At 38.4% G+C, this 72089-nt stretch overlaps 1 long non-coding RNA gene across 1 annotated transcript; it reads left to right on the top strand.

The window, feature by feature from the left end:
* The first annotated feature begins 29084 nt into the window (after positions 1 to 29084).
* Positions 29085 to 47936, top strand: LOC140695891 (uncharacterized). Its single transcript, XR_012071729.1, has 3 exons — positions 29085 to 29261; positions 45541 to 45699; positions 47866 to 47936. It is a non-coding gene; the product is annotated as an uncharacterized lncRNA (long non-coding RNA).
* Positions 47937 to 72089: the final 24153 nt, after the last annotated feature.

Raw genomic sequence — 72089 nt, forward strand, 5'->3', positions numbered from 1 at the left:
AAGTCTAATAGGAGCCCTGGAGGGTCTCGAGGCTTGAACATGTGTTTAGCTACAAATAGCATAAAGTTGGGAAGGAGACTGGGCTCTGACACTGGTCCTCTCTTTCATTAGAGTGTGACGTTGGCAAGCCGAGTAAACACTAGGAACCTAGGTTTCTTTGTGAAATGTGGAGAGAGGTTTAGGTCAGCTCTGAGCCCCCTCCTCATTCTGAGATGATTCTGAAATCTCAAAGCTGAGGCTGATGAACCAGGATGGGTGGAAACTGGGGCTGAGTTTGTGAATGGCATGATAAGCTGAGCTGTGACAAAAGCCATGATGCAGAGAAAGCTCTCATAATAAAGGACTTCAACTACAAAGTGACACTGAGGTCATGAAAAGAATGCTGGACTCTGTTTTGGTCTTTGCCAGAAACTTGCTGTGTGACCTCAGGCAGTCCCTTGACTTGTGTTGGCCTCTGTTTTCTAACACATGCAATGTGCACCGTGTTCGTATGGGGAAGACGGGGTGGGGGGTGGGTAGTAGCTGGATTAAATCAAATTCTAAGTAGTCAACTCAAATGCCTTCAGTGGGGACTGTGGAGAACCAGGAATGTTGCATGTTGCCTGCAGGGGGATAGTTGGTACTTGACTTTCCTGAATTGTATGCGTGGGTATGAAAATCAAGTGTTAACTAGACCATCTAAGAGAAGTTCGAATTCCTGATTTGTATACAAAATGCAAGGCACAAAACTGGAGTGAGGACCTCAGCCTAACAAAATATGGATGGAGCCATGAGGTTGCAGCACGAAAAAGTCTGTGACAAATGTTCTTTTAAAAGGGTCATTCCATGCTCTCCAATTCTAGGATTCTGTAACATAAAGGAAAGGAGAGTTCTTAGATATGAAAATGAAAATCAAGGGTAAGTGATAAGAGGGAGTAGATGAAGAGAAACGTTTAATACCACTTTCTTTTCTGTTCTTTGCTTTTGTTTAATCTTTGTTTTGGTTTAATCTTCCCAATTTTCAAAGCCAGCAGAAGTAGTGCCTCTTCAATTCTACTCCCATATTCCTTCTTATTTTCTCTTATATTGTTGTCTCCGTCTTTTTCCTCTTACAGCCTCTACCTGGCCCATTTAAAACTCCATTCCCCTTTCTCAGTCCTGGTCTTCATCTTTTTGTTGCCTATCCCTCTGCCTTCTATCCTTGTGCTCCATGACTCAGAGCTCTGGGGTAACACCAGTCCTGGTATCTGAAGGTGAGTGAAATTTTACTATATGGGAAGTTAAAAGTATTTCTGTAGTGGGATAGTTAATCATTTGAATCCTTGATAGGAATAGTTCTTTTTATGTCTTCCAGCAATAAATCCAGGCTGTATCTAATCTCTGATCTCAGAGAGAAGAGAATTAACCAGCTGAGAGTGTGACTAGAAATGAAACCCACAGAGAAAGGAGTGAAAAAGAGACCACTTTATCTATATGTGCACACAGCATAGTAACATGGAATTGGTGAGCAAGGGAGAAAAGAGCTATTCTTGGGCTCTCTGTCCTCATCGATCTATAATATTTCTTAAAATGCTTGAATTTTCCCTTCTAAAATAATCTTATTTTTGCCCCTCTGTTATCCTTACTCTACCTCCAAGATACCCCTTGATTATTACCCTCTACCTCCTTAGATAGAGCCCCTTAATCATTTCTTTTCCTGTTTTCTCCCCTTCTAGTTTCTGCTTCTCTCTCAAAAGGTATTTTTGTTGTTCTTTGTTTTCCCACTAGATCATAAACAGTATCTGTCTCACTCACCACTGCATCTACCCTGTCCGTCGCATGTCTGGCATGAAGTAGGCATTTATTAGTCTGCCCTGTCTCCCCATCTCACACACCACAAACACACACACCCACACACACACACCCACACAAACAATGAACATACACACAGAGTAGGTACACTGATGTTCTTACCTCAGTCTCTCTGAATCAAGTAAGACTTCCACTGAAAATGGCATGTATAGGGCACTTGGCTCCCCTTTGCTATGCTTTGAGGGTAGAAGCCAAGATCTGTATTTCCTCTATTGGACCAGAATAGTCCTTAACTCTTAGCAGAGGCTGAATTTTAAACCAAATTTTTTAGGGAGAAAACGATTTGAATTCTAGACTAGGCTGTGTCTCTCTCATCATCTATGTGAACTTGGCCAACATATCTAACTCTCTGAGACTCCGTTACTCTAGCTCTAATATGAAGGCTACATGCTTTCTCAAGTCTATTTGCATCTTTTTATGAATATAATTCTACTTTTATTTTATAATTCTATTTGAATATTTTTCTTGTCTAAATTTCAGATAATTCCTCCCAATAAATAAAAGCAACAAAAACATGTGGCTCTGCTCCACTCCTCAAGAATACTCCCACTTAGGACCAGGAGGAAAAGAGAAAACAAGGATAAATACAACACAATGGAAAATTGATAAGCATCAGCCATTCTTTATGTATACATCCTACTGGGAAGAAATATTGCCCCGAATAGCAGTGCACTTGAAACTACGGATGAATGTGGGGGTGGAGAGGAGATCAGAGACCATGTCCGTGATCTCTCTTGGCAAGTCATGTTCCCTTTTTGGGACTCAGTCTTTCTTATATGTAAAGTGAAGTCTTAGAGTAAATAATCTTCACAATTTTCTCTGGGCTCTGACATTCCAGGATTGGACAAAAAGCATCTTGAGATGAGATAGTAAGAGTACAAATTGGAGAATTAAAAGTAAATTATTTTGGTATATGCATCACAAAGTAAGTCACATTGTGAAGGAGGCTGTAAGCTGGTGTTTCAGCCTCCACCATCCAACACAGGAATACACACCCTGGCTCCATCCTGATCTGTAACTCTGTAAAACTCTTTATATATATATATTTATTTCTCTCTTTTTTTTTTCCTCCTCTCCTCCTGTCTTGCAGAGAGTCTGACATCTTGTTTACTTCTAATACTTGAAATAAAGAATTATTTCAAATGCATATTTTTTTACTGTCAACACACTTTTAGAAGAACATGTTCAATACATCAAAGGCACCAACTAATTTAAGAAAAAAATACACACACAAAGTAGACAGAAGTACCTTTCCAGAAATATGTTTTTCTGCTTTGATTTGAAAAAAAAAAAAGCCCACACCTAAGTATGCACTGATGTATTCCAAAACTCCCATCTCTCTACTTATTCTTTCTCCAATTAATATAATCTCTTGTCTTCATCCATATTTCTTTCCTCCTTTCCTTTCTTCCTCCCTCCCTTTCTCGCTCCCTCCCTCCCTTTCTTCGTACTTCTCTGTTCTCTGGCTTCTATCTTCTTTTTTCTCTTCTACATCCTTTTCTCCACATGAACTCACCCTCTCTTTTTGTCTCTTCATAGATACATAAAGAGTAAGATAAATGAGTACAGATATAGATACATGGTAATGAGGTCAATTTTATAGTTGTAACTTGGCTATGCCTCAATGAGACATAATAATCTACAGCAAAGTTAAAACAATTAAAAATTGGTTCTTTCTGTTATTTGGTGGAATCCCTATGACCCAGGAATTCCTCACCTGGGAACATGCCCAACGTGAATGTGCCCACCAAAAGACATGCAATTGAAAGTGCACAGCGACACTATTGTTATGACCAAAAATTAGAACCTATCCAGATGCTCCTAGGAAGTAAGGTGAAAAGTAAATTGTTGATCGTTACACAATGGATTATAATGTAGCAAACAGGGTGAACCATAAACTGTAAACAACAACATACCCTACTTTGATTCAAGCACTGCAACACTGTGTGGGATTTCACTCTGGTTTTCCAGCACACAGGATCTGCTGAGTGCTGCCTGTCCTGTCCCTACCCCACCCCACCTCCCAGAACTGTCCGGGATCCTGTGTTGAAAAGCAACCTAGTGTTTGGGGCACTTCCAGATTCTAATCCCTCATGCTAGCCCACATGGCTGCCAAAAGTTCCACTATTTTTCCTTTCCCTCACAAAATCTCTCTGCCTACTGAAAGCCCTATCTCCTGTGCTTAGAGTCAAGAATCGCACCCCCACCCTACCCTCAGGAAGATAACAGTGATCCTGCTGACCTAGGAAAGACTCTTTGCTCTCTGGAATTTATTTCTTTTATGATCTTTACCTTCCATAGATTTCTGATCACTTTTTAAAAATATGTTACTTTTGTAGTTTGTGTTTTTTTTTCCTCCTAGTAGTTCTAACAGAAGCAGTAGTTTGCTGCTACTTTTTGCTTCCAACCAGAAGTACCAGTCTTTACAGGTTTGAGTTTCAGTTCTTCCACTGACTCAATCTATAAATTAAGGCAAAATCTGTGACTCAGTTCCTCATCTTGAAAACTGAGAAATAATAAGGCCTCCTCTATAGGGCTAGTAGAAAGATTCAGTGTGATAATCTGTGCAATATTCTCTAAATGATGCCAGGCATATGATAAGATTTTTTTTTAATGGCACTTATAGACTTAGGCAGATTGTAGATACTAAAAATTATAGAATTTGGGGTGGGGGGCTGCTTTTAAAGCAAGAGTACAAAATTACAAACACAAAATAAAGAATTAAAAATACTATTTAGTTAGAAAAAATGAGAACTCACAATGAACTCAAATTTTTAAGAAAGTCTCCAAATCTAGGAAACAATGTTATTGAAAAATAATAATTAGCTTTCTGATACGATTCTATAATAATTTTTTTCCTTAGATATTTTTCTTCTGGCTTCATTTGATCATATCTATGACAATGCTTTTGTAATATTCTCTAAAGAGAAAATAAAAGGTAATTTGATCTTTTCTCTAATAATGTTGCTTAAAATTTGTTTTCCATGAAAGATAATTTAGAGAGGTTTATTTGATCTTCACTAATTATTCTAACGTGTAAGTTTTCAAGATTGTGGTCAAATTCAAGAACATCTTTAGAGAGTTTGTTTCATTTATGAGCTGCAAAATTTTAAAGTATCTTAGATTTTCTTGCAAGCTTTTTGAGCTGACAGCATTAGGAATATTTCTGAAAGCCGTTCCTACACTGGAATGATTATAAATATATATACACAAAAATGACTCTGAATCATGTAAATATATTTCACTTAAACCCAAACTCTGTATCAGGGTCTCAACTTACCATTATCCAGACTCCAAAAATGTTTACAGCTAGACAGTCACCAACCAACATGAGAGAAAACATTACACAATGGAATTCATAGTAGAAAGAGCTGTCTTGATCAATTATAGTTAACACATTTTACTGTTAATATATGACCATGTGAAAAAATCCCAAGACCTTAGACGGACCTGTGCAAGGGAGCAGTACTGAAGCTTAAGCTTCATTAGCTTCTGGATAAACCCACCTAGGTGAGCAGCTGTTACTCAGGACCATTCCTTCCTTGAGCAAAGCAAGCAGATCTTCTCCTGCCTGCTTCTCCCTGCATCCTCAGGCCCAGCCCAGCTGTTAGTACTGCTGCAGCATTTTCCAAAATGTGTTTCCTGAAACTTAAGTCTCAAGACCTGTGTTCTCCAATGTGGTAGCCACTAGACACATGTGGCTATTGGAATTTAAACAGGAAATGAATTAATTTGAATACAATTTAAACTCAGTGTCTCAGTCACATTGAAAAGGGCTCAACTGCCCATGTGGCTAGTGGTCACTGCACATATTAGAGCAGATATAGACACGCCTATGATGACACAGAGAATTCTGTAGACACTGCCACTCCAGAGACATCCAGCAGATATGAATTTCAATGCCAAATAGTTTTGGAAGATGTTGCATAAAACATATTCCTTTGATATGGGTAATATTAAAGCATGAAAAATCCTGCCCGGTAAAACCACTCCCAATGCAGTTTTTCCCAAAGCCTCTGGATGATGGAATCCCTCCACATCCCCTTTGTTTTGGGGGTTTTATTTGTTTGTTTGCATCTTAGTCATATTGCCTAGCTTCTTGTCCCACAACTCCTATCAAAAAAAATAATTAAAAACCACCACAAAGATAATTTATGAAATCATACTTGATACTAAACTCTTTGCATTCGTTCTATCACATGGTCCTCATAATAATTTTATGCAGATGAGTTAATAATTTTATTTCACACATGAGAAAGGTGATTTCTGACATTAAGAAAATTACTTAAGATCACTCAACAAATAAATGATAAAACTGGAACCTGCCCTCCTGGGTCCTCGACCACCCCCTTATTCTGTCTCCCTTTGTGTTTGACTAAGTTTCAGAACTGATAGGGTGGGGGGCATACAGTGAATCTAGTGGGTGAGTGTGGCTGCCTCACAGAGCCTCAGAACAGGTCCTGAAGGTCTTGTTTTCGGTAGTGGTGGTAGGGTAAACAGGAAGAAAAGAGGTTGTTTTGGAATAGATTTAATAACACTAGCACCTTTTTAGTTTTCTGTAATGTTTTATCAAATACGGTTTCTCCAAGATGTTTTAGCATTGGAGCCTTAATGCCAACTCTCTCATGTGGGGATTACCGCTTTCTTCCTTTTTCTGCTAGGAAAGGAGGCTCAGGGGTCTAGAATTACTTGCTCAAGAACAAACTTTTTGCAGAGAACTGAAACTAAAATCTATTAAGTGGTTTTTAAATTTGTTGGGTTTTTTTTTTTTTTTGGTTAGATTTGGAACATTTTGTTCAAATAAAATCTTATGTGGGCACATAAGAGGATGGGGGAGCTGCTCTAATCAGCTCAGTCTTCCCCTACCTCTTGATCCAGGTTGCCTCGGAACCCTGCAAGGCCTCAATGACCCACTAGGATTTTATGGAGTAGAATTTGGAAACAATTATAATAGATTGTGTAGCCTCTCTGCTACGTATTATAAGAAGTGTCCCTGAACAGGTTGAAACATCTGAAGGAGAAACCTAGGAATAGCAATTCAATTAAGTGCTCTACAAAGAAATTTTTCTTGATGATCTCTGAAAACCTGGAAGCATTCTTGTCAAACTAGTAATTGTTTGGTTACCCACTCAGAGACAGGGTATGGGTTGGAACAAAGCATTGGATTTACCCATGGGATCATAAAGGTCATGACAATGATCTCTATGTCTTGATGCCTAGTTATCAGAAATTGTAAGAACACCTAGGCCCAAAGGAGACTTATAAAAGATATATGGTTGGATGGCAATCTTTCTCGGGTTTAGATCACATAGCAAATAATGAAATTAAAAGGATGCAGGATAAAAGCTTGAAGAACAAATGTATGTTTCACGTCTAAGAGATTCTACCTAATGGAATTTGTGCAACTTACTCAGCCTTTCTGATATTAAACAATCTCTCTTTCTCCACACACAGAGACACACACACTCTTGTCCTCAGACTTGAGAGTAAAAGAAGATGGCATGCATTATAAACTGTATAAAAAACGTGATGTACCTTTGCTATCTGTCTTCCCCTTCCTCTCTTCTTTTTATCTCTTTTGTGCTAGAACTCAAGTCAACACTGTCAGGAAAGTGGATTGCCTACAGGCAAAAAGCCCTGGTTACATGGGGCTTTAGCATGACCTGTATTTGACACAATTTGCCTTGGGCAGTAAGTTTGGGGATGACCAATGCAGTATGTCTCTGAAAGCCCATAAGGAGATGTTTTTAAAAGACAGAGATTGCTCCCCCTGTATCACCAACATACACCTGAGCAGTTTCTCTATTTGCAAGGTTATCCAGGGAAACACGAAACTGCCAAAAAGAATGTGGTACTGACAGATTGAGAGAGAGGTGTTGTGTGTGTGTGAGTCATGTGAGCATGTGTGTGCATGTGCTTGGACAAGAGGGGGCATTGCAATTCCTTTGTTCTAAAGGGCAGTTCTCCTTAGAAATGGCCAATCAGTCACTGTCACTGTGCAAGGAGGAGGTGGGGGAGGTGGTAGTGGGGTGGGGACATGCCAAGTTTCCCCAGAATACTCATTGCACAGGACGATCCCCACAGCTGTTGCACACCCAATGTAAATACAGACAGCCCCATTCATCACAGAACTCCTTTCTGCAGCACACGTCCAAAGTACAGCAATGATTTAGTGCCTGCAGCTGGAACTGCACTACGTTTCTCCAAAACAGTGGCATTTAAAAATGAGGAGATGGAAACGGAGAGGAGGCAGGGGTTACAGGGAGGGAAGAACTAATTTCAGGTTTCTGAGGGTAACAAGAATGAGCTACTCCAGTAGACCACTGCCTTGCTTTAACTTCAGTTTTCGCCTAAAACTTGTTGGTTTTGGTGTACCTCAAGCTAAAACTCTTGAACTAGTGTTACATCTGCTCAACTGCTTGCCTCTGGCCCTGACCACATGTGCACTGTGGAATTCAGGGCTTGTTCTTTAGGAAGTATTGATCCAGATCTCTTGGAAACTTGTGTAGACAAGGTACAAACCCAGCAGGACAAGAAACCAAATAGACTGATTTTTTTAAGTAGATATATGTATTTATCATTCATTCATTCAACAAATAGCTTGTTGCATCTAGTACATGCCAGGTTCTCTAAAGAGTAGTTCAGTATAAACAAACAAACAAACAAACATAGAACCTGATCCCGAGGCATTTACACTTTAGTATGGGCAGCAGATACTCAAATGAAAGTATGAATTTTTTGATATCTGGCATAAAATAGATACTAGGTGAATACTGAAAGCCAGACTAGAGAATTCTATCATGCTTTGTGGGGGGGAATTATTTTTCTTTGCAGATGGGATCACTCTTTCTAGAAGAGTTCTCTGAGTGAAGGTGGAACAAAGTATATTTCAGATTTCCCAGGGTAAAATGTGTCAATACAGTGAAGGAAGGATAAGAGATTTTGAAAGCTTTTTAAACAGGTTGTAACATGATCACGGTTGTTTGTTAGAAAGTAACTGGAGCGCAGGTGTGAAGGTTGTTTGTTAGAAAGTAACTGGAGCGCAGGTGTGAAGAATGGATTTGGGGGAGGGAAGAGATAGACACACATTTGCAGCTGATGTGGACAGACTGGACAACAGATGATAAGAGCCTGTATGGGAGGTGGGACTGCTGGAAATGAGGAGGTAAGGCATTCTAGCAGAGTGTCAAAGGGAGAATTTTCAGGATGAGTGATCATTTGAATGTGAAAGCTACTTCTCTGAGCTCCAAATCCACCTTTTATTCCCATTTTCTGATGCTGGAACTGGACTTGTGAATTACACATTTTCTTTTTTTTTTTTTTTTTTTCCTAGTACCCAGCTTCCTGGATATTCTGTGACTAAGGATTAGGGTAAGGCAGCAGGCAAGTAGAAGGGATTTGCTCCTTATTTTGCTTCCTGTCCTTACCAGCAACAACCCAGAAATGACACTTCATCTGGCAGCACAACTGGTTCCAAACCCCAGCTTCTTTTAGCACTCACACTGTACCTTCTTGGAGGTAGCAGTCAGAGCTCGCCAATTCCCTGCTTTCTCAGTTGGAGTCCCAGCTCTGTGGAGCATCTTCTAACTGAGGGTTTAGATTATAATCATCACAACCTCTTCTCTTTGTTCTGCTAATTTTAGGGATAATAGCTGATTTCTACCCCTTAATTCTGTCTTCTCTATCTCTCTCTCTCTCAAATCACCAACACTTGTATAATCAATTCCTTACATTAAATTTCTCTTAAAAATACCTGGTGTGTATCATATATGTTTTCCTGCCTAAAAGTTCACCAATGTAGGAGTCATTGATAATTACAAGGAGTCTGGTTCAGGGGTTTTATGAAGTGTGAAGACTTTTACAAAGATGGCCCAGGAGAGCAGTTTTTTCAAGGCAAAGCAATGAATTTGATTTGAGCATAGCCCTTATGATGTGCAAGTAGAAATATGTGTCTGAAACGGAAGAAAGCTATTAGAGATGAAGAGGGTGGTATAGAAGTGATAAATATATAAACAAACTAACAAACAAAAAACAATAACCAAAACTTTAGAATAAAGGAGGATATTCTGAAGACACATTTTATTTTGACTGTTATCACAGAAATGTGAGATAAATATTGAAACTGCTTCAATTAATGTAGTGTGTTGATTTCTTCCACCTGTGATTTAGACAGGTGCAGCAATATTACAACATGGAAATGTGAAATTTGCCCTTGTATATTAGAGGGCATGTCTTGAAGGCTTCTAACTTTACATAAAGTTAATTAAGCCCTCATATAATTGATCCTTTACTCATGTTATTTAGTTCTACCTGCATCCTAGTGAGGAGGGTTTGTGGGTGTCACTTTTCCATTTTATACTCAAAAAAAAAAAAAAAAACCTCAAGTATCCTATCAAATACAACAGCTAGAATTCCAAATCAGATCACCTCTATTTGAATCCAAATAATATATGTGTTCCTGATACAGCAAAGGAATCAGTATTCCCGACTGAATTCACTGGATTAAAAAAAGACTTGGGATAACATATGTAACTATGTAAGATGAGGATAGAGCATGAGGGGACTTAAAATCTAATCCGGAGGTATTGGATTTACAAAGCCCTATTGACTACATATCAGCAGCAGCATTCTGGAAAGATTAATCCAGCCATGAGGATTTGATTGTGTGAAGAAGTGAGAGATTCAGAATCCTTGTACATAATGACAGATACTTGGGAAACTGTTGTGGTAACCTCAGCATTTGATAAGAGAGTTCTCTCAATTAGGATTATAAGAACAGAAATTGAAATCAAGAATCAGATGTGTATGTAATTCCAAAAACAAAAACAAACAAAAAAACAAGAAGTGTTGGGATGGGTAGGTGAATAATGCAGGCAGCATTTAAAGTAGAGACACAGGTCAAACATCACTTTTTAAGGTTTTAATGCTGGCTTATCAGGGAGATAAAAAATAAAAACTGCCTTTAACTAAGCCTCAGCTGGTTTGTTGAGAAGCTGGTTTGTCAGAGAGGAACACTGAGCTCAGGTTTGCAGGCATTAACTTTGAGTTGATAAGCTGATCATGAGGAATCACAGTGACAAAGTTCAATCAGTAATTGGAGATGCATGAATCTATTTGTTTTTCAGGACAGAAAAAAAAATTGCTTTGTTCCAAACCTTTGGTGGAGATGCATTGTCCAGGATGTGTGCAATTTCCTTAGTCTTCCCTATTTAGGATTAAGACTAAGAGAGGGAGGTAGGGGGATAGAGTGAGGGAGGGAGAGAGAGAGAGCTCACTTTCAGAACCTTAAAAAAAAGTTGTTTTAAAGCTTTCACTTTTACCAGTAAATAAATGCTACTAGAGAATCCAGTGTGCATGACACCAAAGCAGAGCTGTTCTGATTGAAGTGGGAGGTGAGGCTCCTTGAAGCCCTTTCTGTGCACCATTCTGTCTACAATCTCTGTACACATTCTCTCTACACCGGCTATTGCAAAGTGCCTTTTGAGATCCTAGAGCTCCCCAGAACAGTTTGAAAACCAGTGAGCAAGTAGTCAAAGTCCAGGGAAATGAAGTCACTTCCAGCTGTCTGAGTGAATCTGTCATATCTGAGTCATCTGCAGGGAGATTCAACATTTTCTGATTCCAGTGCCATCACTTTCTATCATCCAAGATCAAACATGCATATCCTGAGTTCTGAAAAGCTGTTAAGCTGCTGGTGTGTGCAACAGAAAGAGCAGGGCACCCTTCAACTCACGGAAAACAGTTCTGACCACTTAAAGCCGATTTTGTCCCAAGCACCATCTCCTCTTTATCAGGATTTCCATCAATATCATGAGTTGCTTAAAACACTTAGGATAACTTAAGCCTCACTGGTAAGGATTGCTTCTCTGGGAAGAATTTTGACTGCATTAAATAAACTAATGAGGGTGATCTGGAAATACTAGGTGACTGTCAGACAGGTATTTACACATGTGGCAGTGGAGCTGTAGCAGCAGTGTGGGATGAAGGAAAGCACACTGAACTAGAAGCTGCAGGATCTGGACTCAGTCCTGGCTCTGATGTTACCATATCAAAAATTCATAAATAATTAGCTCTCATGTTGTATATGAAGACTTGCACCTATGGAGGTGAACATTAAGATAAAGGATGACCCAACACATTTTGTTACCCAAAAAGTTTTGCACTGATGTCAAGCCTTGTATCTTCTTTTTTTTTTTTTACATTTTTTATTGATTCATAATTATTTTACAGTGTTGTGTCAAATTCCAGTGTTCAGCACAATTTTTCAGTCATTCATGGACATATACACACTCATTGTCACATTTTTTTCTCTGTGATTTATCATAACATTTTGTGTATATTTCCCTGTGCTATACAGTGTAATCTTGTTTATCTATTCTACAATTTTGAAATCCCAGTCTATCCCTTCCCACCCTCTACCCCCCCCGTAACCACAAGTCTGTATTCTCTGTCCATGAGTCTATTTTTGTCCTGTATTTATGCTTTGTTTTTGTTTGTTTGTTTGTTTTTGTTTTTTAGATTCCACATATGAGCGATCTCATATGGTATTTTTCTTTTTTTTATACAAGTAATTTGAGACAAAAGTCTGGAATTGGACCTGGTAGCAAACTAAAAGTGCGTGTGATATCATCTCTTCATCTGAAATGCCCAGATAGGAATGGTCCAAGAAAGGGACCAGCAAGGCAGGTTGTGATTTAGTAAAAGAGTTATAACTAACTCAGTTCTTGTTTGACTTTCTGCTCTGATGCTTGAACCCTGAATACAAAGCCAGTGTTTGTGTCAGTGCTTTTGAGTTGATTCATTTAACTTATGCTGTGAACACTCACTCTGCACATTTCTGAGATCTGTGTTATGAGGAAAAAACACAATTATATATGATCCTTGTGATTAAGGTCTCAGAAGCCAACATGGGCTTACTTTAAAAAGTAGGTATTTTGAAAGAATATCAGGTATCTCCTTAAATCCAGAACTGAGTAACCAAGACTCTGGACAAGTGGGGGACAGGGAAGTTCAGAGGACCTAGGGAAAAGGAATCCAATTTTCTCTTTGATACTATCATCAATATGGCTCATCTGTTTCTCCTTTTGAGATTACAATTTTCCAGAAGAGAGAATCTGACAGTTCCAATTGAGCCAGATTTATTGGGATAAAATTGCTATGGCTAGAGGTGTGCAGACAGATATTACAGATGAGGCAGTTGGGTCTTACAACTAGGAGTTCCCAGAGATTAAAGAATCATTATGAGCCAGGTAGCCCCTCTAAAATAGGATCCAGTTCAATAAAACACAGCATTGGCCTTTAATGCGTTTACTGCCTAATAGGGATGACAAGCATGTAAAAGGAACTGTAACAAAAAGCCAGGAATTAATATGACGCAGTAGAAGTATAAACAAGGACTGTATCAAACCAAAGAGGGGAGAAAACTTTTTTGGAAAGGGAATTGGGATTTTTCATCTACTATTGTTCTCTCACATTTTCCTAGGAATTTGAACACCTACAATTTAAGTAAAAGATGTTTTCCACTGTTCTTCAACTTTCCTTTAAAAGAGAACATGGAAAATTATTCTACATAAATAACATTTGAGAATGTTGGCATAATGAAACAATCCCAATTTGCAAAAGCCACATTTACAAAATTATTTTGGATAGAAAACTCCTTATCTCTCCCTCTAGAGCAATGCAAAAGAAAAATAAAGACAAAAGCTGGGCCATAAGTAAGACTATAAAGGAGTAGGAAGAACTTATTCTATTTAGCAGAAAAAGGGTTTGTAGCACAAGTGCACCAGCTGGTAGAATCATAGCAGTCTAGAAGCACACAATGAAAATCACCCTTGGTGAACTGAGAGGAACTGTAAGTAGTTGGTATTGGAGATGTGACCTTAGACTCAGGATTAAAATAAGGTCAATGGTTTAAGAATAAGAGACACTGCTCATGTGATCAGAGAGCTAACATTTTGAAATAATGGGTACATACATGGAGTTCTCAGTCTGGACATAAAACATGCCCTTCCATTCTGATACAGAAATTGGAAGTTCTGCAGGAATGAGGATTATTATAATATTTTACTCAGCAGCACACTTCCATTTCCTCCCATCTCTAATCCAACTACGCTTTGTGAAGAATCTGCCTCCTTTCTCAAAGCCTCCCATTGGGTTCTCAATGTATATGAAATACAGCCCAAATTCTTTAGACAACTAAATATACAAATGGGACCTAAATAAACTTAAAAGCTTTTGCACAGTGACTGAAACTATAAACAAAACAAAAAGACAACCTATAGAATGGGAGAAAATATTTGTAAATGATGTGACTGACAAGGACTTAATTTCTAGAGTATATAAACAGCTCATACAACTTAACAGCAAAAAAACAAACAACCCACTCCAAAAATGGGCAGGAGACCTAAACAAGCATTTCTCCAGTGAAGACATACAAATGGCCAACAGGCACATGAAAAAATACTCAGTATCAATAATTATCAGAGAAATGCAAATCAAAACTACAATGAGGTACTACTTCACAACAGGGTGGTTGTTATTAAAAAGTCCACAAACAACAAATGTTGGAGAGGGTGTGGAGAAGAGGGAATCCTCCTACACCGTTAGTGAAAATAAAATTTGGTGCAGCCATTATGGAAAACAGTAAGAAGATTCCTTAAAAAACTAAAAATAGAGTTACCATATGATCTAGTAATCCTACTCCTGGACGTATATCCAGAAGAAGCTCTAATTCATAAAGGTACATGGACCCCAATATTCACAGCAGTACTATATACAATAGCCAAGACATGGAAGCAACCTAGATGCCCATTGACAGATGACTGGATAAAGAAATTGTGGTATATTTACACAATGGAGTAGTACTCAACAATAAAAAATAACAAAATAATGCCATTTGCAGCAACATGGATGGACGTGGAGATCGTCATTCTAAGTGAAGTAAGCCAGAAAGAGAAAGAAAAATACCACATGATACCACTTAAATGTGGAATAAAAAAATAAAATAAAAATAAGATACAAATTAACTTATTTACAAACAGAAACAGACTCAGACATAGAAAACAAACATGCTTACTGGTGGGGAGGAGGAAGAGATAAATTTGGAGTTTGAGATTTGCAGATACTAACTACTCTACATAAAACAGATAAATAATTCCTACTGTATAACACAGGGAACTATATTCAATATCTTATAGTAACCTATAATGAAAAGGAATATATACATGTACATGTATGACTGAAACATTAGGCTATGCACCAGAAATTGACACAATGTAAACTGACTATACTTCAATAACAAATAAATAAATAAATAATAGAAGTTCAATAACAGGGTTCTTAAATATCTTTCTGGTCCTTCTCACTGTACTGCTCCATGAATGCTAAATTCCTGCCACATTTTACATTTTCACTCACTTTGCTTTTGCTCATGGTAATTTTATGATTTTTGAAAACACCTTTTTATCATGTTTTAGAATGGATATTGTGATTTATAAGAAAAATGTATTTGGTCTTTGTCCCCATTTTTGTCACAGAGCTCCTAAAACCCTTGGAATTTCCTAAGTGATGAGAGCAATAAAGGTGTCTTTTGTTTTGTTAATGAGGTGACATTTGGAAAGACCCTAAGGACAGGGGTGGGGAGGTGGAGGTGGGCTGGTTGCAGGGGAACCCAACCTTGTAGTGAGAGGGTTGGAACTTTCAGTACCAAGTCCCTGGCCTCCAGGACGGGCAGAGGCTAGAGGCTGAATCAATTACCAATGGCCAACGTGAACGAAAATACTGCAAACCACATTAGTAAACAAAGAATGCTGAAGCCATCAAGTCACCAGTGGCTGCCGCCACCCTCCAGTGAAGACAAGCCTGCAGCCCAGCTTCTGCAGCCACTCACAGTGGTGCACTCTGAGGGGATTCAGAATAACAAAGGACAGGATACCAGCCCTAGATAGGTAGGTGCTTGTCAAAGGAGTGAATTCATTTAGCCCAAATGTTTGCTTCCTCCCATACATAGAAAAGCACTAAATTCTTTAACTTGAGATGTCTGGTTTTATTTAGTTAACAAGTAATCTTTTAATGTTCCAACTACCTGGTCTTTGTTGTAAAACTCCTATACATCCTAGCTTCTCACCTACCTCTTCGGAGCAGTCCCTCAGAGCGATCTGAGAAGCTGTCATCCTGGCTCCTGTCCTCTTGCCAAACAAAACAAAACTTTTAGGCTGTGCATTTATTTCAGTTGACACCAATGATTTCATCAATCATGCCTATGTAATGAAGCTTCCGTAAAACCTCAAAAGGACAGAGTTTAGAGAGCTTCCAGACTGGTGAACACATTAAGACTGGGGAGACTAATGTGCTGCAAGAGGGTATGGAATCTCTGTGTCCCTTCTCCATACCTCGCCCTGTGAATCTGTCTGTCTGTCTGTTTCTGAGTTATATCCTTTTACAATAAACCAGTGATCCAGTAAGTAAAATGTTTCTCTCAGTTCTCTAAGCCTCTCCAGAAAATTATTCAAATCAAGGAGGGGTTGTGAGAACCTCTCTAGTTTAAAGCTAGTCAGTCAAAGAAGTGCTGTAACAACCTGGGTTTGTGATTGGCATCTGAAGTCCTAGGAAGAGGTTCTTAGAACCTCCAACCTGTTAGCAGATCCCTAAATTAGAAGGCCCACCAAAGTGTGAATTCTTCCCACCGGCTGCGAACGATTTCACAACAGTGGCAGAAGGACAAAGTGAAAAAAAAACTGCTTTTATTTCTCAAAAGAGGAAAAGGAAGGAAAGTTCTCAGGCAGGGAGACGGAAAGAAGAATGCTGGAGCAGGGAAAGGAAGAACTTCAGTGGGCAGCTGGAGACATCAGCCAAGATGGTTGGTCGAGACAGCTCTGGGCTGAGTCAGGCCATGTGGACTTTTACGAGAGGCTTCTGCCATCATGTCCTTGTTCTTGGTGTCACGGAGCCAATCAGTCCTTATATGGGCCTTTCAGTCCTTGTATGGACTTTTCCGGTTGTTGTCAGGGCAATAGTCACTGTCATGTGCTGGGGGTGTGTCATTTAGCATGTTAATACATTACAATGAGCATAAAATGAGGCTCAAGATGACGCAGGAAAACAGATGTGGGGCATGAGAAGGGCTATTTCCCAGGCTTCGGTTGAGCCCCTGGGACATGCTCCCCCAAGCGTGGGTCCTTTGCTTCACGCAGGAAAATTCAAGAGCAAGCCACAGTTGAGTAAAGGTAGATTTATTCAGAGAGATACATGGAAAGGCAAGAGAAAGGCCACGAGGTGTGGCGGTTGGGTGCTCAGATTAAAAGTAGGTACACACTCCATAGACAGAGTGCAGGCCATCTCTGAAAAAGGAGAGAGAGAGGCAGCCTTGAGGCGTTGTGTTGCTAGTTTTTATGGGCTTGGTGGCTTCATATGCTAATAAGTGGAAGGACCAGTCTAAGTAGCCTGGGGAAAGGGCTGGGATTCCCAGGAAGTTGGCCATTTCCTACTCTTTGACCTTTTGTGGCCAGCCTTGGGACTGCCATGGTGCCTGTGTGTGTGTTATCTACCATGTTAATATATTACAATGAGCGCATAATGAAGCTCAAGATCTACCAGAAGTTAAATCTCTCATCATCTTGAGCCTCAAGGCCTACAGAGGGTTGAATCTTTCACCATTTTGATGTTAACTGCTGTAGCATTCCTTGAATGGCTGTGCCCTGCCCTCTTCCATACTGTCTCAAAGGGCCACTGGAAGTCAAATTCAACACCATCTTGCTCTGTTGTTTCTAACCAGTTCTTGTTTCTTCTCTGCAGCTGCCTCCTGAGACTTTGATAAGAGTAATTGGTTTCTGTTCAAGGGAAGGGCAGGGGTTTGATCCTGGGGGCAACAGTGTTGTTAAAAACAGGAAAAAAGCTTTTTTTAATCAGAATGCCTGCAATCTGGGTACACCCAGCATCCCTCCAAAAAATCATCTCCAAAGATTCTGCTCAGCCATGAAAATTTCAAAGGGAAGTGGAGGAGTAATCTCAGTTAACTGTTGAGACAGGAGGTCAGAGTCACTGCCATCCCGCAAAGCCTGCAGGCTTGTCCTAATCAATTGCTTGAGCCTATTCTTCTGTGACTTAGGGAGGCCTGGGAGACCTCAGCTTTTCTATAAATCAGGGGCAAGGGTTGGAGGGTTCTCACAGGGTCCTGCTTGGTATAAACCTATAGCCACTTGGTCAGTCAGAAATATAGGTAATAACCTGGGCTTCAGATTAGCATCTGAAGTGGTGGTGGTGGTAGGGAGCAGTCTTGGAGGACTGTGCCCTCAGTCTTGGAATCTGACATAATCTCTGGGTGTGTACTGTCAGAACTGAGTTGAATTATAGGGCTCCCAGTTTGTGTCTGGAGAATTACTTGGTGCTGTGTGGAGATAACCCCCACTGTCCCATGTTGGAATTGGACTCAGAAGCATAAGAAGGACTTAGCTAGAATGCTTTCTCTATGAAAATATTTATTTGACTCATAGCAATTTATGTATGCCCATTTGCTTTCTTTATTTTTGTCTTTTCTATATGTAATTTATTTATTTCTAGACCTCTGATAAACTTTTAAGCTCCCTGAGTAGGGACTGGGGACTATACTGGAAAGAGAAAATCAGGTTTAGACTTACATCAGAGATTTCATATTCCCTGGCCATGTGACCTTGGAAATGTCACTTGATTTCTCAAAGCTTATTTCTGTTCCCTTTGTAAAATGAGCTAATGATATTAGATTCTCAGAGTTGTATGTAAAGTTCATATATGATTATATATAATTTTAAATTTTGTATGTAAGTTGAACTATTAAATTATTTTTACATTCTTATTTCTATCATAATTGGGTCTCTTTTGGTTGAAGGACAGAGGAAAGACACCAACCAGCTTAAGGAAAGCCAATGTCTTTTAGAATCAAAGAGGGTTTTAAGGAACTGTTGCAAGGGGAAGGGTGCAGATGAGCCTCAGATACAATGGGGAGCAGGGATGCCAGTTCCACCAGAACTTTGATTGGCCTGACTTGCATCAAGGGCTCACTATCAACTACCAATAACCTTAGGCCAGTGGAGGAGAAACCTAGCTGAACATATTATCCTCTTCTTTTGTCCTATGAAATGGGGGTACTATCCAGCAGGAGGGGGGGTTCTTAGCAAATAATATCATAGATGTCCATCATTATATCCACAGACTCATACTGTCAAATGTGGAAACCCAATAAATACTATAAGTATGGCAAAGCAGGCAAGATATTTTTGTTTGGTTGGTTTTGGTTTCTGGTTTTTTTTTAGAAAGGAAATCACCATTAAAAAAATAGAACTCCTCTGGACTTTTTATAACCTTGAAGACAATTACAGTGAAGGTGTTTAGATTTATCAAAGAAAGCTCTCCCTTAAATGTTGGTCAAAGGATACAAAGTTTTCCTTATGCCAGATGAGTAAGTTCTAGAGATTTAATACACAATAATGTGACTATGGTTAACAACTGTAAGAGAAGAAAGGCTTTCCTTCTTCTGAGTTCTTTGGGTGGGCTAATAATTACATTGACATAAGACAGATTCACGGGGGAAAAAACAGAAAGTTTCACAACAGGTGTACATCAAGAGACCCAGGAAAACTGACTAACTCTCCAAAGTAGAAGAATCCCTCACCTTAAATTCCATCTTCAGCCAAAGACAAAAGATGTTGGGGTTGGGGAATCTGTTACGGGAAGTTATCAGGAAAAGCACAGCAAGAAAGGGTAAGGTTGTTATGCAGATTGAAGTCCCTGTCTTCTACTCTAATAAGACTTTCTAGAGATGGAGTCATCTTTCTCTTCCTGATACAGAGAGGGAGACACCTTTACAAATAGAGATTTCTGTTATAAATGTAAATGTCTTCAAAAGGGTAGCTTCTACTTAGTTTTCAGACCTCCCATGTCTGCTGTTTCTTAAAAATAACCAGCTTAAAATAATCTTTATGTCAAAGAGACATATTTTGGGATTACAAAGTCTGCTCCCCTGCATAATACTGCAGTGTATACTTGAAATTTGCTAAAAGGGTAAATCTTAAGTGTTGACTCCATTGAAGAAAAAAGTATGTGAGGTGATGAATATATTAATTAGCTTAATTACGGTGATTATTTTATAATGTATCCATGTGTCAAACCATCATGCCACATACCTTAAATATACACAATTTTTAATTGTGAATTATACCTTGATAAATTTGGGGGAAAAGAGTTCATTTAAGTGCTGAATTGCCTTCAGAAGTCCTTTGTCTACACCATGTCTCTGCATGAGCCACTCCCCAGAGTGCCTAGGTCACCCAACGTCACCAGCCAGACTGGCCTACAAATAGACTGAATTTGATGCAACTCCTGCTCTAATATGTAATCGATCCTATTTTGGTAAAATTGCCTAGATTGTTCTCTTATCCATATTTACAATTTCTATAGTTTCCAGCAATTACTTCTTTCTTAATTGTACAATGAAAAGTTATGACAGGGTGACTAAATCACTGTGGTGTAATAAATAAATACAAATTTGGGTTCCAATTCTAGCTTTTGACATTGATCAGTTGTGTGGCTTTAAGGCTAGTTTTTTTTTTTTTTTAAATCTCCAAAATTCTGGGTCTAATTGATAAAATGATTCTGGATATTCTATAGGGACTTTCTGCTCTGGCATTCAAGGATTCTATGGCCTCTTGGTGTCCTCTTTGGTTTCTAGATTTTATAGTCTTACAGGAAGATGTTATACATATACTCAATTCAAACACCTATTGAGCATCTTTTATATGCCAAAAACTCTGAAGCTGTAGAAATACCAAAAGAGAAGATTTGATTCCAAACAGGCTCTCCATTTTTCTTCCCTTTCTCTACATAACAGCTGGCTGACCTCAGGGGCTTGAGAAAAACACCTGGATTATAAGGTTAAAAAAAAAAAGTCCCTGCCTTCATTAAACACAATCCCTAGGTGTGAGCCCCCTGGAGTTAAATAAGTGCTCTATTTCTTTCCATCTGTATTTTCTCCATCTGTTCTAATTACATCCCCTTCTTGGGAATAAGATAACTACTACTGTCTGTTGCAGTGTAAGGGTGAGAAAGGTTAATTAACACTGAAGACAGATCCCAACTGCCCTACATCACACCCCGTCCATATGTATTAGACTGTGAGTGGGTGCCTTCCTTTCTGTGACCCAGTGCTACTCATAACTTCTCTGCCTGCTCCTCTCAGCTTCTTGCATGGCTCCCCTCTTTCCTCAGTTACCTCCAGAGCATTGCATCCAAAGGCATTCATCCATGCTAATGTGGCAAAACACCTTAAGCACAGGGGGATATGTCATGTCAGAGTAGAAAGGGCCATGAAGAACTGCCTTCTGCACTCTCAGATTGTACCAACATTAAAGTCTGCAGCCTGAGTGAGTTAAGGTCATTTACCCACACAATGGCTTGGAGAGACAGGCAAAGCTATAATTGCTTTGCCGACTGAGGGCAAGAGACTCAGGGAGCTAGAGTAAGTTACCCCTAGGCACACAGTTGAGAAGTGCCAGGTTCAAATCCAAGTTTAGTGCATTTTCTACCACATGCTAGTTTCTGTTTGCTTCAAATTCCCCTTTGTTTCATGCCTGCAGTGTCCATTCCTTTTGCCTTCTCCCATGGCTTCTATTTCCCCACTAACTTTATTAAATGCCCTGTGTTCAGGTCTCATAAGCCTTTGTTTTTTCCTTTTGTCACACGTTTAAACTTTTTATTGTTAAAATTTGTTTAATGTTAAAAATACCTAAACTATAAATACTGTGAAAGCCAGGACTTTACTGTGGTTCACTACTGAAATCAAAATACCTAGCAGGTGCATAATTAATAATTATTCACTGAATGACTTCAGTAAAGGCAAACCGTTGTCTGTTTTTATTGATATGAAATCATATTTACTGAGTTCATACTGTGCATTGTAAGTTAAAGTGAGAATTATAAAAGAAGACATTGCTAAAGGATTTTAAAGCAATTTTAGAAGATACAAAATCTAACATTCAATTATAATTTATTTATCAAATGTATGTTAATTACCTACTCTGTTCTAGGGTATATATTTGTGGCTTAACCTGAAATAATAAACAAGCCCATGTTTTTAATCCACAAATTTGTAGAAACAGACAACTAAGCAGAATATTATACTATCAATGAATAAATGCTAAAAATTAGGTGTAAATGGGTCCATGCAAGGGGAAAGAATAGGTACCTAATCCATTGTTTCAAAGTCAGAGAAGGCATCCTGGAAAAAGCCACATATAAGAACATCTAGAAGTCACAGGCAAAGAAAGTTAAAGGTACAAACCATTTTAAGAAGGAACAACATGTATGCAGAAATAAAAGAAATACTATAAACCATTTAGTATGGCTAGAAGGTAGGGTTTGAAGTGAGAAATCCTGAGAGATGAAATTAGTTAGGCAAGCAGTGATCACTCAAGAGTTTCTTCTCACTATGTTGTCTAGAACAAGCAGCATCAGCATCACCTGGGAGCTTGACAAGTGCAGCATGTAAGGCACATACTTTAAGGAGGTGTTCACTCTAAGGCTCATGCAAAATGTGGGCTTGATACTAGCACAACTTTGACAGTAAGTGCCTCCTTAAATTGTCCACCTGGGGCATGTTGTTCAACTCACCCCGGTCCTGGATTTGGATCCTAGACACGTTGAATCAGAAACTACAGTTTAACAAGATGCCCAGGTGATGTGTACACATTAAATTTGGGAAGGACTGCTCTAATGGATCTGTAAACCATGCTTGAGTTTGGAGAGTATCTTGGAAATAACAGTTGTTATTTATAGGCATTAGGCAGGAGTAAGCATCTACCTCCCTCCCTCCCTTCTTTCCTTCTTTCCTTTATTATTTCATGTATTTTTTCATTTACTTTTTCGTCGAGCTATTCTCCTGAAGGCTCCTTTATTTATAAAGCTCTCTCTAGCAGTGTGAAGAATATGTCAGGACCTAGAGAAGCCTGTAGTTAGGAGGCTAATTTAAGCCAGTTAGAATCTTATTTAAAGATTATTTGAGATTCTTTTAAGATTCTATTGTGATTGTTTAAGTATTCCACTAGTGATCCAGGACAGAAGAGGTAGTCAAATTTGAGGGGGTACTTGACCAGATCTAGTGGATGGTTAGAAGTAACGGTTACAAAGGATGAGAAGAAATCAAGTACACATGGTTCATGGCTGCAATAACCAGGTGGTTGGAAGTACTGTTCATCAAGATAAAAAAAAAGAAGAAGAAACATACATATGGAGAGAAAATAATGCGCAAATACTTGGAGATAGAGATGTTAAATTTGATAAATTTTAAATTATACAACATGATATATGGATGTCCCAATCATGAAGAGAGATGTGAGGTACAGGGATGGATTTCAGAACTATCATCTCCAAAAATGATCATTAAGGCTGTCGAAAGAAATAGGAGTTTTTAGAGAGTGTATAAAACAGGAAAAGATGAGTTAAAAAGTAAAAATTGTGGGATACCAGCATTTAAGTAATATCTGAATAGTTATTTTCATTCTTACAAATTATTTTCAAATCCAATATATCATTTGAACTTCACAAATTTGGGGGAGTAGGCAGAGCAAAATTATTATCCTTATTTTGCAGATAAAGAAACCGGGGCTTGTAACTTTTAAGTTGTTTTGGCTAGTAAATCATCTAGCTGAATACACACCTCCTAGCAGCTCCAATTGTATTGTAAGGCATGCAATCAAGAGAGAAACTGAGCAGAATGCACTGTAAATTTAACAGGAATAGAGAGAAATGATGTAGACCACAGTGGTTAAGAAAGGCTTCACGGAAGAAGTTGCTATTATTTCACCAACTGCTATGGGTCTTGTGGGAGATTAGCTTTTGAATAGATAAATTAGTATTTCTGCTAAGTGTTTGAGAGTCCTGAATAATTTGGTAAAAGAATAATAAGGGCTCCTTTGTCTATTCTAGTGTTATTGAAGATTTTACAATGACCTGGGCGAGATATTAAGAACTGGTTGCTTTTAAATCTTGAATGACAAAATCTTGACAGAAACACCCCTTAATCATCCTATCACTTCAGGCTGGACTAATTATGATGGTACAAATGTGTACTTTGAGGCAGAACAGCAGCTAATAATTCTACCTACATTAGGCAGTTATTGGGACAGGAGAAAGATGCAATAACTGATTTATAATGTGAGCCATGATTAAAAGGAAACTTTTGACTATATTAATCTTACCTACAGTTCTTAGCCTTGGGTGATAGAGAATCAACTATGACAACATTCTGAGTTCCTCTAAACAGTTTTCATGTTAGTCACAGAGAATCTACAGCCACATCCTCATCTCTTCCAAGTGACCTAAGGTTCTGAGAAGTCTAATAGTTACTATGAACAATTATATGGTTTGTTACATTTTTAAAGTACTCTAAGATATAATGTTTAATTAGATAATCACTAAAGTCTTCTAAGGAGAGCAAGATGGAAATTTTTATTTCCATTTTTTATTTAAAAAGATGAGAGAAAATAAAGTTTATGGAGGATTAGCCTCACTTGGGTTAAAACAGAATTTAATAGCAATAGTTTTAATATAAATAATTTATTAAAAGCATAAGACATGCCAGGAATTGAGCCAAGTACTTTACAGTCATTATTTCACTTAATCCTCACAATGAGCTACGTATTATTATCCTCATTTTACAGATAATGAACCTAAACCTTGAAAAAGTCAAGAAAGTTGTACAAAATTACACAAAGGATATGTCATGGAACTGGGGGATGAAGCTAGTTCTAACTGACCATTACACTTTCCCTTTATAAGCATCCAGTAATCTTTTGTTAAATATCCATTACGGCAAGGGTATGCTTGGAGTCACTGAAAATCTATAAATTATTATTTAAAAAAAAAGAATATTAGAATACCTAAAGTTAAACAATCAAAATTAACATATTCTTTACATATTATACTAATATAGACTTGGTTCTTCTTTCTAAGAACTTATAGTTCAGTGGAGGTCTATACAGAGAGAATTCCAAAACAATGAGATAAGTACTGTAACAGAGACAGGGATGAAGGGGAAACTGAGACTCAGAGACCACATCACAGAAAAGGGGGTGATTAAGCTGGGCCCTGTGAAGGTAAACAGAAATTTCTCTGTCCACGGAGTGAAGGGCTGATTCTCGGCCAAGGGGTCAGCACATTCAAAATGTATGTAGTTATAAAACAGCAGTTTAGAGAAAAAGAAAAAGTTTCAGATAGTTGCACCTTGGTTGTAAGAGTGAAATGATGGGAGATGAGGTCAATGGAACCAGATGATCACATTTGCTTTAGTCACAGGAAGCATTAGAGCTATTAAACTGGTAGGTGAACATGGAAGTCTATTTACTAGAGCACAGGAGACTTACCAGGGGCCTTTTGCGGACTGAACGCTTTCATTTCCCCCAAATGCCTATGTTGAAATGCTACTCTTCAGTGTGATGATATAAGGAAGTGGACCCTTTGGGAGGTAATTAGGATTAAACAGGGTCATGAGGGTAGAACTCTCTTGAAAGGCATTAGTGCCCTTATACGAGTCATGAAGATCTTGCTTTCTCTCTCTGTTCTCCACCATGTGAGGAATCGTGAGAAGTTGGCAGTCTGTGACCATGTAGAGGGTCCTCACCGGAACCCTGCCATGCTGGCACCCTGATCTTGGACATCCAACCTTCAGAACTGTAAGAAATACATTTCTGTTGTTCATAAGCCACTCAATCTATGGTTCTCTGTAATAGTAGTCCAAACTGATAGGATAGGACCTGAGAGAAAAGACAGAGACTGCTCTGCTGTGAAGCAGTTCAGGAGTTAGACAAGGAGGGCCTGACTTAAGTAAGGCAGCCAACTGGGCACAGACTTGAGATCAAGTGTTTGGAGAATGAACAGACTTGATACCAAATGACTGGCCTTCTCACAAGGGCCAGTAAACCCAACTCCTCTACTATGTTTCCAAACCTATTTTATTTTTCTTAATATTTTCCTGAATAGTGAAGACTTCCTTGAAAGATCTCTCAACTGGACTCCACTCATTCTGCTCAAGTCTTGTAGACTCCTCTGTCAAAGCGCTCACTGTGGGTCCATTAATTTCAAAGTTACTTGTGTCCCCATCTTATCATGACTGGTCTATAAATGTATAGAGAGCAGGAGTAGCAAGTAGCCCTGAGCGTATTAGAAAACTTTTTGTTGTATATATGTATTAATTATTTTAAAATGAAATGAAAAGAACTATTCACTTCTGAAAGATTAGCAAAAGGAAACATATAATAAAAATAAAAATTTATGTTTTAAAATAAACTATATTTTTTAAAGAAAAAAAAATTGAACCAAATCACAAGATAGAAAAATGTTAAAACTGAAAAATCCAGGTAGACTGTTCTAGGAAACTTAATTTGTGGCTAGATACATCCATTCCCATTAACAATTCATAACTCCAATCACAATACTCAACATTGAGTATTAAAATTCACTTCTAGACTCTGTTAATTCTACCATTATACCCAATGTAACGTTCACAATGTTTGAAATCTCATCAATAGTTATCTAATTAGTGAATAAATAAATAAGCCATTAATTATTTTGTCTCATTATGTATTATGCATTTTGACTCCAAGATCTCCTATGTCCTCTATGCAAGTCACGTACGTATCTTCACATTACCTGCCTAGCAACTTCAGCTCTTTAGTGTACATTCAGAACACACAAAGAAACTCAGAGAGAGCTTTATCCAGTTCAAATGGACATTAAAACATATATTTTGACTTCTTCCTTAGCCATACTGTAAATCCTGAAAATACAGTTTCCAAAATTGGTGTTCCCACCTCAACAGGCTCATTGGAGGAGAAAATCAGGCCACGTAGGGTGACAGGTTCTACTACAAAGTTTGACGGTGTCTCATGACCTTTTACCATTTTTTTTTTTTACCAAAATACATATACTGTGCTTAGAATGTGCAGTGAAGTTCAATGGCTGTTGATTAGAAAAGCTATGGAAAAAGCTCCCTGCTGTTCAATTCTTGCTCACAGGAAAACTCTGTAGACTGTCACAGCATTGTAACATGAAAACAGTAGACTGTCACAGCATTGTGGTGCTCTCAAGTGAGTTAACACATGCATTGGCACTTAGGAAAATGGGAAAGGTACTTCAAGAGAGGAGGCTTCACTAACAGCCCCAATACAGGTAAAATGTCTTTTGATCTTCCTCATCCACTTAACCATGTCAGTCACAAACTTCAGGGCAAATTCCATCACCTAAATACATGATAAATTACATGATAGGGTCCCAACTGTTGCCACCCTTTCTCAGAGTGTCACTTTTCCTTGTCAAAATGGAATCCTAATTTATTTCCTACCTTTAAAGTGTCTCCCTACCCCTACTACCCATGATCTGACAATTCTAAGGTTTTATTTTGTTCTTTTGTTGGGAGCTTATTCCTCTGTTTCTTCATTTTGTTTGATCCTGTAAATGAAAAATATTGCCTGCTATATCCATAAACAAAGGAAGCTGCAAACATCAGCCATCAGCCACTACAACCATACTCGACGGTGAACATGAGCGAACTCAAGATGGAGACAAACAGGCAGCCCAGCCTCCGCAGCTACCTGCAACGGTGCCCCCCTGGGATGTGAAGTACAGGATACCGGCCCTAGACAGTTAAGGCGCATATCAAAGGAAGGATTTCAATGGGCTCAGACTTTTGCACCTTCCCATATATAGAAAAACACTAAATTCCTTAGCTTGAGAAATCTGGTTTTCTTTAATTAACAATAATCTTTCGATGTTCTGACTACCTGGTCTTTGTTGCAAAAACTCCTATATACCCTAGCTCCTCCCCTGCCTCTTCAGAGCAGTCCCTCAGAGCTATCTGAGAGGAAGCATCCCAGGCTGAGTCCTCAGAAATGTCCTCAGAATAAAACTAACTCTCAACTTTAAGGTTGTGCTTTTTTTTTTTTTCCCCTTCAGGCGACAACTCTGTCTTGGTGTCTATGCATTCGATAAAATAACCACCTCTCCCAGTCTTAAGAGTGGCCTCGTGTAGGAGAGGAACCTCAACATTCAACTCTGCCCTAGCTGTTGATTGTCTCAAACCTTTGTGATTGTCCAAGCAGCCTTATTTTATTTTATTTTTAATTTTATTTACTTGCTGGGTTGTTTTTTTTAATGGTGGTACTGGGGATTGAACCTAGGACCCCACGCATACTAAGCACACACTCTACCACTAAGCCATATACTCCCATTCTAGCCTCATTTTGTTTTCAGTGGCTCCCAGTAGTCAGTAGTCAAGGGTATGCCAAGACCTCCGTGACCTAAAGGGGAGGACTCCAGTCAGCACCTCAATTCAGGCTGATTGGAAGCCAGACCCTCAGGCAGCACCTCTTAAAGGATGCAAATCTATAGGGTCCCAAAGGACCACAAGCTGAAGCCCAGAGGGCGTCCAGGTCCAGGTGATCTAGGGTTGTCCCCTGGGCAGTAGCCGTAAAAATCAAGCTGCGAACCAGCGTATAAGGCCCTGTCTAGGAGGTACCAGCAAGCTGGAGGGACGCAGAAGGAGGGTGCGGCATTACACGGGCTTACCTTCCGTGGCCTCCAGACGCGTGGCCAAACCTGAGGCCCATCCCTCAGGCTGACGCTCCAGGACAACTGGGGGTGTGACTCCGTCCGTTGTCCATGCAGTGCCCCTGGGGGTGGCAACCTGCCGGGAACTATCTCTGACTGTCACAGTCCTTGGAACTCAGGCCCCTGGGACCAGAGCCAGGGGAGGAGGTCAAGGGGTGTCCCCACGGGCGGCAGCCGCAGAGACCGCAGCTCCACAGGTGTGCAGAAGCTCCCCTCCGGGCGATTCTGACGCTCTGGAGATGGCGCCCACCCTCCAAGGTCTCCAGACAGGGTGACACTCGGCCCTGAGGTGTTTGTGGCATGAGAAGCCTGCCCCTCAGGCTGCAGCTATGATGACAGACTAACACAGCATTTTCACAGAAAGACTGAGCACCTGGGTTAGTGGTCCTCCTGCTGTGCCCTGGCGGTGGCAGCCGGCTCAGAACTGTTTCTTCATCGGTTATAGTCCTGCGGGACCCAGGAGCCGAAGCTCCACGGCCACCAGCGCCCGGACTTGTGGAGGCGTCTCCAGACCGCAGCTGCGCACAAGCCCCACCCCGTGACATCCGGGGCCCGCGAGGGAGCGCGGCTGAGGGAGCACCCGTGTCCAATGCTAAGATGGCGTCTGGTGACAGGAGCCTGGCCAGGGCGCGAAGATGGCCCCTGCCAGTGGTCAACCCACAGAGCACCTCAGCAGGCCTCCAAATGGTGTCAGTTCAGACACCTGGCCTTCAGTCCACGCTCCAAGACAAAAAAAAAAAAAAAAAAACGAGCCCCGCCCTGGAGTCCCTCTGTCAGCCGCTTCGCGCTGGACCCTGAGGCCGGTGAGTCCAAGCGCGCGAGTCCTTTTAAGACCCATTTCACCGACCGCTTGGCCGCTTTGAGGAAGCGGGCCCTTTTGGTTTTCCAAGCTAGACAAAACGGGGCCTTGTCTCTCAGGAGCAGGTCTTAAAAGTTGAGGTGCCCAGCGTGGGCTTCGAAACCTCCTCAGGGGAGAAGCTCCGACTTTCCTGTTCCTTCAGGGCAGCGGGATGCTCGCGGCCGGAGGGGGAGGGGAGGTTCATGGCCTTAAAGTGACTGAGCGAGGGCAACCTCTGCCATGTGCTGCTTCTCTGGTTTGTCCGACGTGCAGGAGTCGCTCAGACAGTTTTAAGGTTTTTTGTGTGGAGGAAGTTGTCCCATAGGTACATTCAGTATGTTCGTGGGAGGAGGTGCGTTCAGGAGCCTCCTACGACGACGCCACCTTGACCGGGGACCTGACAATTCTTTCTACCGTCACCCCACAACCTTCTGAGTGACGTTTCTAGTATTTGCAATCAATCAAGCCGTGCACCTGCTCAATCAATATTTGATAATGGCTCCCCTAAACGGTGGCATAAAATCGTGGGTATTTTGTTAGGCAGACAAGTATCTCAGCAGTGCCTCTTTATTCCAAACTGCTTTAAAAAAAAAAAAAAGATTTTTTAACAGACCTTGCCATTGCAAGCCATATTTCCCCTGCCTGGAATGGCCTTCCCTCTGTTTGTTTACACTCATAAATCCTACTCATCCTTCAAGTCTCGGCTCAGAGATTGCCTCTTTTGTAATGTCTTTCCTTATCACCTTATGCATCGAGAGACGTGCTCTCTGCTTTTATTAACCATCTATGGTTCGGCGATTAACATCTCTGTATCTCCACTAAATGTTATGCCAATGTACTTGAGTGGAGGAGACTCTTATCTTTTCAACTCTGTATCCTCTGTGCTCCTATACAAGTGTGAGTCCAGAATAGAAACTGTAACTATTCGCTGAATGATTTCTTTCACATCATTAGGTTAAGTGTGTCTTAACTTGCAGATATGGTCCTAGTAAGATACTCCCCTGCCAATCGTCTCCATCTCTAATGTGACAACCCCTGAGCATCTATTATCCTATAGCTCCTGGGTGGCTCCCATGTTTCAGCTTATACAAAGTCAACCTTCATAGATGGCACCCCTGCTCTGGTGTGATCACCAAGAAGCCATCAAGAGGAATTAGTCAGCTTAGGTGGATAATTGATGGGTGTCAAGTGTCCCTATGTAGAAGAGACTTTTGCTTCTAGACTGATTGCCTGAGGGCTCAAGAGACTCCTAGAAGACAGCTGGGAGGCCCTCTTCTTATTTCTTCGGGTTATCTGCATTTTCATCCAAAATTAAGGCACCAAGGACAGCTTTCAGTGAAATGATGTCCTCAGGCTAGTGCATTTAATGAGAAATCTTCTTTTCAAGGATCCTCTGCTGATACCTTGTGCTAAGCATGCCTGGCCTTGAAGTGATGGGATTGCTGTGTACCTACTTAAATTAAAAAAAAAAAAAAAAAAAAAAAAAAAACCTTTCGATACTAGGACTTATTAGTTTTAGAGGTTTTTGACAACTTGATTTGCTCCCTCTTAATTAGTTAATGGTTGTTCAGGCTGTGACAGCCTCCAGCAAGGCTTATAGCTTATAGTCAAAGCTTATAGCCTTGAAATATAGGCTCTAAGCTCAGAGTAGTTAGAAAAAGCATAAATAGGGAAGTGATATGTGTTATCCATAATGAAGGTATCTTCCTTCCTCCCTCTATTATACAAAGAACTGTAGAAGGTTTTTTTTTCTACAGACTGAAAAACTGACATTCTAAAAATAAAAGAATTAGAAATGTTTTTACCAAGATTCATGAGAGATGTGTATTGCAGAGTTAAGATGACAACCCTGGTTTCAGGCCCCTAGTCCAAAGTTCATTTCATGCAACACTGTACCGCCTCTTGCAGAATTCATCTGTTAATAGTTAAACAGGATAAAAAGCTCAACAGGATGATGGGGTGGTGGTGGCAGGTGGCTGAAGGACCACCTGAATTTGTGGATTAGTATTGCTTAATACAGCTACACACCCACTTACCCCATCCCAGCCCAGATCAGCATTTTCCTTCTGTGCAGACTTCATAGCCAAAGAATCAATATATCATTAGCCTGCAGGATGTTGTTTTCTAGTTTTCAGGCAAGCCCCGGGAGCATTATTTGAATCATAATGACAGGGGTTGGGCTGTAATAAAAGTCCTGAATTATGCCACATTAAGAATCTTCCCCCCCATGAAGCTGGTAAACTGCTCAAATATTCCCTTGCGTGGCTTCAGAGACAGCCATGAAATATTTAACATGGATTTTGGCTAATGTGCCTCACTTATCCCCAAGATATTCTCATAAAGGAGGGAGCTGGTATTACTACCTTTTAAGAGGTGAGGAAAGAGAGCCTTAAAGAGATTAACTGGACAAGACTTGCATCTTAGAGTAGCCAAATCAATCCCTTAGATCCTTTTACTACAGTAGCCACTCCCTGCTTCCTTTGGGTTGGAGAACAGGCAGGATTTTGAAAATTCTCCTCACGGACTGTCTCCAGCTGCTCTATCCCCAGCCAGACAGCTCATGACCACTGGCTGGCGTTAAACTTCATCATTCTCTCCCCTCCACTACTTTTCCTGAGTCTGCCCCTTCCCAAGACTCCGAAGTCCCCTCTCACCAGCAGCCCCCCTCACCCTGTCCTTACCTCCCTCCCCTGAATGACTCATTTTGTTTACTGAGCAGAGAAGCTAATAGAAGGCAGCAGAATTTAAGCTTCCCTGGGACTTGCTTTACGCACTGACAAAATCATTCTTTTCTCTCTCTGTTAAATATTCATGGTTCTCAGATTTTTAGATACAAAGGTACATTTTGTTTTAAAATGTGCTGATCCAAGACATACTGGTTTGCATTGATTTCCTCCTCTTTGCATTTCTATTGCATTGGAAATAAAGAAGTCCTCATTCACTTCTGAAATACGGACTTGAATTTATCTATGGTTTTCTTTTTAATTTGGTTGCTATTTGGTGAAAGGGTTGATGTTGGTAGACATTTTATGTGTTTCTGTGTTTTTCTCTTTTGACATCGTGCGTGTGCACACACACGCACACACATGCACACAGACAAGCAGAATAAAGAAAAATCACATCATCTTTCCCAGGCATCACAGCCTAATGTTAATATTATTTGAAAGGGATTTTAACAAAGGTTGATCTATTACAGATTTCAAATATTTACAATTTGGAATGGAAATAAAATAGATATAAGTTTACAGAGATGAAGAAGAGGCTCACCCAGAACAGTTCAGAGACTCGTAGAAAATGAAATGGGAGCAGAAGTGCCTTCATTTTTAAAAGGGAAGGACTGAGAGAAATGACACAGCATGGGAATTCTGGAGGGAGAATAATGGAGGTGGGTGGGAAGAGGGATAAAACCTTGATTAATTCAGGCCACTGTACAGAGTCTTACAGTGTATAATGCAAGTGAACAAAGTTACAAGGCTTTCAGGTTTTGGAAGTTACATGGGGATTTTTCTTCTTTGCCCTTGCTTGTCTCACTCATTGCTGCACGAAATTAAAAGAGGAACCAACCTGTTGATAAGAAAAAGCTGAGTTTTTTCTTACTGTGGTAAAGGAACATATTATTTTGGCAGACTCTTACTGAGGTCTTGGAGTGTGGAGAATAAAGTTAGAATTTTTATGAGGCTTTGGAGGGTTTTGGAGTCTTTTTTTTTTTTTAATCGAAGTACAGTTGATTTACAATGTTGTGTTAGTTTCAGGAGTACAGCAAAGTGATTCAGTTATACATATACACATATATTTTTTCAGATTCTTTTCCATTATAAGTTATTACAAGATACTGAGTTTAGTTCCCTGTGCTATACAGTAGGTCCTTGTTGTTTATCTAATTTATATATAGTAGTGTGTTTCTGCTAATCCCAAACACCTAATTTATCCCTACCCCCTTTCCATTTTGGCAACCATACTTTGTATTCTATGTCTGTGAGTCTATTTCTGGTTTGTAAATAAGTTCATTTGTAAGTTTTTTGAGGTTTGGGAATCTTTTAATAAAGAAGTTTGACAAGGACCGGGTTAATATTTTGATATAATTGTTTAGGATCGGTGGACACTTTCGTTGGAAGAGTCGTGGGGACTCAATTTTTATTTAATACTGTGGAAGAGTTTGAGAGTTGATGTTTATTTAAATAATTTCTTGGTAATGAACCTGGAATAAACAATAAAATTGTTTGTGATTTCTATCTTCCTGGGCAATGGTTTCTTGGCATAGTAAAGTCATGTTGATGAAGAAAATGGATTTGTAATGAATGTTGATATAAATGTATAGATGTAGATATAGTAAGCTGTGTGGGTGTAGATGATTTGAGATCTTAATTGCAAACTCTTGTAATTTGGAAACACCTAAAAGTTTATCTAGCCTGGTCTCACCATGACTCCTAAATTCCCTTAGGACATGCCAGCGAAGTGTTCATTCAGCCTCTCAGAGATTGACAACAGTGCAAAGTTCTGGAGAGTCTGGCAGCAAGCACTGGTAGATATTTACTCTACGCTCCCAAATCAGTGCACTTGAGGAATTCTCTGGATCTCTACTTCTCTTTCCTTATTTTAGTTTACTAAAGACTGGTTTCATTGTCCTTTACTCTCTTTGCTCTAAGAGTATTTGCCTACTCAGAGCACCTGCATCTTCATCACACAACTTCCTCAGACTCTCCCTGGGTCCTCTCTGCTCTACCTCATGGACTCTGAACACTTCTACCTTAGCTTCCTCACTGGTATCAATGTCGTTCTTCAGGTGTTTGCTGGTTCAAATTTCTTAGAGTGGAAATCTAATTTGTTTAGCTTATGTTTTATAGCAGACCATTTCATAGGACCCTGACCAAACTGTGTATTAGCTGTTTTGTGGGACAAATACCCAACTCTGATCAATTAAATGTAACCCTGGCGAGGTGGAGTTCTGCAATGAGAGAACAGTATGTTATGTCCTTGAAAGGACTATCTGAGACTTATTGTTGTAAGGAATGCTGTGACTGGGAAAATTTTATAATTTTTTTCAGAAGAGAATTATGAAGATGTCAATATCATAGAAACATGACTAAGAGGAAATATTATGCCATTCTTCGTAGCATTTATGAAAATCAATTATGATTGTGGGTTTTTTCTTCCTAATTTTTATCTGTATCCCTCCATTGAAATTAAGTGCCACTATGGCAGGGACCTTGTTTTACCAGTTATTCCTAGTCTACTGATACCTATTTGATAGAACAAAGTAGGATCAAAGGAAGAAAATTGAGGAAAAAATGATAAATTAATACAAGGTCAGTAGAACTTTATTATTCACATAAGATTACTAGAAATACACTGTTACCAAAGATATAAAGTAGGATATATATATATACAGACCTTTCTACACTGGCAACTTTTCTTGTTAAGAGTTCAGAATGGAATTCTTTCCAAAATTGTCTGCACTGTTGTAGGAACATGAATCATAAATATAAAATTTACTGATGAAGAAAATAAATAATGGAAAAATGCCCTCCCTACTTTTCTGTCCCAGGAGGACGTTATCTACAGATTTTGTTTTGTTTTTTGTCTTTTTTTTTGTCTTTTTTTTTTTTTTTTGGTTAGAGGTGAAAGTTACCTACAAATATCTCGAAAAAAAAAGTAGAACCAAACCTACTAATAAGGTTGTCTAGATTTTGGAAAATAGTTGTGGTTTCTAATCATGGCTCTGCCACTTACTCTCTGTGCAAATGGCTTAATCACGCTGAGCCTCAGCTTTTTCATCTGTAAGATGCGCACCCTGTCCACATTACTAGGAGAGGTAAATGACATAAGGCAATGTCTGATACATGGCAGCAAATAATAGTTCTGTCTAGCCTAACTTGCATCTGCTCATCCACCACTCAACAAAGCCAGTCCACTGACACTCAGTTGTGGTGAAGGATAGTAAAGCATTTATTACCTGTGCTGAGCAAGGAAAATGGTCAGCTTATGCTCAGAAGACCTGAACTCTTCAGTAGCTTTCAGGGAAGGGTTTCAAAAAGCAACGTTTGGAGTGAGGATTGCAGATCATGGACTTCCTTCTGAGTAGTTGGTAGTAAGGTAATAGGGTGATGTTTTGGGAATCTTAATCATCAACCTTCTAGTTCTAACCAGTCTGGGGTTTAAGTGCTTGTGGTCATCATGTAATCACCATCCCCTACCTGGGTGGAGGTTTTAGTTTCTGCAGAACAACTCAAAGATATGCATCAAATTGTTATGTATATTCCTTGGGGGAGGAACTAGGACTCTATTTTATTGATAAACTACTGTTTAAGCTATCAGTAGTTTTTTTGCTTAACTGTTTTACCTTTTTGTCTACATTCCTTTATTTTCCTAATTAGTAACTACTTGGGTCTGCTCTTTGGAATTTAGGGGAAGGCCTAGGATACTAATGCTGTTTTGTATAAACAAGAAATGTGAGACATGGAGGACCTTTTGTACCTGGGAGAACTCCACAGGGTTCTGCTTGGTTTCAATAGCTATAATTTTATTGTGTATTCTGTGTTACTTAATCTTTGCCTCATTAGTCATCCTGCTCACCAGGGGCATTGAAAATATTGCCTCTATTTTTGTGTGGTGAAAAAAATGGAAGGTCAGAGAGTTCAAGCAACTTGCTTGAATGATACATCTTGGAAAAGACAAGTGCAGTATTATGATTTATAGGAGATATGTATTTGGCCATTCAGATGACCAAAATATATCTCTCATATATATTTGGTCTTCTTCCATGGTTCCAGGCTCCCAGCTCCCAAAACCCTTGGAATTTTCCTGAACAATGGAAGCATTTTTGTTATAATATCTAGTCTCTTATCTTCAGTTCCTAAAGTTGCTTCAAAGCCATAAAGGTGAAATGGGTGTCTTGTTGTTTATAATAAGCCCTTTTTCCACCACAACCTACTTTATGTTAAAGGGGTGACTTTTGGAAAGCATCTTAGGATGGGAGCTGGTTGCCAGAGGAACCAACCTGGACTAGAACAGTGAAACTTTCAGTCCCATCCCCTGATTTCTGAGTAGGGGGGCTGAAGTTTGAATCAATCAGCAGTGGTCAGTGATTCTATCAATCATGTCTATGGAATGGAAACCTTCATAATATCTAAAAGGGGGGTGTGGTTAGGATAACTTGTGGATTGACGAGCAAGGACTCTGCCTGGTGCCACGGGGCTGGGCCCCAAACTCTACAAGGACGGAAACTTCTTTGTTCAAGACCTTGCCCTATATATTTCTTCTTCTGGCTGTTGACTCATATCCTTTATTATTCTCTATAATAAACCATTAATCTAGTAAGAATCTGGTTTCCTGAGTTCTTTGAGCTGCTCTAGCTAATTAATCAAACCCAAGGAAGGAGTCATAGCAAACTGATTTATAGCCAGTCTGTCGGAAGCACAGACTTGGAATTAACAACTGAATTGGAGGGTCCTCTTGTGGGACTGAGCCCTTAACCTGTGAAATTAGATGCCACCTCCAAGTAGATAGTATCAGAATTGAGTTGAATTATAGGACACTCAGTTGGTGTCCTAGAATTGCTTGGCAGTGTGGGGAATCCCCACCCACATTGGAAATTGGGTGCAGAACTCTCAATGAAAAAGGGATTTGAATCCAGTTTTTGTTAGGGGTATGGGAAGGAATAAGAAAGTGGAGGAGAGGGGAGGGTATAAAATTCAGTGACTGTACAAGTTTCAATAAATAAGAATTATCCTTGCAACAAACACAGACATTCATTCCATTCTATAAACATCTCTGAATCTGCATTTTCACAGAATGTGTGTGTGATTCTGACAGGTAACATTTATTCAGGACTTACTCTACCAAGCATTGTTCTGAATGGTTAAGTGCTTTGCTCAAGGCTTCACAGCTCATAGGTGGCCAAGGCAGGGTCCAGTTTCAGTAGCCAGATTCTTCACCGCTTTCTACATTCTAGTGGCTTCTCTGAGTCAGATAACTGTACATGACATTTTGAGAAACATGTAGATAAATAAATACAGAACAGAGAGGTTCAGACTGGCTGCTTTAGTGAGGTGTGGTGCCTGGCCAAGTTACCAGGCAGAATATGTCTAAAATTAACATGAAAGGTGACCATGATCAATAAAACCAGAAGCACAAACCAATACCTGGCACAGCATGCTCAATAAAAAATTGTAGAATAAATACATATTTATGAGGGCAAGAGCAAGTTTTCAGTCTTAGAGAAGAAGGACAAAGCGTTCGTTTAACCATGGAATTTTTGAAACCCAGAATTAGAATAAACTTTAAAAGTCATCAAGACCAAGCCCTCTCTCCCCTCCATCGATGATCCAACCATCTCACAATGTTTCAGGCCTGTGATCAGTCCGTTAAAGAAAAAAGCAGCCTCTGGCTTGTAGAGAGGCAGTTAGAGAAAAGACCAGAAATCTGACCCAGGGAGAATTAAGAGAGCTTTAAATGCCAGAGTCAAATAGACTCCTGATTGTAGCCAGGTATTTGACGGACAAGAGGGAGAGAGAAATACTGTAGTAATGATGGCTGCAATCACTGAAGTGATTCTCCTACAGCAAAGAGATGTGGGGCCAAGGTGAGCCTATTGATTTCTCTCATGGTTCGTTTTTATTGCTCATCTTTTCCTTTAGCTTGTGCAGCCAGGGTCTGAGGGGCTGCAGCTCCTCTTGGGCCTGCCAATCTGACTGCTGTGGTTAACCATGAAATATGAAGGTCCATGATCCCTTTTGCTGGACAAGTCCCAGTTAATAATGCAGTAGAGATGCTGAGAGTTGGGGTAGGTAAGTGGAAGAGAGAAAAGCAAAATAAGAGAATCCACGACCATGTTCTTCACAGAGAGAAGAAAAACAAATAGAGAAAAAGGATCACTCCTAAAAATTCAGTCCAACCAACACTTCAAGAGCCCCAGAGCCACTTGGGCAAGTGAATAAACTTTTCTAGGCTTCTGAGATCATGATGGTCTGAGCTCAGGGATTGCTGGTGAGATTGCTAATCTTCACAGTCTACTAGATGCTTACTGGGTAGAAAGAACAATCTTAAACTATAGTTATTGAATCACAGAATTCAAGTGATAGATCTGCTAGGCAAACTGCAGTCACCTCACTTCCAACCCAGAACTTCTTTTACTTAAAATGTTACATTAAGTTACTGATTTAAGATCAGTCCAATGTATGAAATAGCCATAATGTCCTAAGAGCTTGGTTTATTCCTGGTTTAAAATAAATAGAGAAATGGCCATCATAATTTATAATGGAAATATTGGGGTAGTTGAGAGGCATTTAATGCACCTTATTAAAAATGAGTGAATCAAAACTGATACTTTTTCAAACGTTATGTATTCAGCTGTTGAACAAATTAGTGAACATTTACTACATGGGAGAAGCAATGTGCAGGATGCCAGATGCTCAGGATTCAGTGATAACCGGGTTGGGTTATTCCCTGCCATTAATTAGCATTCTGTTTAGGGAGGGAGGGCAAGAGAAGAGTAGGCAGAAAGTGGCCAAATCAGGGGATAAGTGTCACAAAAAAGCAAGGATGGTGAATTATGGGGCCGCAGAAAAGAGTAGCTCCGTCAAATGCAGAGAGAATTAAAGCTTCCTAGAGGCAGTGTCTTCTAGCTACAGGCCTAAAGTATGAGCACGAGTTAGCCTAACAAACATGGTGTGGAAAAGCATTCCAGGCAAAGGGAACAGTATGTCCAGAGTCTATACATTTAAGAAAGGAAAGCAAATTCATCCCGGCTGTACTCATATGGGACTGCTGTGGACTGAATGTTTCCATCCTGCTAAAATCCATATGTTGAAGCCCTAACCCTGCTATGTGACAGCATTTGGAGGTGGGCCCTTTGGGAGGTAATTACATTTACATGAGGTCCTGAGAGTGAAGATTTCATGATGGGATTAGAGGCCTTAGAAGGAGTTGAAGAGACCAGAGCTGGCTTGCTCTCTGCCATAAGCTTTGAGGGTTCACGAAGAAGGTAGCTGCCTCCAAGCCAGGAAGAGGGCTCTCCCCAGAACTTGGCCGTGCTGGCACACTAATCTTGGACTCCCAGACTCCAGAATGGTGAACAATTAATGTTTGTTGTTTAAGCCACCCAGTCTGTGATCTTGGTTACAGTAGCCTAAGCTGACAGGGACAATGAGACAGGTACCATGAGAAAAATGTAGGGGAGAGACTGGAGTAGTGACCACAGACAAACCATGAAATTTTCTTGTCAGTCCTGTTGGTGCAAAAGTGGAGGACCTTTGCAGGCTATTAGAGCTCACTGTCAAATGCCCCCTGCTGCAGAGGCTTTGCCCTTGCTGTAACGATGGCTCTGCCTGGGGCCTGGGACTGGTCTCATTCTCCAAATCCCCATTCCACTGAGATTCTGTCTTGATCTGAGCAAGGCCAGTCCTGCACCCCTGTTTTGCTTACAGCCTCTAGACCTTGATCCTTAGTGTTTAAGTCCCAGCCAAGAAAAACTTACAAGCATCTGTAATCTCTCAAACTACGGTTCTACCTTTCTCTTTCTGGACCTCAGAGAACTGAAGTCCTATTCCTGAACTTGGGGTCCTACTGGAGTTTTTCACCTCTGTCTCATCATTGGCTCAGAGGGATCTCCATTTATCACCAATTCACCTCCTGACACTGCATTCTGCCTGCCCACTAACACCTGCTGTGCAGCCCAGGTGTTAAACCTGTCCACGTCTATGCTTCACTCCATATCTCCATCTACCCCTTGCCTGCTTTTACCTCCAGCACTTGCTGCTGAATTCAACTCCATAGGCCTTCTGAATGTCATTTCTAGGCTCTCTTTACTGCCTCTAATCTGGCCTGACCATGGCCAAATAGATCTCTATAACCTTTATGAAGAACCACAAGGATAGCTAACATACTGCCTGAAACAGTAGTGGTCAAACACCCAACAGGTGAGAAAGAACAGTAAATTAGAGAGTAGATTTATAATTCATAATGTTTGCAAATTAAGAAGGAATGAGTTTTGGTCTGGTCTAGCAGAAAGGTAAAGTTGGATTGATTCTTTCAGTTTTTCAATCAGCAAAACTATAGAACATAACTGCTTTATGCCAGAAACTGTTTTAGGCTCTGAGATTTTGGTTGCAAACAAGATAAAAGTACACAGAGATTCTAGTCTAGAGGAGAAGGACAATCTATGATTTAAATTGTGATGAAGGGTCGACTAAGAGTGTTTTAGTGCGGTAGGAGGCATTCTCATGCTTGTCTACAGAAGCTGATTCTCTAGAGGAAATCGTTTGGACATGGTCCACACATGATTGTGAGGTTTTGGGGAATCCCAACACCATGTGTTTTCTAAGATCCTATTCAGCTCTGAAAATCTCTGTTGTGTTGGGTTCTTTTTGCCAGGAAGCCTAAGGCAGAAAATAGAAGGTAGAGAGAAAATATCCCCAGAAGAGTTGTTCAGGTTGTTTGCTTAGAAATATGATGCCACAGGTAGAACCAAAACCAAGAGCAAGAGAGAGGGAAATGGATGCAGCAGGAGTGTTTCTGCTTTATCTGATGCTATGCTTAGTGACATCTCATCCCTCATGGAGACTGTTTTCTGAACATTTTCTGCCCATACATATGGAGTAGAGATATTATTCAGTGATTGTCAGCAGTGAGAAATGCATGGAGAGATAAAGCAAGGAGTTTGTTTCTTGGTGATAGTGTATGAGGATCTACTTCTTTTATCAGAGAATCTAGACTCCAAAGAATGGGCCCCATAAAGCCTATCCATCATCTACGCAGGCAGCATAACAAGGCCCACTGCCCCGTGAGCCAGCTACCTGGGCTTCCTCTCCTGTGGATGAGTGCACCGTCCTTCCTTTCCTCCCAGGCCCCAAGTACGTCAGTCTGAAGAGAGAGGAGGGGAGGCCTCAGAGCTGTCTTGTGCTAAACTGAAAGGATCAGCTTTCTCTTTGAGAACATTGGCTGAATGTGTATCAGGCTAGTCTGTCCCTCCATGGTGCTCTTTTAGATCCACTCCTTTCCTTCTCAGCTGAATCTAAGACAAGTATGTCACACATTTACAAAAATAAAAAGTTATCTCCAGGTAACAAGATAGCTGGTAATTTTTACTTTTTTTGTTTATCAGTATGTTCTAAATGATATATATTCAGCAAGTAGTTCTTTAAAAAAATACAATTTTCTAAAATTGGTACCAGTGTGGGAGTATAGATTAGTGTAACCCACTTGCAGGGCAATTTTAAGACATTCTTAGCTACTGAAGTGTAGGTACTTTTTTATTATTGCAGTTCTCTTTCAAGAATATATTCTAAAGAGTAATTCTCAGGAGTGAGCAAAGATATGTTTAGAAGAATATCTGTGTTAGTATTTACAAAGCAAAACTGGAAATAGCCTAAATGCCTATCAATAGCAAATTCAATAAATAAATGATGTCACTTTCATATGGTCAAATACTCCATAACTACTAAAAGAAAATGGTAGCCCTATCTATGCTGAAATGGAGAGATTACCAAGTTATTTTATTAAAGGAAAAAGCACAGTGCAGAAAGGAACTTCTGGGATTCTGTTTTCTTATATTTCTGTTCTGGGTCCAGCTGGTTACATCTAAGTATTCAGCTTATAAAAAAAAATCAGAGTTGTAAATTTAAAATATATGCATTTTTACAAGGAACTATATTGAATATCTTGTAATAACCTATAATGGAAAAGAATCTGCAAAAGAACATATATATAAAACTATATCACTTTGCTGTGTACCTGAAACTAGCATAACATTGTTAATCAACTACAATAAAAAAATTTAAAAACATACATTTTTTCTGTACACACATTATACTTCAAGAAAATGTTAATGTCTAGAATATCAAATGTTACGCCACTTGTGATTTCAAACAGTAAATACTTATATTAAATACTTTGATATTTATATAAAGTCTAGGATACACACACAGTAAACAATGATGATCTCAGGAATGGAAAAAGGAAGTTAGGACATGTAGACTTTTACTTTTGGTTTTATATCTTTTCTACTTTGATTTATATTAAGATTAAAAAAAGTAGTTAAAATTATTTAAAATACTGGTACACATTCCTGGAGAAAGTAAAATTTATCATTGTCTTCAGCATTCGAAGTCAACTATGAAGCCCTATGGTGATTTTCCCCTGCCAGGTCTATGCTCTCCACTTCTAGAATTCATCATGATGTAGCTTCAATGACCTGTTCTCTTTCTTGGCCTGCCAGACTCTCTCTACATCTTTCAAGGCCTCCATTCCAAATCTAAGTGGGTGAGCATCTGTTAAACAGCTGCTACTTCCAAATTGAGGAAGGGCCACATTGCAAGCAAGAGGCCAGGGCAAGAATCATTCTGAGTGGAAAATGGCTTGGCAGGGTCCAGTGCTCTGGGACCCATCTGAGAGGAAAAATCATTAATGTTAATCAAACTCAGCTTAGGGTGGAGGAGTCGAAGCTATGGTTTCTGGAGAAAATGGCCTGAGCTAAGGGCTGGTTTTATTTGACAGAGACAGTGAGGAATCACTTGGCTGTGCTAAATGGAGACACGATTATCCATAATTGATACATGATTTTCAGCTGCTTTCTTTGTTCTGCTACAGAGGATCTATTAAGAAGCAGAGAGGAAGTGGGGTCGCGGAGCCTCACAATGCCAAAGGCTGTGCCACATGTGGGGTTGGGATTCCCATTCTGGGTTGAGGAATTACAGGGTTGCATACACAGAACTGTTTATTGTTAGCTTTCTTAGGTATCCCTAAAATCACGTCAACTAAATACCAAAGATTGCATTCACTTTCGCCTAGTGGTTTAGGGCAAAGGATTTGGAATCAGGCTGACCCAAGCATAAATCCTAATTTTAACACTAAGTGGCTTTGTGATCTTAAGTGAGTATCTAAACGTCAGTGTCTTCATCAATAAAAGGGGAATAATATTTATCTTATGAAATTGTTTTCAGGGGTTATTAACATTGGTAAGAGATTTATAGAGTGCTTATCATGTGCCATAGTACCTAAGAGGAAGATAACAATTGCAATAATTTTGTATGAGAGAAAATGGAAAATACAAGGATATGGCTAGAACGGAGAAGAAATGGAATTCAAACACAAGTCTGTCTGATGCAGAACCCAGCATATCTGGAGCCCTACTCCGTGCTAGGACCCTGTAGTTCAGTCCTATCAAAATGACAGCGTGCTGCTGAGATCTCTTGAAAATAAATGTACTTAATGCACCCTTCCCTCATTCTATAAAAATTATGAAGTTAATTCCCCTTTATAACATTCACTCAGGATCTCCAATGGCTCAAAACATTAATAAAATTCTCAAGGATCAGAAACTTTAAGATTGGTCCACAGCTCACTCTCACATTATTAGTGTCACCCTGCTGACTCTGTGATCCACTGGCTGGACTAGACCAGTGCTACCTGAAGGTTCCTCTGCAGGAGGGGAGCATCAGTACCACCTGGGAGCTTTTAGAAATGCAAATGATGGCCCTACCTCAGGCCTACTGAATTAGAATTAATCTGAAGGTTGGGCATTAGGAACGTGTTTTAACAAGCTCTCCAGGTGTTTCTTACGCATGCTAAAATTTCAGGCGCACTGGCCTCGACTGAGGGCAAATCCTTAGCTATGAAAAGGGAAGGAAGGGAGGCGAAGTCTGCATCCACACTACTGGAATAGAGTCTTCTTTCTAAAAGACCTGGTTCCTTTCTCCAGATAATCTCAGCCTTAAATTATTTCTCTTCCGTATGCTGTTTGGGGAGTGGAGGGAGGATGTGTGTAGTTAACTGTTTCTGAAAATCTTGAGGGGTTTTTCAAACACCAGTGGACTTCAGATAACCTGGAAAAGATTTTCTCTTCTATTTCCTTTTGTTTTAAAACTTTCTAGAGGTGTTCTGTCAAGACAAATATGTGCTCTGGACCAGGAGCCAGGAATCTGAGTTCTACTTATTTTCCTTTATTTCCTTTCTCTATCTCCTTATCATCTCAGACAATTCCCTCCCCTCTTTTCACCTTCTCTCTCTTAATTCCCTCTAAGTACCTGATCTGGTTGGAGAATTCGTTGTGAATAAAGTAGAACATGCCTGTACCCTCAGGGAGAATACAGGTTCCTGAGGAGATAATGAGAAATGGGCAAATGCAATATAATGTGATTGTCAGAATTATCAAGGAAAGTCTTCCCGGAAGAAGGGTTGTCTAGGATGAGATTTTGCTAGGCATGAATTTTGGAGAGTGGTGAGGACTGGAGGGAGCATGGCCAAAAAAACTTAAGTGAGTAGTTTGTGGGACCCAGGTCAAAGTTCACAATAACTTGCACGTGGGAGGTAAGAAGTAAATGGATGCATGCACTAGTAGCATGGGTAAGCATTATGAGCAATATGCGTGGGCGGGCATAATAAAAAAAAAGGACAAGTGCGTATGCCTGAGTGCACACGCCACCCGCTTGTACTGCAATAAACTGCTGTTTTGCTCCATGTCGGCTCCTCGCACCTTTTTGCAGTTGGGCAGCTCACCTCCTCTAATCCCTCTCCAGCCTCCTGTGGCTGACAAAGGGTAAATATGCAAAATTTTAAGAGAGCCTTTTGGCTTGAGCAGAGAAGACGGAAGGGGTGGCTTGATAATAGGGCCTGAGAAAGCACTAGCAACTGGAAGAGGAGGGCCTTAAGCAATAGAGAAAGCAGTCAGTCTCGCAGAGGTAGACACGACTTGAGAAGATGGATGAAGAATTCTACTCCTTACTCTCCTTCCCTGCATCTCAATCTAGGACTTAGCAGGGAAACTCAGTAACAAAGTTTCTAATCTATAGCATTTCTCATTAATGGAAAAAATGTACCTGTAAGAAATTCAATAAATTTGAAACTCAGATTTCATATAGCACCACTTCATGGATTGTCCTTTCCCAAGCGTGGGGGTTCATAGAGCAGTACCGCTTAGTGGTTGCAGATATGAACTTTGGAATTAGCCAGACAGAGAGAGATACATAGCATCAAAGGCCCTTGCTGTCCCTTATTGCCTTTGTGTCCTTGTGCAAGGTTATTAAAGTTCTCAGACTTGGACTTTACGTTTCCTTTTTTGTATATGCAAATAGTAGAACCTACCTCCAACAATGTTGCAAAGATGAGACAATCTTGGTGCAGGGTCAGGGAACAAAGTAAGCCCTCAAGTGTTCTAATTAAAACACAACTTGTCCTTTTATTCATTTGATCAGAAAGCATTTTCTCCCTAACTATAAAAAAGTAAGAGGATCCCTTCTCTTTTGTTCCAGGGAATTTGGGTAGGAAAATCATGATAAACTGTGATAAGTGGTGGGAGACAAGGTTTTCTAGGAAGTTTGGAGATGAGAACTACTGGCTGGAGGAATGGATTTACAACACAGGCAACATACAAGTTGACTCTTGAAGGAGTTGCTAAAGAGGGAAAGGAAGTAAGTATAGTATGTATTTTGATAATAACTACAATTTATTGAGTGCTTACCAAGTTCTGGGCCCTGTTACAGACATAATTCTTGTATTGACTTATTGACTCCTCACAAAACCCTTAGGAAGTGGTTGCCATCGTTGTCCCCATTTTATGGAGCAAGAGACAGCAGCATAGACAGATCAAGTAACTTGCCCAAACTATTATTATAACTATTAAGCCATAAAGCCAAGCTTTGATTCTAAGTAGCCAGCTACAGAGACTCTTACTCATTGGACTCATATTTAGGTTCTAGTTAGTTAATTATACCCTCCATTTTACTCTAGATTAATTTTAAAATGTAAATAGATGGGCTTGGCTAGGGGATAAGGCATTTGAAGGGGATTACTTGGAGAAATTACCACAGAGAAGGGGATTAAAGTCTCTTTTGGGGTGCACAGGTGAGGAGCAGAGATTTCCGAGAAATAACATTTAGAAATAATAATTCCATGTGGTAGAAATAAACCCTCTGTTGCCCTTATTTTATTACCTCACATTTTTATGAGCCAAAATATATTCCGCTCACACAAACCACTTCAACATCTTTTGTTTTTAATCTTTCCGACATAGAAGAACAAATTTTAACAATGAGATTCTGTTTCTGTTCTGTACATGTGGAATAATTAAATTTGCATCCCACTTCAGCGTTGGATCTGCTATTTGATGGGAAATGTATCAATTGGACACATGCCCTATGATTTCTAGTCTGCAAAGAAGGCATTTGGAGGAGGGGGAAGGAAAGGCAACATCTTTCTCCCAAGCAATAATCACAGCAAAATCTTCACTTAGTGACAGCTTGTTCTAGGCTGGATTAATTCCCATTTGAGAGGGGCCAAAGGGGCAGGAAATTGAAGGGAAGAGGTTGGAGAAAAGCAGTGCATAATTATGGAAAGTCCCAGAGGACTCTGAAAAGAAAAGTTTGCAAGACAGCTCATCTGGCAGATAAAAAGGACCTTGGTCTAGAAGCCTTGGGGACCTCTTTTATTCTCTGTTTTTTTTTCCAAGGTCCTAATATCCTTTTCCATACAGAACCCAAAGACTTGGCCTGATCCATGGAAGATACAAATGTTGTAGAGTGCAACTAACTGATGTATGGATTTGGGAGTGAGATGACATTGGGCTTAAATCTCAGTCCTGACACTTTGTGTATCTAGGAGAGCTTGAGCAGGTTCCTTGTCATCTCAGAGATGCTTTCTTTCACTGTGTTAAAAAAAAAAAAAGACAAAAATGGGAAGAAAGTGCAGGATATTTATTTCTACTTCACAATGAAGGTACAAATTAAAAAAACAATAACCTATAAAAGTTCTTGACACATATTAGATATTCACAGAATCTTTTGCTAACTTATCTTTCCTTTCAGCATCACTTCTAAATTTCTCATTCTAAAATGTACCATCATTTTGTTTACATAAAGTCTATTTCTAAGTGTGGGGGTGGTAGGAGAGAAATTGGTGCAGAAGGAGAAGCTGCTCATTTAAATGGCAAAAGTCTAGGGCATTAACTGGGATAATTTTGTTAGTAACTAGAGATATGATATTAAAAACAAAAACAAGACTCTCACTTGGTGATTACCTTCTTTCTCCTACTGACCTCATCTCATCTTTCTCCTGGCTTTTTATACTGTTACAAGAAGTTCAATGAGTAGATTTGCTTTAACTGTTTTTGTTTTCCACTACCCTGTAGTCCGCATGAGAGCAGAAACTATATCTGATTTGTTACTCCCTGTGTCACTGTTTCCTCTCCCAGAACCTGGAATAAGCATGTGTAGCGTGAATAAGTGAATACTTTTTTTTTTTTTGACCTGGACACTTTCAAACCTAAGACTTCTAAACAATATGAAAATAGAACAGTAAAGAATTTGTATTCTGACTGGAATGAAGTAAAGGCTAATTCTTACTGGGTCAATAAAGAGAGGTTTGAACTTGCCACTCCCCATCCCAAAGTCTAGAAATATATATTTCCTGAGTGAAAACTGAGTAACTGGTTGTTTTTTAAATGATTCTCACTACTTTAAACACTAGTCAGATCAGCAAAATGCAGAAATAATACTTTTCATAAGTGAAAAGTGTTTTTTGTTTTGTAAACACAGTTGTCTCAAGCATTTCCTCTTCCTTTCCCTCCCTTTCCTCTACAGACTGTGGTGTGGAGAATGGATCAGGGAGACCCAGAGGTGGAAGCATGGAGACCAGTTAGAGACAATAGCAGTTGTCTAGGGGATTTATAATGGTTGTTTTGAAGAGGTTAAGAGCAGAACAAACAAAAGGAAGATACACTTGAAATATATTTTGAAGTAGACCTGAAAGAACCAGAAGAGGTTTGGAGGTAAAGAATGAGAAAAAGAAGTGGATTAAGGTTGACTCTTTAGATGTCTGATTTGAGCTAACAAGTGGATATTGGTGCTATTTCCTGAGAATAGGAAAAATGGGGGAGAAAAAATTTTTTCTTTCTTTTTATCTTTTTTTTTTTTAGTGGAGGTAGGGGGCAGGTGAAATACACACTTGAAATATGCACATTACTTTTCCTTACTTTTTCTATTTGAAAATACTATTTGTGATGCATATCACATCAAAGAGGAAATTTCTATTTGACAATTAGCATTATGAATCCAGAATTCAAGGATAAGTTCTAGACTGGTAATGAATTTGAGCTCCTTCAGCATAAAGGTGGTGTTTAAAACCATGATATTGGATGAATCTGCTTCTTAGGAAATCTCTTCTATTGAACATGGAAAAGTCTCAACCAAGTCCAATGAGTGTTTAAGTTCCAGAAGTAGACTCCTATCCTTTGTAATGAAGAATAATATGCATCCCAATCATGTGGATTCAAGAGAAAATATTAGAAGTTAAAGGTTTGAAGGCAGTATTCCTAGAGCTAAAGTTTAGAGATGGTTTAAAAGTTTGTGAAATATCCTTGAGTTTACAGAATCATAGAATCTCAGTTAAATGGTAGCTTAAAATCCCTGGTAAATTATTAAGAACTCAGTACTTACGTACTTCCTGTGATTGGAGAAGTAAGTTTGTTTACATTTACTTTTACTATTTGGATCATAAAGAATTAGCATAATTATTTTTCTTATGATGGGAATATCCCATGATTTAATGCTGTAGATATTTGAAGAGAGTGATATTATCTCTTTCCTACCAGCATTTATATCCTTAGGTTTTTTAAGCCTTTTCTCTTAAGTCATAATCATTTTAGTCCCTTCCTACCCCCTTCATCTCCTCTGTAAATGAGCTACCATTTTTGTATGTAGCCCTCAAAGTTTGTATTTCAAGTTATGTTATAATGTTAAGATATTTCTGATGGTCAACAGATGGGACATTTGGTTGAAAAAGACTTTTGGAAGTACTGTGTGATGGCAAGGGGCAATTGAAGGTCACAGACATAAGTCAAATGTTTCTAAACTCCCTTAGAACCATTGAGCAGGAAAAAATTCCCACAATTGGTAAAAATGAATTGTTCCATCTTTTATTTTTTTGTCCTCATCTCTTAAGTAGAAGGTTTGTCATGCTTTTAACTCTTTTGGCTTCTATTTTTATCTTCTCCCCATGAGAAGGATTTTTTTTACTAATCTATGAAGAACTGCATTTTACAAATAGGCAGAGACACTGATAAAAAAAAATTAACATTTCTAAATGGACTCTTATCTTAACTCTCTCGTGACTTTTCTTCTTGTAGTGAGAAACTCAGCCTGGGTGTACAGGTCTGAGCACTGTCCTATTTTTTCTGTTTTGCTTTTGATCAGTAAGGCAGACCCATGCACCTCATCCATGCAGCTGGGTGGGTAACAAACTAGGTGGCTACTCCTCCAGCCTTCCTTAGTTTGCTCTCTTTTTGCAGGCATGTCTGAACATACAGATTCCAATGTACAGATTTAAAACAGGAGGGAGGTTAGAGGCCTACTTTAACTTCACATCTAAGTCATATTCTTTAATGCCCTTGTTTCCCAGAACCCTGCAAAAAGAAATTCAGGTATTCATCCAGTGATTTATAAACTGGTGTTTTGCTTCCTATGTAGTTAATTTTCTTTTAATATCTATGGCATTGGGCAAAACTGCCAAAGGCCGACTGGTGATCAGTACTCCCAATTTCCCCAACAAGCATGAAACATTATTTTTCATCTCCCACAAGTGAACCTCATTGATGAAGCTTCCTGATTTACACAAATTCACATTGATTTCCTTTCTCTGTTTTCTTCATCATTTATAGCCCATAACCATACGCTTAAGTGCTAAATTATTTTCTGCCTCAAATATGATAGTAATTGTTTTATGTCCCCTAATTAAATTATAACATCCCTGAAGGTAGTACTAGTTATTATATTTAAATTTATTTATTTTTTATCCCCTAGTGGATGAACATACAGCTGCCGGTCTGCAAAGACTTTTTGGTATTATTAAAAAAAAATCACCATTTGGTATTAAATTCGCAATGTTGACAGTGTTAAAAATCCTGCTGTTCTTTTTTTAAATGCAAATGGTCTTTGCACATATAAACTCATATACTGGTAAATGGAAGACATCAATAAAATGCCTGGTGTGGAGGGTTTTGAAGATGAACTGCATCAAACTTAAGATAGACTATGTGCATTTAATTAGAAAAGCTACCCTGCATCTAGCAATATAAAGAGGATTAGAATTTTCTTCTTTTAAGGCAAACACAGCCATTCCCTCCAGCTCTGGCTCCTCAGCCACCCCGTGTGCTTCTTATCCCTTCACTGACCTGCCCTCCTTTCACATCTCCTTGGCTTTCCATACCCGAGTTACGTGACATAGAGATGCATGCGAAACACTTCTAGTTCACAAAATACAGTCCATCAACACCTCCTTTGCATTGCACAGAAGTGAATCCATTTTAGCTGGAGAAGTAGATACATCAATTTAAGTGGAAGATTTTTGACAGTTTAATTCAAATTAAGTCCACTTTGTTCAATTAGAGGGGATCTGAGAGGAGATGTAGGAGTATCCTTGAGGGGGGTGAGATAAGCATGTCCTATTAGAAGAAAACAAATGTATTTTTCCACATTAAACTTATCTATGGAGATTTTTAGCTTAAAAAAAAGCAACATCATAACAAGTTGCTAATTTATGTTCCCTCCACAAATGGTGAATTACTTCATTTTACATTGCTCTTTCTTTGCTTTTGGCTGGATTCTGACAGTCCTGAGAGATTACAGGGAGAAGGGGAAAGGCACGACTCTTTTCTAACGTTGGAGTTGGCTATACTATGTTGGCTGTGATTCATTTAATGAAGCTTTTGCTAAAAGACTTGATCAATGCATAATGGCATTGACATTTTCAGGACCTACAGCACTGGATTTGAAACAAGAATGCCTGTACAATACAGCATTTTTGAGCATCTTAAGTTTTTGGACTTCAGAGTTCAACTATCTTAATAATGCAGTACTCAGATAGTGTTTGTCACAGTCTGACTTTTGAAGATAAATCTGACATACTAATTTCTGCAAAAACAACAACAAACTCAAATCCAGCAGTCAGAAATAATAATGCCTGCAGAAGTTTGGAAAATGAAGTAACTGAAGCAAACAGACTGGAGTAAGGCAACAGGGAGTGGTAGGGACTAGGTAAAAATGGAGAGCATGTGTTTGATCTAAAAGAAGAAATGGAAACAATACTTACCTTTTGCTTATTGTTATGGGGAAGGGGTAGGCATAGTTTTATTGGATCTTCCAGTTTTTCAAGAGAATATTAAAAAAAAACTCATATGTGAAATATTTCAACTTTTAAATATTGGCTCAGGCCATATAAAACATGTCTATGGGTGAATTTCATTTATGTACCTACATTATATGCTACTGTTCTAGGGCATTATACAGAGCTAACAAATATACACTGTGTTTGACACTGCTTCTGTCTCCTTTGCCCATAGCAGATGCTGCTCACGGATCACAGAATTCTCCCCCCATAGAGTTTAGAAATTAACTTAGAATTCTTCCCAATAGGCACTGTAAGCAGCCACTACCAACCGTTCATACGTGGTATGTAAGAAGAAATCCCAGACAAAGGAGACTTAGTCATGTATGCAAAGATTTTCCCATGTATGATAGATTTTAAAACTTGAATAAAGAATTGGGTTGGATACTAAATTACAATAATTATACCTCATTATTTGATTGTCTTGTTCAAGTTAGTAAATCGTGTTCAAATATTTTTTAATTAGAGTCACTAAGATTCTTATGAGATAGGGCAGAAATTGTGTCTGTATTAAAATAAAGAAAACAAATGTTCAGAGAAGTTAAGTGAGTTGCCAAAGACCACACATCTAGTAATTAGAGGCATAAAAAATAGTAGCTCAGGTTGCTCAGGACCTTTATAATAATAATTGAAAAACCACAGAGAAAGATCCACAGGGAAAGAAGAATTAAGCTCACAGTACAAAACAAAAAGAAGCAGTGAAGGTTTCCAATGAGGGTCAGCTAACCTACATTCACCTTTGTTACCAAGTGCAGCTGGGGTAGCAAATGTCTGTGCTGGCCAAGTAAACCTACATTTATTGGAATTGAGTGATCATTCCTTATACTTCATGGTGGCCTTAATTTTCTTTGTTGGCATTAACCAGAGTTGGAGGGAGAGAGGGAGACATTCAGATCAGAGAGAGAGATACAGAGACACAGAGGTCAAAGAGATTTAAAGAGCTCTTATTTTTAGCTGGTCAGAGATAGAGAAGCTGTAGAGAAGGCAGTTTCTTCCATTGTTCTCTGCTCATCTTTATTTCCCACCTGGGTAATCACATTGCCTGTCCACCATGGCAACCATCCAAGGGTTTTCTCATGGGATTTGCAAAATAATTAGCCTGATTCCTCTCCATATGTGAGAGAATCATCTGATGGAGGCATAACTGCCACTGGTCCCTCCAACAAAAAAGAGTTGCTCTAACCCTCCCTCATCACCATTCCTCACTTACAAGGCTGCTGTGATGGGATGATGATGATGAATGATTATATTTGTAATCTTCCTATTTGTGCATTCTTATTGAACTATAACATGCTTTCACATATTGTTTTACATTGGATTGTCACAAAAACCCTCTTAGGTAAACAGAGCAGGTAGTTTGAGAGGTAGAAAGATCGATGCTTGCAATCTTCAGCAATTAAATGTCAAAACCAAATAAAGGCAATAGCAAAGGCTAACATTTCCAACGCGGGAACACAGGGTGGGGGATCTGAAGACAAATACTGGTAGACGCAATAAAACTGTATACCAGTTTTATAGCTGTTAGAATCCTAATCACAGATCCACTCATTTCATTTCAGTAATCTTAGATTTTAGAGTTCTTTAAGATTAATAATCCTTATGGTTACCAGAGGTGATTAGATTAAGACAAGCCAAATACTCATGCTTACTTTTAGGGATCATGGTACTATTTGTGCACAGGTAAGGCATAGAAAAATTTTCAGAATATTTTTTCTTCAACTCAAGTTTTATTATATTTCAGGAATATATTTTTTAAAATTTCATTTTATTTTACATTTTTAATTTCAGGAATATGTTTATGTCTGTGGTGAGATTCTCCATCTGTGCTTAGTCTTGAATATTCACCATATCCAGAAAAATAGAATTTGTTTGACTCTGTTCTCTTGATTACTATTCATGCAAATAATTTTGATGTGAAAATATTCTTGATTATCTTCAGCAGTTCCATTCATTCCCAAGATACCTACTCAGACATTTGGTGTTACGCCAACTCCCAAGTCCCATTTTATTGAAAACCATTTCTATTTAATACTCTGAACTGATAGAGTGTTTGTCATATTGGCCCATATCACAAGTATTTTTTTAATTTAAAAACTTATAACTTCTTATCCTGAAGTTAACAGCACCCTACTACTAACTTGGGGTCATGGAACCGTTTAAAATTCATTCATCTATTTATCTATCCTGTTAGCTGTGCATACAACGGTCTAGTCAACCATACTATCACGTAACAAAAATACTTGCTGAATGCTAGCTCTAAGCCAGAGTGAACAAAGTGCAGTCCCTGCCTTGGGGGTGCTTGTTGTCTAGTATATAGATCTCAACTGAAGTGGTCCATGAGAATTTTCCAAACACAGACACCTGGGTCCCATACCAGAAACTCTGATTCAGGTTGCTTAATGTAAGGTGCAGGCATTTGAACTTCAAAATGAACAAATGAGATGATTTTGATGTACAAACCAAAATAAGAAACATTGGATTATTAATCTTACGTCAGTAATTTACATTATTATTCCCATTTTCTACTGTAATAACTAACTAAAACTTGGGATGGTTTAATGAGTTTTCCAGGTTCAAAAGCTAGGAAAAAAAGTGAAAACCAGCTAACTTTTACACAGACATTCTTCTTCCTCCTACACTGATATTTTCACATTACCTGCTATATCAAAATGCTGCTTTCTAGTCTTGCCAAAAAAATTAAATTTAAACCTGACCAGTCTGTATAAAACTAATGTAAACAATAAAAAAATTTGAAAAATGTTAAACATCACAGAATATAAGTAAATATTCAGACCTTGGGAAATGCTATAGAACAAATAACCTTTTTTTTTTCAGTAAATAAATTGCATGAAAAAAAATACAGAGGAGATCCTATAGACTGAAAGAGATTAAGAGACACATCTACCAATTACAATGCATGAACCTTATATGGATACTAATTTAAACAAGCTATAAAAAATATGAAGCCATCATAGAACTTTGAACATTGAATTTTTGTTAACTTCTTTTAGGTCTATGGTAGTATTGTTAAAGTTTTTTTTTTGAGGGGGGATGCCTATTAAAATAGTCATAAAAGAAATTATGTCATGCCAAAGATTTACTTTAAAATAATGTAAGTGGAAAATTGTTGTAGATATATATAAAATAGGATTGTCCATGAGTTGATAATTGTGGAAGCTAACGTATGTGGATTTCTGTTTTTATTACATATTTGCAATTTTCCATAATAAAATCCTAAAAAATATACCACTACTTAGGCTTCATGGAAGGAAGGTAAAATAAAGTCCACTTGAATCTGGGACCAGGGGCAGTGCCCAGCCTCAAAGAAGCAGAGCAAAGGGTCTAAAATTTCATTTTTGGTATGGTACAGTTGGCAAGTAGTGCAAAGTATGAGTCTCTTCTTTTCTGTCTTCTCCATTTTCATCCTCCAAGTTGCTCAAGCCAGGAGTTGCATTTCATTCATGACACTTGACACTCCCTCAGCCCCAACTCCTATCACTTCTAGTCAGTTTCTAAGACTTTTAACTGTATCTCCAAATATCTTCCAGTGTTCTGAAAATTGACACTTTTACCCCCATTTTTACTGTCACTTGTCTAATCCATGATCCCTTTCCAGCAAGACTGTGCATCCTAACGGGTTTCTTGCTCTCTAACCTTGAACTTATGAACATGTAAGTTTGATCATATCACATTCCTACTTCAAACCTTATAATGACTTGTTACTGTTGTTACAAGCAAACCTTAAAATCTTATTAAAATGTATGGGGTACTACACAAGGTCCCTGTCCACCTCTTTTATCTCGAGCCTCCCTCAGTGTGCTTCAAACTTTCCATCAGTGTAAGAGAGATGCATTTTCAGCCTTCTCTCATCATGGTCCACAATCATACATCCACAGTGGTAGATTGTCCAGAATCTTCATTGTTCTCCATATCCATGGTATTTTCTATGTAAATCTGCAATGCCTTTCTGTTGTGCATGAGATGTCCTTCAGTGCCTTCTGCCTGTGGATTTGTCTGTGTAACTTCCTTCTGCCAATAAAATGGGGTGGAAATGATAGTGCTGTTCTGAGGCTCAGTCTCAAGAGGACTTGTGTGTCCCTCTTTGTGCTCTTGTGCTTAAGTGCACACCATGAGATGGACATGCCCAGGCTGACCTGCTGTTCCCAGGAGGAGGATGAAAGCACCGGGGACAGAATCCCCCAATGCCCAGTCAAGATCAGCAAACCCCTAGACAGCCCTCAGACTTAAGAGATAAATAAAAGGTTTATTGATGCATGCTGGTTTATTATATAGCTGTTTGTTACCTAGCATTGTCCTGTCTGTAACTGATTTATCTACCTTGCAGAGCAGGATTTGCTAATACCTACCATGCCCCTCAGGGTTATGGTGAAAAAAGTGTAAGCATGTTCTCTAGCTCTGGATCTGTGGCTTAGAAACAGTTTAATCTAGGATAGTCATTTTATCTCACAGAGACTCTAGTTTCCTTAGTGAGGATTTGAAAATCCCTCTCTGCCTCCTTCAAGTGAGAATAAAGTAAGGATGTGAGAAGGGCTTTGCAAAGTCTGAAGCACCTGTGCTCTGCAGGTCAGAAGACTCTCCCACCTCCACCTTCCAGGACTTCAGCCTAACCCTCTGGAATTTTGTTCTATTTCCGAAGAGGGACAGCCTATCTGGACCTGGAGTATTTCTTTACAGATGGGATTTATAACCCTATGCGTTCTGAATCGATGTGTCTAATAAAGAGTCTTGCAGGCCTGAGTGGTATCCAATTTCATAATTGCTGGGGTAACTCAATCATTTTCAAATATGCAGTTTTAGCAGCTCGAGAACTGGTGGGCTATGCAGACTGTACCCAGTATGCCATTACCATCATCAGGCTGGGCCTTCAGGCAAGCCCTCTCAGATTCCTAAGTGCTACAGAAATCTGGGATGGATAAGCTGATAGATGGAGTCTTTACCTTTTCTAATTTTGCTTTGCTAAGTTAATTTTCCTAGGTACATAGAAGGGAGGAGGAACTGACCTTCACTTTGTGGAGAGATGATTTAAAAGGCAGTTAGTACCCCTTTTAGTTTTCCAAATTAAACCTTGTGGTGTCTGTGTTTATATTTGTGTATATCTGTGTTCCTGGAAGGGAGGTGGATGCTTGGGTGAGGATAGGGGAAATAAAAGAACAAAAATGGAGAAGAAAGCTGTTTTCTATTTGTTTTAATTTTTGCTAATATCAGGAATTTTAGTCTGGGAAATAACTCAAAAGTACTTTAAATTCATCAAATGTTCCTGGTTACTCACACTTCTCAGAGAATGAACAAGTTATTCCCTTTGCCTTTGAAATCTTTGTTTTCTTTTTCCTCCTGTCTCCCTCCCTTTCTCTGCTATACACACATACCGGCACACACAGCTTTTTTGACTACTCATCCTTCAAATCTTAATTTGGACGATGGTTAAGAGTTCAAGCTTTAGAGAGAGACCACCTGATATTAAATAGTTGAGTCATCTAAGGCAAGTCACTTAACCTCTTGGTCACAGTGTCTTTATCTGAAAAATAACATGATAGTAATAAAATCTATCTGATAAATTATGAGAATGAAGTGACTCAGTATATAAATGTAATCAGGGCTGGGAACATAGAACTATCTGTGTTCACAGTTGTTGTTAGCTATCCTTTCCCTGGACATTTTCCCAATCTCTAGTCTGGTCCTTAGTGGGGACAACTTTCATTTCTTTATAGCACTCACTTTCTTCTTATTTCCCATTAGATTGAAATCCAGGGGAAGAACCAAAATGTACTATTTTACACCAAAGACTTAGCATGGTGCTTGTCACATAAGAGATACTAACCATCTTGTGAATGGATGGATACATAAGTGGGATCATAAGACTGGGAGAGATCATGAAGGCCGTTGCTTCCAACTTAGTGCATTTCTTTACATTATCCCTTCAGACTGTATCTTACAACTTGAATGTCTCTAATAATCGGGACTTGAATGCCTGCCAAATATACTCCTGAACAGCTCTAATTCCTCGAAGACTTTTCCTCATATTGAAGTCAATTGTTTTGTACACATATGATGTCTTACCTTTTGAATTAGGTCCTCTACTCAGCCACATAGTATTTTCAGCAGGACTGTTCCCCAAAGTTCTGATAGCAGATATTGTGTCTTACGGAAGACTTCTCTTTGGCAGATAAGCCATCCAAAATTTCTTCCATCACATCTCATTCTATATAACTTCCAATCAAGAATATCACATATTTCCTCCATAGGTGGCTCATTAGTGATTTCAGTAGTGTATACAGCAGTACAAAAAACACGTCCCTAAGTGTGTTCTAGGGAACGGTACTGCCACAGATGTTACAAGATAATGGCCAAAAAATTTAAAAGTTACAGTAAATTTGGGAGATGCTGTGGTAAACAACGTCAGGCTGTGCATTTTTCGTGTGATTTTTTTTTTCAGAATTTTGCATATTCTAATATGCTTTGTGAATCTCCAAAGGCTCTTGCGATAAGCAGCCTGTCTCAAAATTATATGACCAAAGAAGTGATTTATTTTCCTAGGGCATCCTTCATGACTACTGTTCCATGGAAAACACATTCAGAGATGCTGAACCATTATTGGTATAAACTGTTGATTTACATATTCTAGTATCTTACTTTTAAAACCTCATTCCTTTGTTTTCTTAAAGTAAACTTTTAATTTTAGCTTAACAGAATTGTCAAGATAGTACAGAGAGCTCCGGTGTACAGCACACCTAGTTTCTCCTATTAATATCTTGCATGAGTGTGGCACATTTGTCACCATTAACACACCAATATTGGTATATTATCATTAGTTAAAGTCTGTGCTTTATTCACATTGCCTCAGTTTTTTCCCTTTTGTACTTTCTTTTCTGTTTCAGGATTCCATCCAGGATATTAGTTGTCATATTTCCTTAGGCTCCGTGTTGTGACAGTGTCTTAGGTTTTCCTTGTCTTTGATGAACTTGACATTTTTTTGTAGAGTACTGGCCAGGTATTTTGTAGAATGTGTCTCAATTGGGATTTATCTGATGCTTTTTCCCATGACTGGACTGAGGCAGTATGTTTTTGGAGAAAGACCACAGAGGTGAAGTGTTATTCACATCATATCAAGGGTGCCTGTTACCAATATGTCACATCGCTTGGATCACTTGGCTTGAGGTGTTTGTAAGGCTTCACCATTGTAAAGTTACTTTTTTTCTTTTCTTCACATATTTAAGGCATAAAGAGTCATGTTCCACTACATTAAAGGCAGCTTATTACATTAACTATTTGTAATTCTTCTGTATAGGATTTTTGTTTATTATCCCCCATTTAGTTATTTGTTCAATTATTTATATTAGTATGGCCTCATACATATTTATTTTCTACTTTGAATTATAACCTCATACTATTTTATTTTATTTTAATAAAATATTCCAGCTTTGATTATTGGTAGCTCTTTCAGTTGGGTCTGCATCCCTTTGGTAGAACCCCATCATGTGTATGTGGGGTGTGGGTGAGATGTGTGGGTGGTGTGAGGGTGTGTCATGTTTTAGCACCTTCTTACTTTCTAGCATTGCAGACTGCTACAGGCTTATTGTGTATATTCCCTGTCCTACTAGGTGCACTCTTTGCTACTGACGTATTTCTGACTTATCTTCTGTATTCTCTGCCCTTGTCTTAGAATCAGACATTTCTCTAAGGAGTATCAAACCAGGTCTGAGTAATACGGAGACATATGTGTATATATAGTAACCTATGTAGACACATATATCTATAAATATTTCTATAAGTAATTCATATCTTAGTAATAAGCTAAATATGAGTTCATGTTGCTTTATAAAATTCGAATCCATTAGTACACAAGCCATTCTAGCCTCCTCTCCTTCCTTATCTGTAACTGTCTACCCAAACAATGGGTACCCTGGTTCTAACCATTTGTCATCCATAGACGTCAATAGGGGAGGTTCTGAAAGGTGACTTGAGGCATGCTTCAGAGGCCCTCTTCTCTATAGACTCTTAATTACTCATCTGCATTTCTGATTCTGTCTCCTCTGGTTCTGATCAGAATTTTTCTCCTTAATTACTCTTCTGACCCAAAATATTTTGGAATCAAAGATCCCCAAACATGTAAGAAGTACCTTGTTAAAAAAAAAGAACTCTTGCTTATTGAATGCCTACTCAGTGACAACACTTTATTAGGAAGTTTGCTTTAATTAACCTAAGTTATATTCAGTGGTCTATGAGAAATGGAACCTTACTATACTCATTTACAGTTGAGGAATTATAGGTTTAGAAACATTAGGTAACTTGCTCAGACTGACAGAGCTGTGGAGTCGTAGGGCAGAGATACAATGCAGATACAATCTCATTCCAACTTAACTTCACATACAGTAGCCATCAGATGAAAATGCCTGCCAGATTCTATTTAGAACAAACGACTATGTCTGTAGCATTACATTGTCATATTAAATCTCTCCCTAGAGGTTCTTTCCAGCACACAGATTGTTTTTATTCACAACTTATATCCCTGGTACCAAGTGTGTGACCTAGAATATAGTGGAAACTCAGGAGATATTAATCGAATACATGAGCATCAAGCTCATGTAACTACAGTTGACCCTTGAATAACATGGGTTTGAACTGCTCAGGCTCACTTATACATGGATTTCTTTCAGTAGTAAATATTACCATAATACTTGATCCATGGTTGGTTGAGTTCATGTTCTTAGAGGGTCTACTGTAAGTTATACTTGGATCTTTGCAGTCAGTGCCCCTAAATCCCTGCGCTGTTCAAGGGTCAACTCTGTTTAGATTTTACTCATGAAACTTGCTTTGCTCTGGCCACCTTGGCCTTCTTCATGTTTTTTAAACAAAGCAAGCTTGCAAATTCTTCAGAGCCATTGCACTTTTTGTTCTCTCTGATTGGAATGTGCCTCCCCAGTCTTCTCATTATTTGCTTACATCATTCAGGTTTCTACACAAAAGCACTGCCTCAGTTTTTGTTTGTTTGTTTTGATAGCTGTGCTATCTAAATAGCATCCCTCTATCATTCACCATTCCTTTCCTCTGATTTTTGTAGCAGTTATTACTATCCGTTAATGGACTGAATTGTGTGCCCCCAAAATTCATATGCTAAAGCCCTAATCCCCAATATGACTATGTTTGTAGATGGGCTTTTAAGGAGGCAATTAAGGTTAAATGAGGAGGGGTGGGGATATAGCTCAGTGATAGAACATGTACTTAGCATGTATGAGGTCCTGGATTCAATCCCCTGAACCTCCATTAAAAATGTAAATGAAATCATAAGGATGGGGCCCTTAACCAATATAACTGGTATCCTTATAATGAGAGGAAGAGGCACCAGAGAGACTTTTCCTCATGCCCAGAGGACAGGCAACATGAGGATATAGCTAGGAGATGACATCTGCAAGCCAAGGATAGAGGTCTCACTGGGAAAAAAAACCCTGCCGACACACTGATCTTGGACTTTCAGCCTCCATAACTGTGGAATTTTCTGTGGAATTGTTTCAGCCATCCAGTCTAGCAAACTCATATACACCATCTAACACTTCTCTACAAATTTCTACATTTGTGTATTTTTCTCTGTCTTCTAGAACATAAGCTTTTTTAAGACAAGGAGTAGCTCTTGTGCCATGTACTATATCCCCCAAAATGTACTCATTTTACAAATGAGTAGGTGGTCAGTAAACTTCTGTTGAAAGTATAGATAAATATTATTTGAAATTATTTCTGTTGTCAATCAATGGAAACACTGGTTGTGGCTCATTTCAGATAACCATAGACATACAGTTTTGAAGTTTCTTACTCCAAATGGCTTCCCTAAAGATCATCATTTTTTGCTTGAACATCTCTAACAAAGAAAGCCATACTTATGAAACAAGACATTCCATGCCTAAAAATGGTCATTCTTAGGAAGGGAATTCTTCAGTGCTTTCAGTTACCATCTCATGGTTGTAACACCACTTATCTCCCTTTGTCCAATTAACAAAGATTAAGATTAATATTAAATCCAGGGCCCATAGTAACCTGTTATTGGAAACTCTCACACCCTGTAAAGTTGGACTTCCTTTTAGTCATGAATGTCCTCTAATAGCTCATTTCATCAGTAAACTAGTCCCCTATCTGTATTTTAATCTGCTATATCCATAGCCTAGAGACATGCAAAATTCTCCTTCATAAAAGTAAATGAATAAGCGGATAATCCTTCTTCACCCTATATTCCCCTCCAGCAACCATTTATAATGATTTCCTTTGAAAACTATCACCATCCTCCCAAATATCTTTCCTTTGTTCTCTCTGCTTATTCAGGTTTCCCACCCCCTCTCCTTCCTTCAAACTCAGGCTCATCTAAAAATTACTTTGTCAAATTCATCAGTATTTTCTAATTTCAAATCCATTGAACAATTTTCTTGACTCTTCAGTGACCCTTGACACTATCACAGTGCCTTACTTTTGTCTTCTTAATGCTATACTCACTTTGTGCTCCACTGGCCTGTCCGACCACCACACTGACCAAATGTCTCTGTTGTTGACTTCTCAACTTATTCTTTCCCATTAAGTAATGATGTCATCCCTGAATTTTTCCACCTCTCTCTCATTTGCTCAATTTACATGTCCTTGGGGGATTTCATTCACTCTTTAGGTCATATTGGCTATTAATCTAATCACTGCTGAATCTATGTTCTTGTCAAGATCACCTGGTTGAGCTCTGTATCAATATAAACAAGTTCTACCTAGGTATCTTCATTCAGAGAGACGGGTATCATGGTGATGACATAGCCAGTAGTTCTAGAACGTGCCTCATTATCTAACCTTTTCCACCTTCGTATGTTGCTCTCATCCTCACTCTCTGATCTGCTAATCTTATATTCCCATGTACTTCTAGCTCTGGCACTGATATTGTCAGATATTGAGGTCAGAGACTAGAACTTATCCAGGGCCCTGCATCTTTTTTAATCATCTGCTTTAGATGCAGCTGTTAAGTATGTTTGCCCCACTGTGAAACTTAGATGTCCCTCTAGTCCATCTTCTCTCTCTCTGAATGGTAAAGCTTTATTTTGTTTCCAGTCTCTGTAGTTTCAGTCACAGGTATCAGAGTACTGAGGCAGGTATCAGAACACTTTGTCGGAACTCTGAGACAGCTTTCAGACTTAAAAGCTAGTGGCAAATCAAACGGTTGAGTGTCAGATATTGAAAGGAAACCTGGCCAATCAATAACTTTCCAAGGAGATTCTGTATTAATAGGTTATCCATGATGTCCCCAAGAGGGAGAAGAGCTAAGATTTTTCTGTATAAATATTTGATAAAAATAATTTTAAACATATTTTAAAATTTAGCATGAAAAAATCTATTTTTTTAACTACAAGGAGTAATTTTAGTTGTCTTGACAGCACTGACTGAACAATTTGAGCTGAAGGGATGAAGTGGGAAAGGTAGCTTTGCTTAATATAATCCTCTTCTCCCTTCCTCCCTATCTCTGAGACAGCACATTAATCAGCCTCAGTTGACTGTCTGCCTCATTCCTCTTTTAAATAATACCTGTACCAAATGTGAGATGATGCATGTATTTAATTCCTAGAAGAGATGGCTCCAGATACGGAGTTCATGGGAGAAAGGATGCAATTACAGAAGTATAGTCAAAGGCTGAAGTGGGTGTGAGGATGCTGGAGTTTTCTTTCTTTTGTTTTAAATGAGTTCTTGGACGTCTTGGAACATCAGTTCTCAACTAACAGAGCTGGAATAGGCCTTACAGAAAACTTCATCCAGACCTCTGATTTTACAAATGAAAAACTGAGGTCCAGAGAGATGAGTGATAGTGCCCGCAGAGGGACTCAGATCTTCTGATTCTTATCCCAGCAAACGAGGTATGACACCATATCATTTGGGTTAAGTAATAGCATTCTACTTAGGATCCATATTCTCAGCATATAATCTTTGCTCAACTCCTTGCCATTTGGCCTCTACTTTATTGAAAATACTCTCTTCTGTTCATGACAAATTCATAGTCACAAAAGTTATGTATATTTTTTGGGCATCCTGAACAATTTACACAGTAGATACACTTTCATGATAGTGGTTTCTTCTGTGACAATCAACTACCCTTTTTTTTTTTTAAGTAGTTTGAAAAAACTACTCTGGAACTGGCTCTACCTAAAGATCTTGTCTTCTTTTTTTTTTTGGTTTATTTTTATTTTATTTTATTTTTTTACATTTTCTTAATTGAGTAATACTCATTTTACAATGTTGTGTCAAATTCTAGTGTTAAAGATCCTGTCTTCTGCATTCAGTAGTGAGCCAGTAAATGTTTAACAGCCGATTCTCTGAGGTGGTAAAGGGAACGGTACCTGATTTATAGTGTTGGGTGATATCCATGGTTTAAATACTTCCAATATGGTCTAGTTCAAGCTATCAATGTGATAAGTCAGTGAATACAGAGTTAGGAAGGAATATACAAAATCCATTCAGGCAAGCCTGGGTAAGCCAGGTCCTGCACATAACTATAATCACTTTCTATATTCATTCCCTAGATTTCAGTTTTTTCTTTTGCCCTCTCCACAAATTTATCCATTTACATACCCATTAATTTTATTAAAATGACTACAACATAAATTTATTCCAGTTCATAATTTCCCTTTAGTTTACATCCAACATTGCTACCCATCCTCTACTGTACACTTTAGGTTATATTTGCATATAATTCAAATCATTGTCTTCCCCAACAGCCCTGACCTAATTTGCCATTTTTGGCATCACAGACTTTCTTTTTTGGGGGGAGTGGGGGGAGGTAATCAGGTTTATTATTTATTATTTTTTAATGGAGGTACTAGGGATTGAACCAAGGACCTCTTGCATGCTAAGCATATGCTCTACCATCCACAAACTTTCTGATCAACTAAATTCAAGACGCCGCTCTCTTCTCTTATTGTTTATCCCTGCCCCCACATCTAACCAGTACCTGAGCCCTATTAAATTTACATACACATTAACTGTTGCATTTAAACTCTCATTTCCCTCACTTACAAGCCCCAGATTACTTACATCCCTGATATGGAACCTGAAATAGTCTCCTGTGTCAAATATCTCCTTTGACACATGGGCCATTCACATTTACCAGGAATACATTTTTCTAAAGGTAAGGAATTTCCATTTTCCACCACTAAAATACCTCCCATAGAGAGTATCCCTTCAAATATTGTGTGAAGGGCTCACTTGTGTAGGTCAGAATTCTAACACATTATGGTTAGATTCTCCGCTCAGGGTGTCACAAAGCTAAAATCAAGGTGTTGTTACTCAGAGTACAATTCTGGAAACTCGGGGGGAAAGCAAAAACCCTCTTCCATGCTTATTCTTGTTATTGATAGAATTCAGTTCTTTGTGGTTATAAGACTGAGGTCTTTACTTACTGACTGTTGATCAAGTGTTCCTCTCAGCTTTTAGATGCTGCCTGCATCCCTTGCCACATGGCAACATCCATCTTTAAGCCAGTAACAGTGTATCAAATCATTCTCATGCCTCAAAATCAGTGACTTCTGCCACCAACCAGAGTAAACTCTTTTCTTTTAAAGAGCTCATGTAATTAAGTGAGGCCCATCTAATGCTGTAAACCCTTCATAAGTATTTGTTAGTCAAATTATTAAATGCAGTAATAAGAATTTAATTTATAAAAAATTCATGTATTAAACTATTAAATGCTCAATAGTGACATGTGAGGAAAGTGTTTGGAAGGACACTCCCACTCTTCATAGAAAATTTTCCTATAATGTCAGCTGAAACTGGCCTTAGTCAGGGTAGGAGTTAACTATCTTTTCCTTTTCCTTTTTTTTTTTTCCCCTTATTTTTATTGTGGAAATTTTCAAATACACACAAAAATATAGATAGTAGTATAATGAACCTTAATATGCCCATAATTCACCTTCAATATTTATTAGTATTTTGCCAGTCTTATGTCATTTGAATTCTTTCCTTTATTTTAGGTATTATAAATTAGATCCTGAACATCAAGTCACTCCTTTTGTAAATGCTTTACTGTATTTTCCAAAATAACAAAGATGAGGACTTTTTCAATATCAAATATTATCTAACACACAAGGCATTTCAAATGTCCTGTTGATATTTTGACTCAGAATATAAATAAGGTCTCTATATTATATTTATTATGCATTTTAAATCTCTTTCATTCTGTAATTGAGTCTTCCATTTTTAAATGTCGTTGATTTATTTGTCCTGCATAAAATCACACCTTCCCAATTTGACTTTTTCCTATATCTGCTTTATATATCTTCATTCTCTCTTTACTGTGTTGTCATTGCCCCTAGACTTTTAAGTAGACAAAACTAGGAATATTTTAAGAAAAAAGTATCATGAGTTCATATATTTCAAAGTCAAAATTAAAGGTTTTACATAACTTATTTGATTTTTATACTTACATCATGTATTTATTATGTTGACAATTTTGATTCTTAATGAAATTTACATTATTTGCATATATGTATATATATGCATATATGTGTGTGTGTATATTATATATATGAAATCAGTTTAAAAAAACAGTATCAATTTTACTGCTAATAAGACTACAGAATATGGTTTTAAGATTTAAATGTTTTGTCCTTAGAGTAGATATAATCAGAGATAAAATAAATCAAAATTCTGTTATAAAATCACTGAAGATAACTTTTATTTCTCTGTTGTAATGCCACCAACTTAATAAGCAGTTTGGTTCATTTGTTAAAGTATGTTTTTACTTCTTTTTCAAATACAATTTTGTTTTTAATTTGTAAAATATTTGTACGGTTCCAAATAAAACAAAGTACATTTTGAAAAGTATTTTCTTTCCTGTCCCTCCCTTCATTTTTTTCCTTCTCTGACCCTATATTGTAACCATTTTTATTAGATTTAATTTGTCCTTTCATTGTGAGTGTGTACACATGCATATGATCTGTGTGTTTCTCTCTTAGATATACAGAAGTTAGCACACTTAAAATACTGATCTGCACCTTCCCTTACCCCCATACTTAACAATGTATATTGGAGATGTTCCATTATCTCTATGAAGAGATCTTATCCTTTTTGTACACTTAGTGTTCTATTGTAGGAATATGTCATGGTTTGTTCAAGCGATCCATTATTGAGGACATGTGAATATTTGTATCTACAAAAAATAAGATGTGATCGTAATGTAGTTACAAGAAAATAAGGTGTAATAAAAAACATGTGGACAGGTCATTTCATATTTTGACAGTTTAACCAACTTTCTATGATGCGGATATGAATGGTCAGAAAACTCACTGAGTCTTCTCTCCCCTTACCTTTCCAAGGCACTTTCTCTCCAGGGAAGAATGTATACCTGCTATGCTTTGTGAACACCCCATTTCAGAATTCTTAATACTTACAGAAATTATTTTCTCTCACAACTCTAACTAGCCATATTTTATTCATTATTCAGGTCACATGTTGAACTCCAGCTTTTCCTTATGTTCCATGACCAATTCATCTACTATTGCATTCTTTCTGCTTTGAAACTGCATAACAGGATTACTCCTCTTGGAACATAATCAGTAACCATCCTGTAGTTTTACTGAGATGTGACATATGTCAGTATCATATTGTTACAATGAAATATTACAATCCCGTAAGGCAGAAACCACATTTTTCCTGTTATCTCTCATAGACTCTATTATTGGATTGATTACAAGATAAGCATGCAATAAAAGTTACTTACTGAATTATATCAAATTGGATTGATTCTCCTGGATCATCAGTATTTTCTGAGGCATGATATAATTATTATACTCTGAGTAAACACACTTTTCTGAAGCATAAAATATGGTTACCAGATATATCTTATCCAACAAAGAAAAACAATGGGTATATAAATAGAAAGATGGATTACAACAAACCCAGAGAGGACTGTTATTGTGGATCTGATTTAAAGGTACTGACCCCAAGTGATATAATAAAATAAACATATATTTTAAAATTTCTCAGAAACATATAGTGTACATAAACAAAATTCCTCACTCAGTAGAATCAGTGAATAACAAGAAAAGAGAAATGTAGGATTTTTAATTAGTAGAACTAGCTTTAAATCACTTTTGTCATTTTCCAATTATGTTAAACTGGACAAATTACAGAACCTCACTGAGACAAAGGAGGTAGTATTAAGAGCCCCCATATACCTTATAAAAGGATTGGATATCACAAAATATTAAAATGGGCTTTTTGATTATGCAATTGCTAGATATAATTACATCAATAAAAAATTAAAACCAAGAATAGTGAAATGACCTCCATAACGTCACAGAAAGAGTTGGTGATTGTTTCAGAACTTGACCTCAATGTCTTTATTTCAGATCTAGGTGTACTTCTACCAGGCCTTCAGTATTTCACTATACTTCTTTCTAACATTGCCTTCCACTGGTTTGAATAAAGCAGGTAAACTCACTCTATATCTAAATACTTTGGACTTGCCTGCTACATTCTTATCTGGAGTTAGCGTAACATCTTTGTTTTTGCGCATGTGGAAATAGTTTTCTGAGCCAAAGCTCAGGTACCAATAATTTGGGGTTCATAATTTTGGGTCCATAGTCACTTCATTGAATATGGCCCCAAAATCATCACATCCAGGGTCATGACTTGCAGTCAGTTCAAGCTGTCAACCTAGAAGTGAAAAGCTATGAATTTTATAACTTATTCTTGGAGTCAAGTGTTCTGTCCAAACAGATTTTTTTTTTATTGTTATTATGTTTAAGAAAACCACTATAGCATTCCCTTGTTCCTCAGGCTTCCAAGTCTCCAATGTCAGTTCCTGAAGTAACTAGAAAACCTGCCAAATCTGACCTTCTTTAATCAACATATCTCTTTTTTTCCAGAGGAAAACCGTAAAGATCAAGTCACAGCTGCACGTAGTGCCTAATTAAACAAGTGTAAGAAAGCAGAGAAAGGTCAGGTTGTCAAAAATCATTGCTGTATCTTTACTGGATTGTATTTAAAGACTGATTGCAGCAAAGAAAATAACTCAATAAGGTGTATGAGACTGGAATAACAAATGAACTCAAGGGGCAGATTTCTGCCTGGCATATAACGGACGATTTCAAGATAAAAACCTAGGAAACAAACCAAGGGAAATGAAAGGGAGCGAGTATGTGGTGAGCAAAACAAACAGCTGGTATTAATATGGAAAAGACGTTCTGTAGGCCAGGTTCAAAGATGAAACGGATAAAATTACAGATGATGGTTCATCAACTTGATTTTTTTTTTTCTTTTTAAATCAAGAAGTGAAAAGAACAAGTATGTGAGAGATGGTATAAGAAGAGGCCATTGTGATTACATGACCAAGATTAAATAATAAAAAAGGGAGGATTAAATAATTTAAATTATTAAAACATATTTAGTCAGGATGGAGAATATTTTTTATTACCTGTAATGATTCAGAGCTTCCTAGATTGTATGTTGTTTATCCGGGGGGCCTTGTAGGCATCTTGTTTCTCTTCTACCCTTTCAATATGAGCTTATGTTGGAGAGACTTGTAAAGAGCTTGCCCCCAAGGAAACCAAAGAACATAAGCATTGCTCCAAATTAGCAGCTTCTGCCTTGAGAAAGGAGGAAGTGGAAACACTATTCTCTTCCTCAAGTCTACTTTATTTTTGAAATATTATAGGCATAGGCCCACGGGAAAGTCTTGGGGGTGCTAGTTAGCATCTGAGTGTAATTTTCAGTTCAGTACACTTTAGTCTGTTTTTTGACTCTTGACTCTCTGAGGATCTGGTGTAATCTGAAGGATAGGATCTGTGGCCTGTGGGAATGAACTACTTCTGTTTTTGTAAGTAAGCCAGAGTATACATTTTGCATGTGACTGAGGAGACGTGAGACTCCCTATCAATTCAAGGAAGAAAACATACAATATAATAACCACATAATACCAATAGGTATGTGTGCAGGTGTGTGTGTATATAATTAAAATATTACTTCATTCAATCTGTCATGGGTCCTTAGGTCCTTCCCTGTCCCATCATTTAAATATTTATGAACTAAGCTATAATAGCATGAATAACTTGCAAAACAGAAGAAAGTACACTTTTATTACTGTGACAGATGAGAATTCTGCCTTTTCCCTGAACCCTCAGCATGGCATGGGTGCCATCTTGCCATGAGTAACTGACAATGCATTTGAATAGTGCACCATTGCAAGTACAATTGCAATTTGTCGTAATTTCTGCTTAAATTCCTCTCTGACACAGTTGATTTATTTTGCAAATCAGTGCATCTAGAGGGTGTACTGTGTCGCATTATGGGCCTTTGATATAGAACCTTTGTTTTATAACAGGGAAAATAATTAGCTTTTGGATAAGCTTGAGTTGTGATGTCAGGCGCTATCCATGATGCTGAAAGAAGTTATTAGCACTAAGCTAATGAAGGCACTCAGCCAGGCTCTGCCACCTTACTAATTTGTCTCTTTGGGATTTTAGTAAAATTAAAAATGAGATAAGCACAAAATAGGATAAATTTTATAGGAAAAAAACTACTGAACTTGTTGCTAGAAATCTGTAGAGACCCCGATAAAGCTAAATTTAAGGGAAATTTTCATTTACTGAATAGTCTGTTTGCCGTCCAAACACTATTTCCCTTAGTGTTGGTGATGGAATTGTTTAGGCATATTTTAATTAACTTTTATGTAGGTTTTTCTATTTGGGATTTCAAAGATATCCTGGAAACTATCAGTAAGTTGCCGTGTCAGCATTCATCCTATGCCACTTAAGGGTCTAATTTCAGGGTACACCATTTCCAGACCACAAAGCAGATTTGTATTAAAAGTAAATATTATAGTAGACGTGGAGGTATGAAAGTGATGGTTGGTTCTGAAAAGTAATATTTCACTGAAGAGGAACTCATGCTTGTCTGTCTGTCTCTCTTTGAATTGCTAACATAAAATCTAATTGTTGAGTGCCTCCCACTCCCTTTAACTTTTTATACATTGGAACTTGTTTGCACTGCAACCAGTAGCGTGTGTGACTTGATGCTGGTTGGGGGATTATTTAGGCTCAGCTCTAAACAAAATCATCACCAGCTGGTTATTCTATGCTCTTATTAGGTTATAAAATAACACTCAGGTATACAACAGTAATCACAAAGCTGTGATGCTGGGGGGAAAATAACCACGTTAAATTGACCTTCATGAATAACAAGTGAGGTTCCATTTCACTTCATTTCTGTTCATTTTAAAACCAGCATTAGCTTTTCTGGCACATAATTTTTCATTGTTTGCTGAACACAGCTCTATTAGAATGATTCACTGTCTTTAATATTAGTGATTATGGTCCATTTCAATTACACAGTGTGTTATATAGTTTGTTGTATTACTCTCCACATCTCTGCTGTTTGACTGTGCTGGAAAAGATTAAGTGCAGCAGGAGTGGTAAGAAGTTGGAGTTCTGTGGGTGGGAAGGAACCCCTATAAACATTTATGTGGTGATGTGGAGGAACATTCGTACATAAGTAGGCTTCTCAAAATTGCAGGATATCAAGATGAGATTAACTAATTATGTCATTTGACACTAATACTTTAATTATCATCTCTATCTTCAATAGAAGTTTTTTTTTCAATGTTGCATAAAATTCATGGAGATAAAATTTATGTACAATGAAACCATCCATTTAAATGCACGCTCTGAAGAGTTTGATAAAAAGTATACACCAATATAACCACCTTACCAATCAAATAAAATGCTTCTATGATTCCATCATGTTTCCTCATGTCCTTTTCCAGGTAACCTACCATTCACCTCAGGTAAACTGATACTATTTCTATTATAATTAATTCATTTTGACATTTCTTAAACTTTATATCAATGAAACAATAGAGAGTGTACCCTTTTGTGTCTGGCATAATTCTGAGACTCACTCATTTTGTTGTAGTTTTGAGTAATTTTTTTACAGGTTAGTAGTATACCATTGAATACATATACCATAGGTATCATAATTTGGTTATGCATTTATGGATGATAGACATTGGGTTGTTTCCACTTTGTAGCTATTTTGAATAAAGTGGCTATGAACACTTGTGCAACTTTGTTCTATTGGAATGTGTTTTCATTTGTTGTGGATAAATACTTAGGATTGCAATTACTTAGTCATATAGTAAGAGCATGCTTAGCTTTATGAGAAATTACCAAATGTCCTCCAAAGTACCATTTTTAATCTTATCAGCTTTATATGACATTTCTAATTTCTGTATATCCTAATCATCAGTTGGTATTTCCAGACTTTTTAATTTCAGTTATTCTAGGAATGTGTTTCAAAATTAATTTCTCTAATAACTAATGTAGTTGAAAATTTTTTCATGTGATCTTCAGCCATTATGTTCTCTTCCCTTTTAAAATATATGTTTATATAATTTTCCCAGCTTGTGGGATTGTTTTATTCCTGAGTTGTAAAAATGTTTGTAATGCTTTCTGGGTAGAAATCCTCTGTCAAATGTTTGTATTTACAGTATTTTCTCCAAGTAGCCAGGTTTTTAAAAAAAAAATTTAACAGTATCTTTAGATGAAGTCCAATTTGATATTTTATCATTTACTCTTTTTGTGGTCTAAGAAATCTGTGCCTATCCCAAAGTTGCAGAGATTTT

This window comes from Vicugna pacos, chromosome 4 (genome assembly GCF_048564905.1).
Source record: "Vicugna pacos chromosome 4, VicPac4, whole genome shotgun sequence".
Classification (NCBI taxonomy): Eukaryota; Metazoa; Chordata; class Mammalia; order Artiodactyla; family Camelidae; genus Vicugna; species Vicugna pacos.